The sequence below is a fragment of the Apostichopus japonicus genome, chromosome 14, assembly GCF_037975245.1.
Source record: "Apostichopus japonicus isolate 1M-3 chromosome 14, ASM3797524v1, whole genome shotgun sequence".
Classification (NCBI taxonomy): domain Eukaryota; kingdom Metazoa; phylum Echinodermata; class Holothuroidea; order Aspidochirotida; family Stichopodidae; genus Apostichopus; species Apostichopus japonicus.
In genome coordinates, this window is record NC_092574.1 from 1,638,250 (window position 1) to 1,700,000 (window position 61,751).

Sequence of the window (61,751 nt, forward strand, 5' to 3'; positions counted from 1 at the left end):
ATGATCAATATCTCTCTTCATTTTTGGTCACGATGCCGAAGTCTCAGTAACCTTTGCAATCGTGCTGGCGTGTATGAAGGTGTGTGCGTGTATGTGATGGCTAACTTGTAAACGCTGTATCTCAAGAACCAAAAGTTGAATCAATCTCATACATGGTAGGTAGATGCCCCATGACATGTACATGTGTCTTATTGTTTGTGGTTCACATCTCATGAATATTAACGAGTGGGCAGGGCTTAACATAACATTTTTAATGTCAATATCTCTGCAACCGTGTGTCTGATTTAGTTTATACATGGTATGGTGATGTAACTACATAGTATTCATATGTTCTATGCAACAACAAGTGTACTTCATTAATATTTATGTGTGGGTGGAGCTTAATTGGAAATTGTCAAAGCAGCTTGTAAACACGATATCTCAATAACCACAAATTGAATCAATGTGATACTTAGTAGATAGATACCCTTATGATGATTAGATGTGCCCTGATATTCTTGGTTCTCATCTCATGAATATTAAAGAGTGGGCGTGGCTTAATATAGAATTTGGTTCATACTGGCATGGTGATGTTGGTACATAATAATAAATTTCAAGACATCTCTAACTTTATGTCATTAGTATTCATAAGATTACAAGAAATGGCTTTTAATCACAAGACAAGAACCAAATGTTCCGTGGTTTTAATTCTTGGCATATTAGGTTTGTCACACTACTTTCATACAATCAACCATGTTGCTTTTTGTGTGCATATCATGAATATTAATCAGTGAACATAAAACTCTTAATCGAATATCTCAGAAATAGTATATCTTATTATCTTGTATTACATGTACTTGGATAATACAATGTAAGTATATAGATACATGCTTTTGAGATCATAAAATGTTACCTCATTAATATTCATGCATGTATCTGTTTTTATACTATGTCACTAAATAGATTTTGTCACCATGATAAATGATTCCTGGTACATTCCTTTATATGTTGTCACATTAGACAATAGATAATCCTCTTCATTTTGGTGTGCACAAGTTCATGAATATTAACATGTATGGCATACCACACTATGAATATGTTTAGGCATCGGAACCACAAAACGTTTTCGTCTTCTGGTCTTTTATCGTATTATAATCATATTTTGTCAAAATTATTAAGAGCATAAATGACTGATATCAACTCATTAAAAGATCAACCGCCTTTACCAATGATGGATATCATGAATTGTTGTTTTCAAGATAAAAGTTTCATCTGTCAAAACTCACAAACTAATTCGAAGATTTCTCGGAGCAATAAATCGGACCAATCATCTTCGTCTGGAGTGATTTTCCTCTTTATATATCAGATCAAATCTGCAGGTAGTCAGTAACTGCAGGTAGTCAGTAACAGTAACTGCAGGTAGTCAGTAACAGTAACTGCAGGTAGTCAGTAACAGTAACTGCAGGTAGTCAGTAACAGTAACTGCAGGTAGTCAGTAACAGTCCGTATGAGTACCTATTGTTTGCCTGCACACCCAATGTGTTGTGGTTACTGATAGTTTACAGCTAAATGGATGCACTAGTTCCTCCAATGAACCAGTGGAAATTTCAACACGACACCTGTCCGATTCAAGTTGAAGTCGAAGATGAGATATCTTTGAGCCAATCAATGTAATTTCAACATACCTTTAGCCTTTAGGTACACTATCGTTTCGAACAATTATTACCGCCTTGTCAACGAGAATTATCATGATCTTTCTTTGTCAGCACGCAATAAGATGTACAATATACTGAAATCTAATCTCCATTGTTTAGTCTGTTCATAACATTGGACGAACTTTCAATTGTAATACAATAAGAATAGATTGTATGTCTTGTTTGTTATGGACGAGTTAAAGACGTAACGTGTACACTTCCTGTGTAATATCAATACGGTGACATTGATAATATAAGAGTAATGTGACATATGGTATGCAAAAACTAGATTATAACAAGTATGGTATAACTTGTAATCGAAAAAGCTCAACACGCCATCAAATCGTCCCCGACCCTCTATATGCTATACAGTGTATGAATAACTCGGTTACCTACACATGCAGGCTGTTTGATAACAGTATTTGATCTCGTGTCATTTATCTTGGCCCTGGAATTGGCTTACACCGTAGGGTGACCACATAAATGACGTCAAAATGGGGACTCATCCACACCAGAGGACAATTATCTCATTGGATCCCATATTTGTACTCTTCATGTAATGCTCTTTGTCGCATATTTCTTGCGTCCCTATATTTTTCGAGGCATCTAATTGACCTCTTACCTCTTACCCCCCTTCTCGTTACACTTGCACTTGGACATATCGATAACTCGAGATGCCATGACATGATGACATACTAGGCTGCTAGTCATGAACCATGTTCAGAGCTTATAGGAAACCTTGCTGGTTACATATTTCACGATGTTAAAACTTGCAAATATACAGAATAAGTAAGTACAGTTTCAACGCAGCCCATATTAACTGTAATGAAATTGAACTGGTTTACCCTGGCTCAATTGTAAATGTGTACGCATAGATTATATGTAGATTCATATACGGATGCCAACAGAGTGCACGTTCGGGTATAATTTTAAACCATTTTAGTTGTAGGGTATGGTGAATATCGATTATTCAGTTTTGCTTCAAATCCCTTTTATCCGAAATTCGTTCGGCGAGAGGTCTTGCTGAATTGCAGAATGTATTGTCTTCTTGAGACCTCACCATATGTGCAATGGAAATAATATCTGATCGAGCTCAAATCGGTTATTTGACACCATTTGGCCGGGCCCCGTTCGAAAATGTCTTGGAAAGGAACATTTCACATAGGAATGTCATATCAGGTGATGGTCACTGTATCTCAGTGGCGTAGCCAGGATTTCTCAGTGGGGGGGGGCGCTGGGGGGGGGGGGCTTGACCATTTCCTGGGAGGGCGTCTTGTTACTATCTAAGCGGAGCGCCACCATGAGTTGGCGCGCAGTGTACAATTTTTTTTTAGCTAAAAAGGACTCCTACATCGTCGGAAATGACACTTCCCAGGCCTTGTAAGCAGGGGCGTCAATCCGACTTGAAAGGTGGGGGACGTAATCGATTCGAGTATTCCGGCCGCAAGTACTACCTTAGCGGAGCGCCACCATCGGTTGGCGCACAGCGAATCAAGAAAATTTCAGATTTCAATACCTGCCAAATCGCTGGAGATGGCACTTGCCAGGCTGGATAGCAGCCATCTAGTTGCGTGATTTCGGGAGAAAATTACAAATTCGTCACTCAGGAAATCTGCAATCAAGTTCATGCGGCCTTAATTTTTGGTGGATTATTTCTGTTATTAGTGATTCCAATTGACATGAACATTATAACCCAGTGCAAGTTGAAAAAATATGCGGCGACTGGAAACTCCAGCTCCATTTTGCCCTATGTTTTAGAATACCCCTCATTTGTTCGAACCCATGACAACTAACAATCTATGAAAATAATTACTTCGAAATGGGCACATTATATTGCACCAAGTCGGTCAAGGAATGACCCCAGGGCCTCAGATATAGGTCTATAGAAACGATGTCCCAAAATGTCCCCGGACATACTATAGGCGAAGGAAGCTATCCGCCGCGACTGCATGTGAGTTTCTCTACTTGCCGTCCTGGGAGTCATACCACAAAATGGTGCATTTCTTCATACGCCATTATTAATAATTTAAATAAGTAACAAATTAGACATAGTCCAGATTCGAGTCGTATAGTAAGCTTAGCGCAAATTTGGCCAAAAGTCGTCATACGCCAGCACGTTAAACCACCAATGACCACCTATGACCAATTGGACTGTGTCAGTTTAAATGTTTTGCTAGGTCTACGAGAATACATTTCTATGAAATTTGAAGCAAGGATGGCAAGACAAACCCGTTTAATTATATTTTCAGGACCTCACACATGCGCATGTATTGTCAGACTTAGAATAGGTCCCATGTGAGTGGTGGCTAAAGTGATGAAGGCATCAAAATAAATCAGTGGTTGTTCGTTGGAGTCCTCACGCAAGTTACCTCGGTTGCTATGTGGATCTGCATCTGGTAATCGGGTGAATTCTGGTCGGAGCGTACTATGTAACCACCGTGTACCCAGCCAGTGTTCTCACTGCGGGGTAAACTCCGGTATCACTGAACAACTAGGTAACATGGGATGCGCTGCAACCGCGGAATATGCTCCCTATTTCATTTCCCCAATATTAGGGAACGGGCAGCGTCTTTGAAACACCATCTACAACTAAACAACAAATATGTACAGGCTTTGGCTCTAGCTATGAAGTGCCATGACTTCTTGAACTAGTTGTAGGTTCTGGCCGTACCGTTATCCGCACACAGCTTATGGTTTCAATTTCAAGTTTCGCTCGTCGCGACAAACAGACAAAGTTGCAGGTCATACCGATGTGAAAAATCTCGGTCACTTTTCATGGAACTGAACTTCTAATATTCGATGATATGAATCCTGAGACGAGTAAGCCTTAACCAAATAGAGCCACGACACTAAAATTTGTGGGGGCGTCCCCCCCCCCCACAGGATTGACGCCCATGCTTGTAAGCTGCTCTAAAGTTTTCTCAACATCCTTTATTTTGAGATCCGATGTCTTGATATGGTCATCAAAAAGTTTAGTGAAATAGTAGTGGAAAAAAAAACAGTCTGGTAAGTTATTTTAAAATATCCTGACATATCTTTTGTGAGTTTGACACCGGCGTTGACATTTTTCGACAAATCTGCAAATTGCGCGTGGAAAATAGGGAAAATTTGACTGGGCTTTCAGCCAAGTAACATACTGAATGACCGAACTATATGTCAAACTGACATCAAAGATTGCGTCTGAAACATTATTAGGGTGATAGACTGATTCTCAGCGATAGTATTGTCTCCTTTCTTGAAAATTTGGATTTTTAGCGGTTTCAAGAGCATCAGGGTACGTCCCAGCAGTGAAAACCCGACCTATGCGCTATGTCACGTCCGGATTTTCAGCAACTATAGCCTACTGCCGGTCCGCGGTCGAAGGGTCGTTCATGAGTGGTCATCATGGAGATTCGAGACCATTCAGACCAATAATATATTTTTCGCACATGTAATTTTTTTTCGACACCCAAAATCCCAGTGGGGGGGCGACAAGCTTTCATGGGGGGGCTGTCGCCCCCACGCCCCCCTTGGCTACGCCACTGCTGTATCTGAAAAATCTTTGGCCTATGTGAATTCCGAGGTACTGTTAATTAACAATGCGTGAGATAAACCACGAGTATTTGCAAATTAAACAAAGGGCACGAACGTTACTATGTGTGTATAGCAGCCCCCTTCCCGCCCATAACATTCTTTTCCATCGAGCTAAAGCGACCGTCGTCGGGGAAACTGACGGTTTGTCGGGAAATTACGACCGTTTCGAGAAGATATTTGTCGGGAACTTTCTATATAACTCTAAACAGGGCGACCAGGGGCGTCACAAACGGAGAGGGTGGGTTAGCACCTACAGAAATAACATTTTCTTAGGCCAAGCGCCGGTTAATGGGAAAATCGCGGATGTTCATGAAAATCTTGACGTTTTGTCGGCAAAACAGTTGTTTGGTACTCATGTGAGGGCGATGATTCACCTACGCTGTCGAGTATGACGGTTGTATTACATGTGTACATGTACAATATTGTACGATTGCGAAAATATTTACAAGTTCACCATCTAGATGGAAACACTTACACCTAAAAAAATCGCCAAATTTTATGTAAAGAAAAATCGACGTCGTATCTCTAAATGTTGACTTTTTATCTCAGAATCTTCACATTTTAACTCAAAATGTCGACATTTGATCTCGTGATTTTAGAATCATTTTTCAGAAATGTGGTGTTTTAGCACACCATGCCGAGTTTTCTGTCGAAATTTCAAAGCTTATTTCGAAATATCCTTGTTTTTTCTGGACCTATTGACGTTTTATTTAAATTCTTTATCCCATCTCGAAACTATGACGTTTTATCATCAAATCTGCGACACTTTATGTCGAATATTTTACGTATAATTTCCGACTTTTCCTCTCAAAATGTTGATGTAAGTAAAACATTTAATGGTTTATTCACAATTTGATATTTTTGCTGTTTCATCTAATAATTTGACGTTCTAATATGGCATTCCGTCTGTTTATGTCGAAATTTCGACGTCTTATCTGAAGTGTTCTACATTTAATTTCGAAAAAGTAATATTTTACCGTTAAAATGCGACGTTTTATCGCTATCGAAATTGTGACGGGCCTAGTAGTAGGCGTCACAGTTGACGTTGTATCTCGGATATTTTAGCGATGTATCTCACATTTACCACATTTTGTCTCGAAAGTATGATGTTTTATCTCGTAATTTTTACATAATAAATCGACTTTTCAACGGATTATGTGATAAACATGCATTGTCCATTTGTTCATATTGCAGCATCTAAGGCCCTTGAGCTAGGAGATTGGGTTATAGGTAATTCGAGACATTTATCGCGCAAAAGTGCAAACAGCCCCCCCCCTCGCCCTACCCCACCCCAGTGGTCAAACCTTAGTAACGATATGCTTCATATATCAATGTGGATGAAAAGTGCAGTTTGAAATATTTGGCAAGTATACACAATAGTAGGCAACACAACCCTCTCAATTAGATGAAAGTGGCATCATTTGCAGGTCAACATACGGGTTTTTACAGCTTCTGCATAACTGTCGGGTCACCGTACTGTGCCAGAATCACTTTGGTCTTACAGCAAAAAACAGTTAACTTTGCAAGAAATATCCATTTTGGACTGGAACTGACATAATTATGGACTCGCCTGGACTCGGACTCAAGCCAACGTCCAGAGTACTCCGACCGCAAAGCACTCCTAGCACACTGTGGTCCTAGACGCGACTATTACTGCAGTTCCTGAGGCTTGTTTAAATTGACAAGCAGTTCAAACAAAGAGCGATTTCCTTTATTTGATAGGCTTGTCGTATTTAATTCATTTCACTCGTCTACTCTCTAACACTTCCAAGTGAATATTGTCATTTCACTACGGTTGCTATCTTAATTGTGTCATGTCATATGTTTTCTACTCTACGATTAAACCAGACACATATTTAAATGAAAATATAGAGCCTATCATGTAAATTGCACCCTGACGATAATGTTGTTGTGTTGTACCCAACACTATGCCTCCCGTTTCAGTCAATACTGCTTACCGTGCCTGGTTACCAATCTATCTATCATTCAGTACAGGTAATAAAAACGTTTCTGTTGTCATTACCACTATTTCAGTCATGTCAACAATTAATCAATGAAACTTTGCTAGGCAACCACACCTTTCGCTGTTCAGTATAAACGGCTGAAAATAAGAGTCCACACTCATAATATTACGCCTAAATTCCCAAAGGATTTAATATTATGTTGATGCATATGTGACTCGGGGATTGCATAGTTTCAGTGTAGGCCTTAAATCTATAGCAACAAACGCGTTATCGTGAATAAGTCAGCGGATATTTGCTCTTCGAAATTATTCGCGAAAGACTGCTCTCATATGCTTTTCTTTTCGTTTCTGAGATTTGTTTACAGTTTGTCTTCATGAGTAGCTGGGACTGACGGTAAGGAAAAAGTCGTTTAATAGTTTATTATGCTTGATTTTGAATGTTTGTAATAAATAAGATATTGTTACGTGAAGCAGTGATTAAATAAGAAGTGCACTCTGTCGTAGATCTAGTGACGAATATGATATTTACCATAAACATCTGTATGTAGCCCTAACAGTAGTGTGAGGGAGCGGTAAGTTTACTAATAACAAACTACATATATGCTTATCATGCAGCAGGTAGCTCATTGAATGCAAGCTGAAAACATAGCAAACCTGCAGTCTGTATAGCTGAAATTGTTTCTTTTGAAGACTCTTTATCTGCGCAGTGTTGTGAGTTGCATTTGATGTTTGAATAATCGTTATACAATATGTAGACGTTTGTATTACTATCAGCTAGCATATTGCGTTGTTGAGTGTGCTTCATACACATTTACCAAGAAACATAACTTAAGTTTTAAGCATTATATAGGATCGGTTTTTCAATGGATGCCTGCATTCACACTAATAGAGCCCTGGTATAAAAAAAAAAACTGGGAGTCGCGATCCATCTTAGAGTCGCCAAACATTTTATGAGGGTCACACCCAAAAAGTGGAAAGAAATATTTGCCGATATTTGTGGGGAAAGAAAGTGTAAACAAAAAGTACATCAAAAGTTGCAAAGTATCACACCATTTGTCAAATAATTACCCTTGCTGATATAAAAAAAAAAAATCTCAAAGGGGAGGGAAAACCTTCCGCCAGATAACAACATCCGCTACCGGAGGGTCGCCAAGAGGATGAAGGTGAAAGGAGAAACTTTTGAATACCTGGGCCGAAGAGCATCATTTGCACGGGAACAGTTAATATGTAAATGTACGGAACGAACAAAAATGACTTCACTAATGTAATCAGCAAAACTCGCAGAAAGAGTAATGAATAAGAAACGTTGGTAATTGGTAATCGTGCACAGTAATGCCTACATTGGAATTGTGAACACAAACTCGGTTTGTGGAACTGATGGTCAAGGGATTAAGAAATCGCTTATTAAATGTCTGAAATGGTTATTTCCATTTCTCTTGGAGTAGTAGCTCATAATACAACATTACATTACTCGGTTAGAATAATGTTAAGGTACCATCCAAAGCAAATTGCAGCATTAGGTTTCATCAAATAGCTAATATTGTTCTTTATGCTTATAGACTGGCTTAATTGCATGCATATTTAGGACTCAAAGAGCAAACTTATAGTTATCCGCTACCAAAAGGTAAGTAATGGAATACGAGGAATTGGCCCAAGGTGGTGTGGCAGTCTCGAAGACATGGGTATCTGGACCATATACTAGAAGTGTTCGACGTTCGGTCCGCTTATATCATCTGGTCAAGGTGACCCCCGGACTCCAACTTGATTGCAACTAAACGTATATTTTTCAACCTATGTAACACTGGGCCTTTAGTATATATAGCTAGACGAATTGAGTTCAAATTTGAGAAAATGATTAACCTTTTAAATGTCCTTTTATTTTGGGGTTTTGATGTTGATTATTTAGATCAATAAATTCATAAGGATGCATTAGTAAGTTGATATTATTCTCACGAAATCATTCGTACATTTTTTCAGACTTGTCAATCAATTGAATAATAACAGATTAAACAGTACACTATACACTATCGTGTAGTTGATTTCCGCTTGACAAGTTGGTAGGTTACGTATAAAGATATACTATGCAAGTTTACCGCTCTGGTCACACTTATTTCTTATTCTGTTGTACCGTTACTTTACTATAAGCTATGCAACCATGTTAAAATCTTATGTGAAATAATTTCACATGTTTATCAGCAGCTTTTTAGCCCTTTTTCACTACATGTTTACTCTTTACCATATGGGAGAGTGGTTGACAAGGTTGAAATGAGAACGTTCCCTCAAAGTCTATCGACTTGACCGATACACAGTATACATGTCTACCATTGAGTTTCGCGTGGTTCACTACACTTTACTGCAGGAGTACAGATATATTGAGTGGTTTGTTGTGAAATGGGACAATTATAGTGTAGTCATACCCAGGTGATAACAGATCACTTTTCACCCGAAGAAGACCAGTTTATTTCTACTAATTTGTTGGACAGACAGAGACTAATTGGCTGACAGATATGTCCTGCAGAATGATCTAATTAAGCCCAGAATACAGACAAATATTTAGTAACAGTTTCATATTTAACCCGTGCGACAGTCACAAACATTATTTAAAACAATACAAGAGCAATGGGAATTAATGCATCACATAGACAAATTCAAATTGTGCCCGCTTTGCCTATTATAGCTTTCATTTCGCAATGCTCTACGTCGTAGATAGCAAGAAAATAAACAGCCACTACAAACGAACTAGACAATCTACTAATAATTGTCGGAGTACTTGAGATGTAGTTGATATTACTAATATAATCGATTTCTTACAGCGAAAAGGACACATTGCGAACAACTCTTTTAATACTCGGTTTCCACGACAACACTCGAGCTTAATTCATGGCTCGAAAATCTATAACCATTTAGATAACGTTGATTCCTTACTCAATGCTCGACACATTGCAGCAAATGAAATCTTTGCATTGCATTTACAGAAGAACTGGTAACCTAGCAGTATGCACAGCACCAATCACTAAGCGCTGATCTCAAATGCAGTGGTCTCCATGGAAACGTGTTCTCTGATTTAATTTGGATCGTGATGCAAATAAAGTTGTCGTGTTGCATTGCGAAAATACCGGAATCCAAGAACTATAATGGAGTAGTATTTGCGTCACATCTGCATAGAGTTATAGAGCCCCACGGAGAGATAGGAGCAGTACACGTTTACTTAACGTCTTTCTTTGTTCTGTGAAACCTTAAAATCCTCTTTTAATCGAACGTCCGCGGCCTAACAGTTGATGAATACTCATGCAACTGTTCACGTGGTGTTTAAGTCATTTTACGTCAAAGATTAATTTCAAAAAAGAAAACACGATGAAAAAAAAAAAAGATTCTATCTTTCAAAGTGGTATATAAAGTTGTAAAATTAAAATCACTTTATACATTGGGGTGGGAAAATTTGCAATAGGCGTAATCTTCACTGCGGGCGACAGAGACAGAAACTGTGTAAGTGTGGGGAGTGGGAGGGATGGAGGGGAACATAGGGGTGTTCAGGAATACTCCCAATAAGGAAACGAATGTATAAGGCAGTGGGGGGGGGGGGGAATAGCAACTAACATTGGACAACACATGTGGTTGCTAGAACTGTTAGCGGGAAAGAGGTATGCAGTGATTTCATAGAATATGTATAATATATCTCAGAGATTTCGAGCCGCTAACGCGGGTTGATTCCATCATTACTAGCTCGGATTGGAAAGAGTTGGCAGCTTAGACATTTTTGTTTATAAACACTAAGAATTAAGAAATTATCGCTAACTGTTCCAATACTTTGCTGAAAGATTTTTGTTCATGTCATTGTATACCACCCCCCCCCCCCCCCCCCAGAAAAAAAAGTATATTTGATACTACGAATTAACACGCACCGGATTGAGACTTGCAGACAAGATACATATAACAACATTCAAGATCAGACTGGGTCTCGGCGTGACATTCCCCGTGCAAACTATTTTGCCCCCCCCCTTATTTGTGCCGCTCTGTTAGGTGTTCAAAATCGCCAGGAGTTATCGGACACAAACGTTGGACGCCTATTTAAATTGCTGGTGCCCCAGCCCCCTCCTCCACTTAATTCCCAACTCAAAATTTTGTCTTAGGGCCTGATAAAGATTGGTGTTTATATAATTAAAGTCATGCTCAGCAAACTCTCCAGGACTGTATGGTGCCACTTAGCGAGGAAAAACAGCAAGAAAATGAGGGAATTCAAAAGATTATATATCACACTGTGAATTCAGCACGTTATGGTGTAACATACATGCTGATACAAGCAATTTTTCTCTTTTCCCTATTTTCTCGGGGGGGGGGGGGGGGGAGGGGAGTTCCGTTTAATAAAGTTATGGATTCCGCGTTCCCTTTTGAAGTTTATTTTGGTATAGGTAAGGATGCTTTCAATGCAATATGGTGCGATGTCTTTATTTAACATTTATTTTCATAATATGTCAATACGTCAGAAGACCTACTCTCATTTTCTTCTTGTTATTGAAAATGATGAAGCAATTTTCTGTGTACCCGATGAAAATATGCGACAAACTCATACAAGTCGGACGTCACCAGACAACATAATTAAAGGGCGACTAGACGTATGATGTTAGTCTTGATATTTTAGAGTCTAAGATAACAAGAAAACTCTGAGTGCGTGTAATGCTTCCGCCATTTTAACTTTCAATATTTGAACCTCTGGATTGCACCTTTAAAGCTAAATTGAAGATAACGTCGGCTCCTCAGTGTAGGCTCAAAGTTTATTGTTAATTCATTGTTATATAAACTGATTTTATCTGGAAGTATATGGAGGCAGCCACCCCCAGAAGTGTACGTGGTTGCCGCCCCTTTAGTGACTCTTCCAACAACATCGTCATTTGTGTCAATTCTGTCTGATCAGGGAGTTGTTATGGAACTCCCTGGTCTGATAACTCACGTTTGTCGTCTGCATTTTGTATCTTTCAGGTGATTCAAAGAGACCTGTGTTCAAAGCTTTGAGTTTATATCAATATGGAATCGAGCTAATCCCAGCCAGATGTCATTGCCATGGTTATTATGTGTGTATTTACAGTGCTTTAGAAGGAAATCGTCGCACCAATATAGGCTACTATTATACATAGAAGTGTTAACACGACTAATGAATCAATTGTGGAACATAGAAGAGATATTGCAGATCATTTGACTGTGATTAAATATATTTGTAAGCTACGGTCTGTGTATGACACTTATAGCCTATACATCAAGTACCGCAAAGGTAGAAATGCTGTATCTCTGCGGCTTTTATCGTTACCCTCGCTGACTCAGTCTAAACGTATGCAAGCTCTTATCACTAAAAGTATGACTGCCAAAATCGGTGATGGTCTTGCTCGGGCTGAGCAAGGACAAGCCACCGTTGTTGTTACACCTGTCAATGGATCTGCCAATGGGGGTGCCAATGGGGGTGCCTGTTCAGACCACGATGAAAGTGATGCTGCCCTAACAGATGTCGAAAATGATGACAAGAATCAGCAAGCAATCGAAAGTGAAGTAGGTGAAGCGGATGAAGAATACAACTCCAGAGGGAGGGCAATGGGGAGAATCGTTGGCACACTACAGGTAAGTTTTCACCTGTATGTGAATGTATATTCATCTAACTTAATATATAAATATAAATATATATATACATATAAATAAATATAAATATATATATATATATATATACATATAAATATATATAAATATATGTATATATATAAATATATACATATATATATATAAATATATAAATATATATATATATATATTTATATATATATATATACATATATATATATGTATATATATATGTATATATATATATATATACATATATATATATATATATATATATATATATATATATATATATATATATATATATATTCATACATATAATTTCTGTCACTTTGAGAAGTGTTTCAATTACTCAGAGGGCGCCGATGCATAGCGGACATCTGTATCATATCAATTTATATCGGTATATGTGGATTTAAATTGGTTCCAAAAACTTAGTAACTGAGAGATGTCGATTTAAAATGACCCGGTTCTAAATTAATTGATACTTATCAATTTAAACTCGCATAAGTCCATTCAGTTTAATATCGACAAATACCGATTTAAATATATGTATTGCCAAGGGCTGGGGCAGCCTCCTCCTCTTGCTGAAACATAGTCACTTTTGTCCTATTTTGTAAACACTTCCAGCCTGTATATATATATTACAACTCATTACAATTTCAATTATATATATATTTTTTATATGTACATATATATATCGAAATATCTATTGCTTCAGATGCACAGCTTGGATGAAATTCATACTTGGTATTTTGAGCTACCTTAGTGAGTACCTGAGTTTAAAGTCTAGAAAGCTTGTAAATACGATTAATTCAAGACTAATCTTGAATAAGCTGTAAACTTGGTGTACAAGAATCCTATATTTTACTTTGAAGGTCAAAATCTTATGAAGTCAACAGACCTTAAAATTGATACTTTTCATTGAACGCTGGGATGAGCTTCGTATTATACAGCCTATATGGATTCCCCCTTGTTGATTACAAAAATCGTATTGGTGTTTGTGGAGGTCAAAGGCCCTACAAGGTCAAGGTCTGAAAACTGGTATACGTAAACACGATATGTCAAAAGTTAATGCTTGCATAAACTGCATATATGGCATGCAGGTCCACCTTATTACATGACCTTGTAATACCAGTAACTCCAATGGTAAAGCTTGTCACCGTCCTTGGTATTCGAATCCTTCAAATTTACTCTTGATTATCCTTTTATATGTGCCAGTTGTCATTATTTACCAGTCTTGACTAAGTTCCAAAAGTACGAGGACAAATACCAAGTCCGTTTACAAATCGATGAGAGGCCTACAACTACAAGTATCGAGGACGAATTCATAGGTTTACGATACTTTAACGTCTGATTTATGTTATGTTATGTTACATAAATCTAACACGTTATTACGACACAGGCGATATTTCTCCTTCTAGAAAATACTTAACAACATCCAGGTTTTTTTTGTTCATCTTTTTTATTCGTGCGAGTCATAAACATATGTGAAGAAATTAGTTGCTGGCGGAAATTTACTCCGATAACAGTATACGTTGGGCTCACGAACTCAAGACTTTCAATATATAATACTGCTCAGGTTAATCATGCCGCGGAGCGTGAGATTCACGGTTTTGTTTGTACAAGCAATTAGAATTTGAACGATGATCCACCGAAAATAACTTAGGATGCCTAGGGTGACGGTGATGAATTGCCCATTGGCTGTATGTATATGGAACCAACTACACAAAGCCTAATGAATCAGACTTATCAGAGGTATTAAGCAGGAATAATGGCGAATGGCTCGATGGCGAATGGCTCGACTTTATTTATTCCGTCAACACAAGCAGCATCTGTGTAAGCTGCTTCCATTTAATCAACTTTCATCTCTTTCGCACGACAGCAGTAATAAAGGCAGCATCATGTACTACGTGTCCTGATCTGCGGCAGTGTGACGTATATTGTACATGCATGCAGATGACGCTTACAAATATCTTGCACGAGAGGGGGAGGGAGACAGATTGTCTGTGTGTGGGGGGGGGGGGGGCAGGGGGTGTTCACAGTAGATATAGGGTGTGTGCGTGTTAAAACGACTCCGTCATATGTATCAATTACTCCTTAAAGCATCAACCTAAGTAACGGACATTCTAGCTTTCAGTGCTTCCAAGTCATGTTGCTATTGCAAATATTAGGCCTAGCTTCCAAGATGGCGTGACCACCACTTAGGCTACTAGATCGATTCAGTTCGCAAGAGAATAAAAGGCGTCCTGAAACTCGTGAACAAATTTGAAATCTCCTCCGTTAGTCTTGAAAAGTTTTACCCACAGTAAGAATTATAAGACGTTTCCTCTGCAGTCTAACGATCAACTTGTTAAGAAAAAGAAAAACCTGATGTTGATCTAACGAAACAGGAAAAGAGCTGCCGGTAAACGCCCTCGGCTGGGGCGGACTTGGTCTTAAAACCGGCCCGTGCATTTTTCACCTAGATCGGCCCATTATTCATTGATATGTTACATACATAGTGATCGCCGTCGTGGGAGGGGTCTAAGGGGAGGGGGTGTTTTTTTTTAAGTTAAGGAGTGCCTAGATGTAAAATGGGGTGCGGTATTTCTCAGTGTTGTAGGTTACTATAATCTTTGAAAAAAGACCCAAAAGTAACTTTCCAGGAGCAACACTTGATTAAACTGAGAAAAGTTAAAAACGTTAAAAAAAATAGACACAAATATATGTTTTAGACTGGATATTATTTAGTTTTTCATGCATTTTGTGACAACATGCTCAAATGAATATATATATATATATAAATATAAATAAATATATATATATATAAATATATATATAAATATTTATATATATATATAAATATATATATATAAATATATAGATAAATATATAGATAAATATAGATACTGTATGTATACACTGTATGCTATTAAACATCACAAGGTTCGTCGCGTCGTGATCTGGTGATATGATTTATGCCAAAAGCAATAGGCCTATATCGCCTTCCATACAAATTTGTCCTTTAATTTACTTCCATATCCTTGTATTTGGTTCATATAATTTCGGTGACAATATTATAGGTTTCATTCAAAGATGTTCTCGCTCAAACTCACGGACAAAAGGCTGTCAATTATTTATAGCAATTGTGAAAAGTAATAACTGCGTCTGTTTTCTTCTTGTCTGAGCATTTCAAGTCGATGTATAGAGGAAAGTAAAATGCATCACTTAGACAAATTTAAGAATTACTATAGCTACTCTGCGTGAGTTGTTCATCCTATAATTATATTGGAAACTGGACTACTAACAATGATAAGTTATTTGAGAAAGCATTGAGAACAGTCCACACTGAGAAACTTCACCGCGACTGTGGTATATAGTTAATGTAACCATTCACAGACACCGTTAGCACACTATTCATTCGACATGGCACGTAAACGTGTGTTTACAAGAGTGCAGTTCTCCAGCAGTTATGACATCCGATTTATTCACGATATGATTGGAAGAAACCATTCTTAGCTTATAGCAGACTTTGTAGAGGGGTTTAACCAATTGTGTGTTTATGAGACTAAAATATTTGAATTCGTTACGTCTGGGATATAGATCTTTCTAATATGGAGTCACACGTATACCAGCTGCTTGAAACCATGAGATTCAACTCGGTGTTGTTATCTTCCATGACACAAGTTATACGAAGTAGTACAATATGAGATGACAAGTTTCCAATCCATCGAGAATCCGTTTGACATTCAAAGAATATTACCAGGGTAAATATGTTTTATCCTGTAGAAGAGGGAGTTAATGCTAAGCATCTGGTGGGTCCTACATTGCCGTTTTCGACATTATCTTCATTTGACGTTTATATGTTTCGTACCAAGGTAAACATGAAGCAAGCAGGATAGTTGTCATAGCTTGACATCTACATAACTGGCTTCATGTTTACTTTGTACTCTATTTTTTTGTTCTTGAATTGTGAATTTTCCATCTGCCACTCAGGGGGCCGTAGAGCTCGTATAATACCAACGAACAGGGACCTTTCATACACTGAGTGATCTACTGTTGTAAACAGAATTTTGAAGAAAAAGTCTAAAGAAAAGTAAATACTTGTGTATCAATGACAACACATTGTTGGTGCATCCACGATGCTCATATATTCTTCCAGTTTTTGTCTGTCAATGAATAATCATCCCACAGTAAAGTGTTTGGAAGAATTGTTTAACTAGAGATGTTTCATCGTAATGATTTAGAGTTATGAGGCATCTCTGTTACAAGTACTAATTATATCAATTCCCAAACTTCACTCGTTTGTTAACAATGGCAGCATAACGCATGTAATTCAGAGTATAACCTACATAGAAAGGATCGAAATGTCAGGTCTTATTAACTTTATAATTTGACCTAATTAGACTTGTTGCTGTATATGAGCAGTGTCTTTTGTATATAATATATTCTTGGGTAACTTTTTAAAAGAGCCTAAACAGTGAATAGTTCACAGGATTTAAAGAATAGTATAACGGTAACCCGGTATTACTCAGCATGTAAGTTATATTGTATGAATCAGGCTTGGAATAACACAGTGGCAATTATGAATATTTACAAGAATTTGAGTGACATGAATAGCTTTGCTATTTCCTCTTGAAATTTGAATACCTGTTTGACAACCCTCTAAAACATAACCGCCCTCCCAGCCCCCCCCCCCCATGAAAAAAAAAGACAAAATCAAGTAGTGTATGATATTAGATTTCACCGCAGCTTTTTGATTTGTGCATATTTTTATTAATAATTCTTCTTTATTATTGTTCCACAGGTTATAAAAGGATGGGTAACAAACGCCCAGGAGCCCACACAGAGAGCGGATTCCTTCTTGGAGCGGTTTGCAATGGCCGGCCGACAGATAGATCAGGGTAATGCGGAAGGGTCATCAAGCCAAGGTCAAAGGTTAGATACCTCGATTACTAAACGTAGCTAAAGCAGATATACTTTGGAAATCTCTACATGCAATGTATTAGGATAAGATGATGATGTACTTTGTCGACAGCATTTGCCAAATCGCTACTACAAATGTTGTCCACACCATATACAGCTAATGTAACTGAAATGAAACATGGTGGGTAAGTGAGCATGATAAGTGGAGGGCGGGGTGGGGACAATTGGATAGATTTACGCCAACGTTACGTATATGTGCTTAGGATTGTTAGTACGTTTGTATGTTAGGGTGGGTGTGTGTATTTGTATGTGTGTTAATGGCGCTGTGGTGATTCTTTGCCTGGACCCTTAAGTTTTGCCCAGGACGAATGAAGGTACTAATTGGCATACTTTAGCGGGATTTGTAACTTTCGATGCGGTAAATTACGTCACAGTTGTCCATGCTGCTCGGAGCAGCTGAGCTGAGGCATGTGAGTGTAGATGGTAGTAAACTGAAATAGTAGTTTACTACTATCTGTAACCAGGGACGTCGTTAGAGGGGGTGTGGGGTGTCTCACCCCCCCCAATCTTGGTAAAACTGAAGATTGTTGGAAAATTTGAGTGCGACAGTCGGAATTTCGACTGTCGCACTATAATTTTTCTGACTGTCGCACTCTAATTTTTATATATTCTTGTAATTTGTGAGTGACCTACAATTTTCGGTCAAAATTTACCTTTAATCAGTCATATTTACCACGTTTTCTTTGTCACATTGAGAAATTGTATCTCGCGATCCTTATACTCCACAATACAAAACTTCGTATGATTTTGAATACTCTAAAAAAAAAAGGCCTAATAGAACAACTGCACAACGTTCGCCAGCTTCAAGTCGGATAATTTATGCATTAATTTTGAAAAAAAAGTGCCATCGACATAAGAAAAACTTTGCCCAATAAGGTGACAATTTTCAGTAAATTGTTTAGATAACAACATAAAATCTTATCAAAAATCAGAAAAATGTTGGATTGCTCAGTTGCTTTAACTGAGCAATTGAACAATTTTCTGAAAAATGTTTAATTGACAACTTATCATATCTCGTCAATTGGACATATTGCTGCAAAATGTTCAATTGTTCACTCCATTCCATCTGAGCAATTGAAAACATTTTCTGCAAAATGTTTAATTGACATCTTATCTCGTCAATTGGACATTTTTGGGCAAAATGTTCAATTGTTCACTTCATTCCAACTGAGCAATTTAAAAAATTTATGCAAAATGTTTAATTGACAACTTATCGTATCTCGTCAACTCAACATTTGTCTGCAAAATGTTTAATTTTTTTTCTTCATTCCAAATGCTCAGTTGGAATGAAGTGAACAATGGAATTTTTTCATGTGAGTGATAAATAGCCGCACCCCCCCCCCAACGAATATAATATTAAGCGCGCTAGGAAAATGCACTGTATTTTTTTGGTAATTCATTATGACGCCGAGATATATGCCATCATATTAAATATATTGTAATTTATTCACCATGATATCACTGATAACGGTCATATTTGGAGATATCTAACTTCTTATTTGAGGATATCTTGAAATATTTACAGATATTTTCAATTCAAGAATAAAACTTGGATTGGTACACGTACGTATTAATACCATGTTCCAATCTATTTCGTTATATTTGTGCGAGTACCGTATGCGCTTTTTCACTATTGACTGTTCTGTCACGATCGGTTGCTGTGACTGAAAAAGGTTGCTACTGATACCGGTCTGATAAGCATGGACAGGGGTGGTAGGAGCCGGGGGCCACTGGGGGCACGTGCCCCACCACTTTCTTTCCAAAATAGCAAATGTGCCCTACTGGCAATAAAATGTGCCCCTTTGATGAAGAACTGTCTTTTGGATATCTTAAGCCTTTGCTAATTTTAATATTTTATATTGATTATTTATTTTTAGTTTGTACATTCTAAGGATTTAACCGAGGTTGCTAAAGACTTTTGTTCAAGGAATGAACACAGGAGGATTTTTTTTGCGGAAAGTGCCAAATTATGGATGGACAGAAGTACAGATGTAGGTTGATAGAGTCACGTGCACCATAATAATATTGATAGCATACTAACACATCATATTTAAGTGATATGGCCGGTGTGTATCGGTTTATAGCATAACGAGTGGTGGCTGTGGAATGAGAAAGTGCCCCTCTGATGTTGTGCCCCCCCCCACACTTTTTGGAAGCTTCCTACCCCTTGTGCATGGACCGTGCATCGTTTACGCAAATTAACATGCCAACGGTTACACGGTAAATGAATGTCAAAGGTTACACTTGGCCAAGTTTGTGCGAAAATGGTTTTCGTTTAGTTTTCCTCAACCGTAATCTCGATGGAATTCATATTTTGGAGGTATATGTTTGGGCATTAGTTGTCTAGCCTCCGTGATGACTTCATTTGTGCAAAATTTTAGGCGTATAGGTTATTAAAACTTTCGCATTTGCCAAAATGCGCGAAACCCTCATTCCCATGAAGGAAGGAAGATCCTCGAGGTAATATCGTATCATTAATTATTGTTAAACGCCAAAGTTCACGTGATCAATGAAGGTCAGTTTGCTCGAAACTGTGCAAAACAGTTTGAACTTCTAACTTGGTAGGTGCATAGCATGGGCGTGGTAGAAATGGAATGGCCTCTACACCTGCATCGTCTGGCGGGGGAAAGTTTCACTCTCTTTTTTCAAAAGTAAAATGCTTTATTAGCACAAACTCCAAAACTTACTGGTTTGGATATTTACGAGTGACGAGCTTACCTGTCTCCCCCCAACCTATGCACCTCATTCTACCGCGCCTAGAATGTCCTGGTAACCTTTTAACACTGTGCACCCTCTGTGACCCGGCTTCACGGGTCACCAACCTTCCTTCTCATGAGACCAAAGCCCCTCCAAAGTGGTCTCTGCCTTGGAGTCGAGTAGTAGTCCTTCCCGACAAATGGGAGGGCTACCCCCTCGACTCCTAGTCTAACATCGAATTTCTGACGCTTCCAACGGGAGGGGTAGTACTCCCCTTCCTGTGGGGAGGGGGGGCTACCCTCTACGACCCCGTCAGCCTGTACCCCTTAGGTCTAAAAAAGGTAGCAGAAGGTACTCTACAAGTTAGGCCCAAGGCCCTGAACACCGTAGTGTTTAATGGAGAAAGACGAAGGAAAAAGAGTATCAACATTATAAAGGAAATATATATATAACGCTTCTCCATATATATATAAAACACTTTAAGACACTCTTCCTTAAGTCACTCATAGTGGCCCTAAGTTACTACGAGATACTACAAGTTACTACCGTTTACTACAAGTTACTACCGGTTACTACCGGTCAAGATAAAACTATCTTTGCAACAAACTCGCTGGTAACCATAGGTGATGGTACGGGGGCTCGTACGGTAGTGGAACCTCCTTTCCTCAGGTCTCTTGGCCTGTGCTAGAAGGTGTTTTGTTAAGTCAATGAGACCGCTCCTCCGTGCGGCTGTGTTCCACCCCCCTCGGGGGAGGGAGGCGGGAATGGAGACAGGTAAGCTCGTCACTCGTAAATATCCAAACCAGTAAGTTTTGGAGTATTTACTTCGTTCCTCGCTTACCTGTCTCCCCCCAACCTATGCACCGAGTGGCACTGCCCGATGGTGGGAGGCCCGAGGGGTGGGACCTAGTACCCGCCGGATCTCGCATCACCACGCTACGAAATGCCGCCTCAGCCTGTAATGAGTCTGAAAGGTAACAGGCGACGAACGTCGTTGGTGTCCGCCAAGCTGCTGCCTTGAGGATGACCTCTATTGGGACTCCTGCAAAAAGAGCTGTCGAGGCCGCTTTTCCTCTAATGTCATGGGCTCTCGTTAAAGTTGTGCCAACTGCGAAGGGGCGAATAATCTCCATCAGCCACCGAGAGAGGGTGTCCTTAGACACCATTGAAAAAGGTGCTCTGGGTAGTATGAACAAGGACATGGTTGTTCGTCTCAGGGGTTGAGTCTTGTTTAAGTACCATTTGAGAGCCCTGACTGGGCCCCACAGTATATCCTCTGCGACTGAGGAAAGCGTCTTTATTTCAGGGATAAAGATGTCCCCCGGCAGGAAGGAAAGGACCTGGTTCTTGGGTATGAAGGACGGATCGGGGACCATTCTCCCGTGGTTCTCAAACCTAATATGGTTCTGCTTTGTAGGCAGAGCGTGGAAACAGCTCCTTCTTGCTGACGCGAGGGTGATCAGGAAAAGGGTTTTCTTTCTAAGGGCTGCCAGCGAGGCTGAAGCCAGTGGTTCGTATGGTGATTTAGTGAGTGCCTGCAGTGCTGCTGATGGACTCCACGAGGGGGCGAGCCGTCTGGTCCGAGGACGCCTGTTTGCCATCCCCCTGATGGGCTGGGTGATGTCCCCGTTGTTGCCCGGGGTGGACCCATCTGGAAAGCCGCGGTGGATCGCGGTAATTGCCAACCTGTAGTTCTTGATGGTTGACACTTGCTTTCCCTCCTCGAAGAGGGAGTGAGGAAGTCTACCACTTGTGCCAGAGAGGTCTCGGCTGGCAGTGCCTGTCTGTTCTGGCACTATTCCCCGCCTAACAAAATAACCCTGATCAGCGATAACCTGTCAAACATAGAGACAGATCCCTCCTCATTGCGGTAGCCAAAAAGCACCCGACTGACAGTTTATCTAAAGGTCCCCCTTTATACACCTGAATGGAAAGACGCAATGGAGATAAAATGCCTTGCCCAAAGACACAACGGGATGATCTGGCCAGGACTCAAACTGCAAGTCTTAGATCACCAGTCCACTGCCTTCACCATTTGACCACAGTGCTCTCGAAAATTGAGTACTGAATGGATAGTTTGCTTCATCAGAATCTTGGTCAATGCTACAACTGTTATACTGTATGTGACTACTAAAACTATATATGTATTTATGTATTTTAGTATAATGTATTATATGTATTTTGGATCATCCTGCAAGCAGGAACTTGTGAAGAAACCTCGTTGACCTATCAAGGCCGCAAGTTGACCGAATTCAGTCTCTTACATTCGTATTTAATGTCCATGATAATGAATTGTCAACAACTCTGTGACTGGACGACATACATTAATCTTGGAGTGACCCCAACTTGGGACCTTATAATTGCAAGGCACCGGCCTTAACCACTGAGCTACAGTAACTGGGCTATAGGTCTACTCATCAGAAACAAACTCCCAACAGGGACCGTGAAGTTGGTGAGAGGGTGGGTTTGTAGAAATTCCACCTCATACATCCCTGGCTGCTTTAACCGAGCCCGGGGAGTTACTCATCACGCACAAACGCGTTATTAAACGCTTCGTCTTTTGTTATGATAACGTTATTTGCGGTGTAAAAAAAATATGTCACCGAAACGTTTTCAGGCTAGTAAATCCACACAAATTTCGTAAGGGCATGCATATGACATTAATATAACATTAAAAACTCATAGAACGTTATGTCGACGTTTCAACAACACCACATTTGATGTTATAAAACGTATTAAATGTTATGCTAACGTACCTGTTACTTCTCAAGTCTCTTCATGTCGAGATGAGAATTGTATCACTATCGTAGTACAGTGAAAGTTTCCAACTTCCTATTGAAACCAGCTAGCGCATGGTCACGGCCAGCCTATCAGGTGCTACGAAGTGCAACTCTGCTTAAAGTTTTGGAACATCGAACAAGTTATTCATGGAGCGTATCCCGTATGTTCGGAGCGTGATAGCCCTTGTAGCTTTCATGGGGTTCTATCCTACCCCTTATTCAACTTACTAACGCGTATGTCTTGGTAATTCACCAGAGAAATAGAGAGGCTTATTCCATAGGATCGCTCACATAGTCGACAGCTCGTTGCAGCAAACGTTGAGCTCACACGTGGCAAGCCAGGTGACTGCCTGGCCCCGCCTCCTCTCTTAACAAATGTACCGCGTTATACACATTGCTGGCAGTTTGCCAAGGCTTAAGAAGTTTTCGTTTTTCTGGCACGTTGCCAATGTTTGAGATAGTCCTCTATTTGGCAGTTTGCCAAGATATTAAAGCAGGGAGAGTAAGTCACGAGAACCGTTTGAAACCATTCAGTCTTGCGCATTTTAGCATATTCGGCTTGCGCATTTTAACATGTTCTGAGAGTGGGTTCCACAAGTGTTTTAGAACACAAGTGAGGTTTTGAACCTAGATATATGGCGATGAATTATTATTAGAGAGGAGTATAATTAGCGAGGACGATCTGACCCATGAATGCCCAGGAAAACTATGTCATGTCCTGGTTTCTGCTGGTACTGTACTTGTTAAACACATTTGGGATGTGTAGCGATTAAAGGTGTAGCGGTTGCGGTGTTTTTCCGCAATTGATTCGAACCTGTCGTCGCAGCCCAAGCTGCTAGTTTCGGGGGGCAACGATCCCCCCGATGTAGAAGGCTTTCCTCCTCTTGGAAGCGGGAGTAACCGTCCTCTGTAACCCCGAAATCTAGGGGTCGACCTCGTCGTGTAGGCCGGACAGGTTGACCGACGTTCTGCAAACCAGAAGTTCCTCACCGGGGGACAAATCAGGTTGCATTCTTTGGTCTGGGATTGATCGTGGTGTCGCGGCCGGGTGTTCAGTGCCCGTATTTGTCCTTCCCTCTCTGAGGCTGGGGATAAGTATATGTCCCTTCGCCGTGGGAACCTCGCTCGGGGCCGGCTCTCTTTTCGGATTGGGCGCTCTGGGGGCCCAGCAGTTGTTACTCTCGTCGGCCCCCGGCCTCGGGATCGGCCGCGGCTCCAGCTAGGAGGTCTGCGGACCGGGTTTCTGCCCCTGCTTCCCCGTTCTGGGGGCCCAGCAGTCGTCGATCTCATCGGTTCCCGGCTCCGGGACCGGCTCTGGGTCCGTAGTGGGACTTTGGTTTCGGGCTCCCTATGGAGTCTCGTCGGACCCGGGCCCTCCGAAGCCCATCTCTCGGGACCCAGCAGTCGATTGTAGCTCCGGTTCCCGGCTTCGAGGCCGGTCTCGGATCCGGAGTGGAACCTCGGTTCTTCACTCCCTCTGGGGTCTCGCCGGACCCGGGCTCCCGGAGCCCATCTCTGTGTGTACCACGCCGAGTACCACTCTCCTCGACCCGGACATTCTGTCCGTTCCGGTCGGAATTTCTAATGGGCTTTACATTGGCTTTTAGCCTTGCCCTTGCCTCCCCCTTGGTCATACAATCCGGACGTCGCCGGGACCTTGGGTTCTGGTCGGAATTTCTAATGGGCTTTACATTGGCCTAGGCCTTGCCCTTGCCTGCCCCCTTGGTCATACAATCCGGACGTCGCCGGGACCTTGGGGGGGCAAAAACTCTTTCCTCTCTCTCTATCTCTCTCCTCCGGAAGGGGAGTCTCGTACATCAGCTAGTACAGTGCGCCAAGCCATTAGGCCACTCTATGTGTTCTTGGCCACTCCCCATTCTATCTCTTAACGACTCTTTGGCTTCTTCCTCACCTCCAGTCTCTCCTACAATTCCCTCCCCTCTCGGAGAACCGTTGGGGTACGGGATGGTTTCCAGTTTGTCCCGGAGCTTCGAATGCTTGCTAGCCAGCCAAGTGTATAATTCTTGCCAAGGAGCTGGCGTAAACAAGATTTAGACCAACAAGGGTCTCTGGGCTACAGGTCCTGCCTCTGGGGCAAGGATCCTGGCCAATCCCCGCCCGATCCGGGCGGAACATCAAAACAATTGACATAATTCAAGTGGCTCCGAGTACATGATTGAAAAACTCACGGTAGGAAGGCTAGGAAAGGTAGTCTATCGTAAGAACGTAAACTAACCAAGGGAGTGGAAGGAGCGGGGTGGGGAGACTAGAATTGCCTTTGCGGTTTTTGATCGCGATAACTTTCGTGGGAATTTCGTAGAAACTTCGTTGACAACCGTGCCCGCAGTGGTCTAAATTTTGTCAACGAACTTATTCGTTTACAACCTTTTTTTTTTTTTTTTTTTTTTTTTTTTGATCTTCAACGTCTGTTATCGATCGTTGGTTTTTTTTTTTTTTTTTTTTCAACGGGAGTTAAGCGAAACAGTACTGTACGCTACAAGAGTGAAACCAACACTTAGAAAAACGACCAAGTAACGAAGTACATGAAACGAGCAAACATCTTATAAGAAAAATAACAGATAAAAACATGTACAGATAAGAACATGTAAACAAGGCGAGAACCGCCCATTCGCGCTAATGCGAAAAGGGGGTCGTGGTTACAAGGTACGCTACAAAAGTGAAAACCCAACACTTAAAAGCGAACAAGTAACGAAAGCATGGAAGGCAAAAAAAAAATTTTCTCTTGGCCGGAGCCTGGCCCTTCTCTTTCTCTGTCCACACTCTCTTCCTCGGCCCCCTCTCACCACCTCTCCTTCCTCTTCCTCTCCTATCTGTACTAGGTCTCCCACTACTAGGGAGCCGCTGGGGTTGGGGAGCAAGTCTAGTATGTTCTGTAGCTATATTCTAAGTCCTGCTAGCCAGGTAATGATAATTAGCCAAGGAAGGGGGTGAACTGGGAACACACCAGACACGGGACCCTCCTGGAAAAAGTACGGCACTAGGGACAAGGGCAAGTTCATCCCCGGCCCTCACTGGCCGGAACATGGAGCAATCAATGCATTTCAGCTGATTCCTAGACATGACTGAATGACCCCTAGTTAAGGGAACAACTTCTTAACAATATGATAGGAGAAGCCCCCCTTCTTTGGGGAGGAAAACAGCTAACAAGGAAGAGATAGGTATAATGTAAACATTTACAAATAAGTGTAATTATAAATATGATATACCCATGTAGTATAAATTAATATACACATGTGGTATAAGGATAATAAAATATACACACATGGTAAGGGCAATGCGATACTACCTTAACACCGTGCCTCGGCTAGAGGCCCGCGGCTTACAAGGTAACAGAATAGGCATAAGGCCAGCCCACAAAAAGGTGGGGAAAAAGCCAGGAACGAGCCTGGGAGCAAGGAAGGGACAAGTAATATAGATATATAACGTATAAAGCAGCGATAATACAAGAGAAGTAGAGTAGTTAACAACTAAACAACGGGTGAGGGAAGGAACTAACGCAATAGCGTGTGTAGCCAAAAAAGGCGGGAACTTGCGTAACTACGGTAAACAATTCGCGGAACTGCTACCAGTACTAGAGTTCTGCACAGAAAAAAGCGGAGCGAACGCCGCTCCCGAAAAACAGCCCTAAAAACCTCTCTAAAGAAAGAAAAGGATACTTATCGGGCTGCAAAGACTTCAAATACTTCCAAAAACAGTGGATGGGAAAATATTTCCGATCCTAGGAACCAAAAGTGGACGAAATTCGGTGGAAAATATCCGCTCGAAAAAATACGAAGTAGACGCTTTGGTTGGTAGAATGAGAAGGAAGGTTGGTGACCCGTGAAGCCGGGTCACAGAGGGTGCACAGTGTTAAAAGGTTACCAGGACATTCTAGGCGCGGTAGAATGAGGTGCATAGGTTGGGGGGAGACAGGTAAGCGAGGAACGAAGTAAATCCTTGACTTTAGACCTTTTCATAGCCCTAAATTTACACTCGAAATATTCCTCAGCATGCAATATTTTACCTCCAAACTTTTTTTTTCTCGGGGAAGACCCTCAAACCCCTCTACAGGGGCTTTACATTCAACGACCCCCAAAGCCACACCCCTCATTCTTCTAAATTTTCGTCCGCCTACAACCAGTTCATAAAGGTTCGTTTCCATTACCTAAATCAGTAGGGGAGACTTGGTTCACGCGCCTTTGAAATCCTGCTATACAACGATATGCTATAAACGATTGCTACAATTGCTACAACTGCTACAATGATATATTATAAACTAATACACCTATGGAGCGCCAAGAGGGCACATGTTGTCGATGAAGACAACTATTTTGATGATGACCATCATAATAATTCGTGTCCTTACCATGTAGATTTTACGTCGTCGTATCAAAAGTGTTCGTCACAAAGATTTGACGATTCTGCAATAGCGCCATTATACTGATATCATTTGTGTCTTAATCAATTGTTATACGGTCGTCATCGTTAAAATAGTGGTGATTATCAAAAATAGTTGTCTTCATCATCAAGAAAGTGGTTAATATACACCTGCTACAAGGATATGCTATAAACTAATATACTAATACATGCAACAACGATATGCTATATATTAATAAACAATATCTGCTAAAAGGGATATGCTATAAACTAATATACCTGCTACAAGGATATGCTATACACTAATATACTAATACCTGCTACAACGATATGCTATAAACTAATACCTGCATGCTACAAGGATATGCTATATATTAATAAACAATATCTGTTTAAAGGATATGCTATAAACTAATAACTGCTACAAGGATATGCTATAAACTAATATACCTGCTACAAGGATATGCTATAAACTAATATACTAATACCTGCTACAACGATATGCTATAAACTAATACCTGCCACATGGATATGCTATAAACTAATAAACTAAAACCTACTACAAGTATATGCTATAAACTTATAAACTAATACCTGCTACAACGATATGCTATAAACTAATAAACAATATCTGCTACAAGGATATGCTAAAAACTAATACCTGCTACAAGGATATGCTATAAACTCATACCTGCTACAAGGATATGCTATATATTAATAAACAATATCTGCTAAAAGGATATGCTATAAACTAATACCTGCTACAAAGATATGCTATATATTAATAAACAATATCTGCTAAAAGGATATGCTATAAACTAATAACTGCTACAAGGATATGCTATAAACTAATACCTGCTACAAGGATATGCTATAAACTAATATACTAATACCTGCTACAACGATATGCTATAAACTAATACCTGCCACATGGATATGCTATAAACTAATAAACTAAAACCTGCTACAAGTATATGCTATAAACTTACAAACTAATACCTGCTACAACGATATGCTATAAACTAATAAACAATATCTGCTACAAGGATATGCTAAAAACTAATAACTGCTACAAGGATATGCTATAAACTAATAAACTAATACCTGCTACAATGATATGCTATAAACTAATAAACTATTACTTGCTACAACGATATGCTATAAACTAATACCTACCACAAGGATATGCTATAAACTAATAAACTAATACCTGCTTGTCAATGTCAATTCATTGTTCGGTCTCTCTTATTCATAAACCTGCTTACATACAATTAACATGATCAGAAGAGAGAAACAATTAATCTGCTAAAGAAACCTCGTTTTAATAACTAAGCCTGACATTGTATATAGGGTAACTTTTCAAAATGTCGTATTAGACTGCGTGGCAGAGATTACAATTTTACTACAGCTTGTCCCATAAAATGTGATAAACGATCTAATTTCAGAGGCATTGTGGGTTGGTTTGTTAGTGCGCCTGGTTTGTTTAACAACCGTTTGAAACTAAGGACATTTGCGTTAGAGTCAATTTAATATATGTTAAGATCAGTATAGGAAGCGGCCACAGAGAGAAGCACGATCTAAGTATGGATTAGACTTCTATACGTGTTTTGTGAGTTACGGAAGATAATGTAGTTGAAATAAAGATGTTCAAATCAGTCTCGAACATTCAGATAACTGATAGATATATGCCGTCAGGGTCACGTGACATTTGAATTGTGATGACTATTTCTTGAGTTTCAGCAACTAAAGACATCGTAACTACGAATGGTGGATTCGTTGCAACTCGGCGTTGACGTAATATAGCATTAAAACCTGTATGAGGTTATCCTCGTATTTGTTGCTATAAACTATCATAGCCATCCTTCTTGGAATCTTCTAGAGTTATTGAAATCCTTACTTGATCATACTTTGGTTTGTAGTTATAGACTGACTTTTTCGGAATTTAGAACAATGAATATATGTTTTGAAAGATGAGTCAACAGTGTAAAGAAGATACGTTGAATCGAGAGTATAGCTCTGACGTTGGTGTTTGCATTGGTCAATCCACACGCTGTTACGCCCCTGTTTCTCCCACCAGATATCGCATAAGTGCGTGTGATATCGCTGAAAAGTATATACGCGCTAGCAGAGATACCAAGTAAGTCCAATACAGGCTTTTATATATCCTTAACCTTCTCTTCTCTGTAACATGTTAATTGAGTCGATAACAATCAGGGAAGGAATGGAATACTTTGACTTAATTTTGGCGATCAACAATAAATAGATGGAAATGCGCCAACTATCAAACATGCTTGCTGAGAAAATCGGTCCATGCTTCCTCTCACTAGAGGCTATACAGAGAGATGATTTCATTACTTATGGTTATACGTCATAAATAAATATGTTTGTTAGATTAAACTTTAGATTGATTAGACTTGAGACTGCCAGGAGCGTTAGTCAAATAATCATTATGTGAATGAGAAACTAACCTTCCATTTATTCATTTTCTCTTTTGTTGCATCGTACTTACCAATATAAGTAATATTCTGGACATAGTCTTACAAGCACAAAAAACAAAAACTACAGACGGAAAAAAACTTACTGGAAATAGGCCTAACTCATTATAGCTGAAGGAGAAAGCAAGTTTGTAACTCTATGATATATATATTAAGCCTATATATTCTTATTATGTTTTCTTGTTCTAAAATTATTTTACCCTTTCAATACTAATTGCAAATTTCAAATTCATTAAAGAATTCAATAATACACAATCGTTTTGCCTTTCATTCTGGTAAATAGTATTATTGAAGTTAAAAGTAAAATGTTTTATGGATGACTACAACCTTCTTGACAGACGTACTTTACTTCTACAATGAAACTCGATGTAAAAGTGCAATCCTAAAACAAATGTTCTAAAGTTTACTCTTATTTTGTAGCAATTGCACAGTGACTCTACTGCTTTAACCCTTAAGAAACAAAATCTTCTCTGTAGGAATTATCAAGGGCGTAGGAACCGGGGGGGCTGGGGGCGCCAGCCCCCCAGTGAAAAATATGGAGGGGCGGAAGTATCATTCCGCCCCCCCCCCCCGCTTCGCAAGTCGGAAAACCCCCTTTTCATTTCCAAATGAGAAAAAAATCTCATTTGGAGCACCAAATTGCATCTAAGGCCAGGTGAAAATGCAAAATTATATACAAAATGGAGTGGGTGGGTTGAAGTGTGCTATATTGCACCAAATTGCATCTGAGGCCACCTGGAAATGCAAAAAAAAATCCAAAGGGGAGGGGGACACCCCCTTGTCCCCCTCCCCTTAGACCCCTCCCCCAGGCCGGCCATCAGTCTTCAGCCCCCCACTCAAAAGTACCTTCCTACGCCACTGGGAATTATTATATATTAGAAACGAAATTGAAAGCAGTGTAGTTTGACATCGGATGCGGTAAACCTAGGCATGTTAGACAATATTGTCAATCCCTCTCAGTAACTACCTTAAAAGACAAATTCCATTTTTCGAGAGCCATCGGTTTCCTAATAAAACGAATAAGTATCTTAGAATAGATAAACTGAGAGATCAAGTTGGTATTCATCACTCTATCAAACAATAATTCAACATTTTCATTATTAATAGTATTATTTACACCACCAAACCTTCTCCAAGTTGGCGGAATAGAATGCATTAATACAAAGTATAAAGAAAACGGTATATTATTTATGGGGAACCGGCCCTTAAAGCTCTCAGATGAGTACCATATCGATCGAACAGGTCACTAACATACAGAACCTTATTTCTAAACAGCGGGTGATAAATAACAGAAGAATTGTTTATATTTTGTTTACCACATACATTATATATCCTGTTGGCATACCACATAGATTATATATCCTGTTGGTATACCGACTACATTGTATATCCTGTTGGTATACCACATGCGTTATATATCCTGTTGGCATACCACATAGATTATATATCCTGTTGGTATACCGACTACATTATATATCCTGTTGGTACACCACATGCGTTATATATCCTGTTGGCATACCATATAGATTATATATCCTGTTGGTATACCACATACGTTGTCCAGTTGGCATACCACATGCGTTATATATCCTGTTGGCATACCATATACGGTACATTATATATCCTGTTGGTATACCACATGCGTTATATATCCTGTTGGCATACCATATACATTATATATCCTGTTGGTATACCACAAACGTCGTATATCCAGTTGGCATACCACGTACATTATATATCGGTTGGTATACCACTTACATTGTGTATCCTGTTGGTGTACCATATACATTGAATATCCTGTTGGTATACCATATACATAATATATCCTGTTGGTATACCACATACATTATATATCCTGTTGGTATACCACATAAATTATATATCCTGTTGGTATACCACATACATTCTGATCACTTTGTTGAAGTATGTTGGTATTCGATATATGAATGCCTAACGTAAAATAAAAGTGCATAAGCTCACCAGTGGAAATGAATAACTCCTGTTAGAAATGTGGCAATCCAACAAAAATAAATCATCTGGGGCCCGGAGGCATGATGTCCATATAATTTTCTGATGAAACGTGTCCAAACAAAAATACACTTGAAATTAACTTCTCCTTGGATAACACAAGCGATGAAAGTTTTTGGAGATGAGAGATGATATCCAAAGTTAAATATATGTGAGAATTCCTAAGTAGTTGTTGTAGCTGATAACATAGTGTAGATGAGTAGTAGTATACAGCAGTTCTTTGAGTCTTAGCAGAAGATACTTGTTTCTTGGTGGAAGCCTACTAATATAACTGCACATGGTATAGATCTACCGGATTATGCAATGTGCTAGAATTTAGACTGTCTCTTGATTGGCCAGTTGTTGCCATGGTACAAAGACAACTACTGTACTAGGGTACAGTAGTTAAGGTATTTCAACAAGAGTGAGCTTGGCTGGTTTAAATTCTATAGAGTGACAATGTTGAAAAGGCTGACCAGTGGTGAACAAAAGAGATAGTTTCAAAAGGAATGCTGGTCTGTTGATGTTTAAAGGCAACTGATGGTGATGTAGTAAAATCAGCTGACAATTGTAAACAAACTGTGGTGAAGTGCAAATGTTTTTAAAATTGATGATTAAATTTCGCTATGGTACATTCTGTATTCAGGCCCGTTACCAAAGGACGTAGCTAAACTTTCATTTCTTTGGGACCCAACATATTCTTGGGGACCTTCAAGTTGGAAGGACACAAAGGTGCCGAATTCGCTGCGGTTGCTTGAAGGGCTTCCCTTGAAGGCGTGGTGTCCAGGCCCTGACTTAGGGTTCCAGGGGCGAAGCCTCCGGAAACTCTGGGGTATTTACAAACTTGTGGACGTTAGAATAAGCATTTAACTAATGTCAATTGATGTGCGAAGCGCTCAACTGAAAGCGTGGGGTCTACGGAGCCCGATCGAGCTCTGGGATATTTACAAATTTGTAAGCATTATAGAATGAGCATTTGAGTATCTTCAAATGACATTTGATGCGCACTAAACAGATCACAAAAGTCACTATTTGATCATTTTTTAATAGTTGCCTAACTTGGACTAACGGTTGGTCGATTTGATGATGCACTGGACTTTCGGATGGGGAGGAGGGATCATGGTAGGGAATGCATTAGACTTTGGAACAATAATTACACTCGAGCTGTCCAACAGGAAGTAATATAAAGACAACTATCTACAATGGGTGCGCGTGAAGCGCGTCGATAAATTCCTTTTTTAAGACATTTTAGAAGTTATATACTTCATTTTACATTAAAAAAGTTATCCATTGTATTAAAATTAACTCCTAATTATCTCGTCTCCTCGCCTTTTTTTGGGGGGGGGCACAGCTACACCCCTGCCGTAACCTGAGTTCCAATTTAAATTGAAAACAAGATATCACATGATTTAACAACAGTTTACCCCTGATGATTGGTAAATGGAACACCTACACACCCAAGAGTACACAATTAAAATAAGAGGGCAATCCACGGAGTTGCATAGCTCATTGCCATCAAAGACTGATATCAAGTGAACAACTTTATTATTAGCAATGCAATCTTGCAAGACCGTCTCTTGAAGTTAACATGACTACATTATTTTGTGAACACTATACTGAATCAAACTATTCTGGTAGTCCTGACTTTATCAGTGATAAAAATTATTGTGAAATTTTCCTCTCTTAGGTTTTCGTCCATTTTATTCTAACTTTCAACACTAGAAGATTACCACTCATTGTCAATCAGTGAAATTCTATTGCCATGTAAAGGTAATTACATATATAGTCTAGGCCGACTTTGTCCTGTTTATGACATAGCCATGATACCTGTGAATGATCCATGCCAATTCAATGCTTCCTCTTGGAGATTTAGCAAGACAAAAACAATGATTTGTACTAAGTCTGCGAGACGCAAGGGTTCACCTTGAGGTACCTTCCGACAAAGTTTGAAGAAAATCGGCCCAGCCTTTTAGGAGGAGTTTTTAACACAAAATTGCGCAAAAAATATACATTTGACCTTAAACCACGTGACCTATGACCTTGTTTCCAAGTGCCAAAGAACTTCAATATCTCATGGCTACCTTTGGGAGTGATGAGATAACAATCGCTCCCGGCGACACGACAGTGCCAGGGGTAACATTTGGATGAATTCTGTCTTGGGGAGCTCCCCAGCTGAGAATTTTTTTTCTATAAGTGGAGATGTAAAATGGTAATTTTCCATCATTATTGTTTATAAAGTTTACGAGCTTTGGAAGAAAGTCGTTAACATGTGTGGAGGAACGTGGCCCCATCCACCAACCCCAGCCCATGTCGACGGTCCTGTATTAATTAGCAATATCAAACATTCACAAATACATACTATTATGTTACGCAGTTATCTCATATCTCCATAGTATATTCGATCCCAATGGAGATGTTTTTGTTTCTATTACATGATGCTTTAATTAGAATTTTAGTCTCGATAGGTCATAGTCCCAAATCATGTTTGAGTGCTATTAATGTTTCTACATCTATGCTGGTTTTCAAGATATTAACCTTTAAAATATCTCTGGAACACTCCTTTAAAGCTAAATTGCATGTGACGTCAGCTCCACAGTGCAGACCTAAATGTGAATACATTGTTTACTAAATTGTATTAACTCAATCAAAAGATGTTCTATTAACTTCCTATAACAGTGTCCCCTTAGATGACATGCAACAACGTTAGTTCTTTGAGAGGTTTTTTGCAGACCTACTATATTGTGAACATGTTTCTTGAGGTCATAAATGTCTTCTGATTTCCTTGTTGTTTGTTGCATCTGAGGTTCTGACCTAATACTAATAGTCTGTGTGATAGACTTTATAAAGTCCAGTAATTTAAATGATAAACGTCGGCTGTTTAAAGGGTCATACCTCAAAACTTAAATGCATCATAGAAGAACAACCTGAGGTGGTTTTTAACTATCACAATTTCTTTTGTGTCTAAAGTCATCATTTGAAGACGGCAGACAAGTTCCATACGACGCACGGAACTTTAACTGAATGAAAGTTATAACTTATTCAGAGAAGTCTACAAACGCTTAGTATGGTTAAGGAAGGAAACCTGAAAACGATAAAGACATAATGCAGTTCACTTGTGTCAAAGACTCCTCCAAACGGCATTTTCTCCAAACATGGTAGGAATGTGCCCCACAATGGGACCTTATGCTTCCCAGATCTTTAGAACAAAAAGTCAAAGGTCAGACATCCCATTATGCAAAAAACAAAATTCCTTGCAATAGCTCAGATGGAAAGCAAGGTATGATAGGCTTGTCAAGTTCTATAAAAAATAACATGTGGTAACCATGGTAACTGAGCTCAAAGGTGGACGAAAAAGGTCAAAGGTGATAAGTTAAACTATAGGCAAAAAGCGACCGTTTCTGTTACTCCAAGCTTCAGTCTTGCACTGACTTCCAACATTCAAATGTGTAATGGCTATGTCAAGTGCTAACAAAATCTGTGGTTACCATGGCAATTGAGGTCAACGGTCGGAGGTCAATTTAGTCCAAACGTGACTCCATGTTATTACCAAGGGGAAGCACTGAATTGACTTGCAACTGCCATAGGAATAATATGTATATCAAGTAATATCAATGTACGCGGTTGCTATAGCAATGCACGCCAGCGGTCAGAGTTCAAAGGTCAAATTAAATACAAAGGACTCAACTGTAACTCCAAGGGGAAGCATTGAACTAGCTTGCAACCTTCAGGTGTAATGGATGATGATATCAAGTACTATCATATTACGTGTTGCCATTATAACTGATGTAAATTTCAAGTATCAGTCGGCAAGATGCTATAGCAAATCTTATTAGTATGCAATCAAAGATTTTGTAAAGCGTCGAACGTGCTAGATTGTTGACTTCTATAGGCTACTTCTGAAACACAAACGGCAAAGCCAGTGCCCGCCCGTGTGTTTACAACAGCACGTTCGCACACTCTTATTCTTAATGTGTGTGTTCGGGCGCGTATTCATTATTGGGGCTGATCACTTTCTAGTTTGGTAGTAGGAAGGTGACACGCGCTAGGTAAATTAAGTATAAAATCAAAGTAGTATAATGATGAATGACAATTGGTTATCAAACGATGAGCTCTACAATGCAAGACTCCAGGAGGACGCTCCAGCAAAGGTTGCTTTAAGAGAAGCATTGAGACATACTGCTAAACCAGTAGGAAGGCCCGTGACTACCTTGCTTGATAAAACTAAAGTCTTAATTTAAGGATGTTAACATTAACAATTGCGAGGAAGCAATAAACCTTGCACAAGATCGTGATATGTGGCGGAGGTTAATCACTGAGCATGTCGGATAGACGAGACTCAACTTACTACTACTACGATGATGAATGAAGTCAAAGCTCGTGGTGTTTTGTTCAGTGCGTCGTTCATGAATTTTAAAAATTGTATTGTAGCCCATAAGCAATTTATTCATTAAAGCGATTTTCCGATGAGATATTCAACTCCGTGGATATCCCGCTTGTTTTTCGTTTGCACTTTTTATTTGCCGCATTCATTTTGTCCCTAACAGTTTCTGTGTGGGACAGCTTCGCATAGAGCTCTAGCTATATAGTGGATATATATACAGTCTAACCGACAACATTGGAGCTTCCGGATTTAGACCCCTGGACTCTGAGATACATTCAATAGGAATTTATAGTCAATCCTCTTTCTTTCATTCATTATTATATGTTATTATTATTATATGTTATTATTATTATATGTTATTATTATTATATGTTATTATTATTATATGTTGTAGCAGGGAGTTGTTCCTTAACAACTCCCTGCAGGGTTGCAGCTTCCGGGGACTCTATAGGCAATAACAGTTGCAGTTGAAAAAACAAATTGCGGCTTTTGTTGGATTACTTTTCGAAACGTTGCTCGGCCATTCACCATGAGGTCTGCCTGAAAAATAATAGCCGGTCTCGAAATCGCCCTACTCCCCCCCCCCCCCCCCTTCACACTTACCTTGAACAATTATGGATGTACATGTCAATGTAACAAGGCAGAATAGGTGAATTATAGAAGTATCTGCAGTTGAAATTTCTGACACATTGGCTGGTGGTACACGTTGTTTGTCGATATAAATATATCTCCTTGTAACATTTCACTCCACCCCCCCCCCACCACACATTTTCTGTTCGGGTTTGAGATCGTACTCATGGAACACGATTATTGGCCTACGTCGATTAAAACACTCTGTGTTAATTGGAATCGCTTTTTCATCAACGGTTAAAATACTAACAGCAATTGACAATTCCCCTTTTAGGATTTGTACATAGCATTTCTTGAAGATTTGCTGAATAATATCAATAAACAGGCGTTATTTCAAACGTTTGTTTCAATCTAATACCGTCATAAGATGTGTTACTGCCTTACTTCATACTAATAAAATATACCGTATGCTTCATGCCTATTAAATCTGGAAGTCTTTAAGTCAAATCAATATTGATTTTGTGATGCAAGGACACAGCTATTACAAGTTGGAATGATATATCATTCATTATTCTACAGAAAGGTAGACATGAACACTTGCCTTTGTCTGGGTATAATTAATACTCCTAACTAGTGCCACTCATCTTCCAGCGAAAGCACAAAACTATACCACCCAATTTCAAATAACAAGCTATTACAGCTCTCTCGCTACTATGACAACCGCAGTGATAAAGAAGAAGTAATTGTTTGTTACCGCGCAATCACTCCCGAACAACAAATTGAGACAGGTGGTTATACAGGCATGATAGCTTGTGCTACAATCCAACATATATTGTATTATGGAAACAACTAAATGGATTCATGTATTTGGGAATATATATATATATATATATATATACATACATATATATATATATATATATATATATATATATATAGATATATAGATATATATATATATATATATATATATATATAAATATATATATATATATATAAATATATATATATATATATATATATCTATATCTATATATCTATATATATATATATATATATATATATGTATATATATATATATATATATATATATATATATATATATATATATATATATATATATATATATAATATAATATGAGATGATATGAGATATATTATATGAGTTAAAAGTATAGCAACTGTGTTGGGAGTGTGCTCAAAGGTATTAGAAGGCTATAGCTATATGCATAACATATATACTGTGAGTGTGCTCAAAAGCCTAATGTATATGTGTATTCATAATATAACAATATACCAATTGTGCCAATGCAGGGATGGTATATGGATAAACTCAGCAGGCAGAAAGCAACATCAATAGCCTTAAACAATGCTTTGCTATAACAATTTTTAACAGGGAGGAAAGTGCAATTAAAAACAGTTTGAGCAAACGACTGAGGAAGGTACACGAAAGTGAGTGAGTGAGTGTCCGGAGAGGGAGGGATGGGGAAGACGGGTGTCTGAGACACGAACAGTAAATGTGTCTCAAAGAATTGTAAGCATATTTAAACATATATGACTAATATATAGAATAGGAACCTGCAGCAGTTTGTCTCATCTGCGCATGTGCGTCATATATGCGTCGAGTCACCCATTTATCCACACCCTCACTAGGAAATATCCATAGGTTATGGTCTTATTTTTGAAGGATATGCGTAAGAAGTGTGTTCCTTTGTACATGGAAATACACGTTCTATTGGATGTATCCTTACAATTTAGCCTTTCTGTGATAATTAGGTTGTCCAGATACTGAATGCCAATGACAGAGTATACAAAAGAGAGGTATGTAAGATATTTGGGCCACATGTCTACCAATTCTAAATCAATTTAAGCAACTATTACTATAACACAAAGAAACCTAAAACACGTTATCGCTGAACGAGTCTAGTAATGCCTTGTGTATAGTATGTGATTTTTGATATTTTGCGAATTATAAACAGGGGTCACCTTTAAGGATGTTATACCGAAAACAATTCAAAATGTATGGTAAATGTGTAGAACTATGGAATCAAACAGTGTTATAGTATCGACTGTAGTGTTTTAGTTTTTTTACGTTTCATGAAGCTTGCTCCCTTCTTTCATACCCTATATTCTCTTCTATTTTAGGAATTTATTCGCCTTTTTGATCCTCCAGAAACAAAAGAACCTTTCGATAAGAAATATCATGAGCTTGTTTAAGTACGCATTTAAAGGCCAAGTCTCTTGTTATTTAATATGTTCATTAGAAAGTTTTCTATTGATCAGTATTTAGTGATGTATTTAATACATAGAATGTAAGTATGGGTATTTTGGGTATGCCGTGAGATACAAAAACATATTGCAGGAAGTATACCTTTTGTAAGTTTATTTACACGGCGGTGTTAAAGACAGGCGCCAATTGTTATTCACTGTTGTCATTTCATTGTCATTTCAGCAACAGCCGGCGACAGCGTCGTAGGGTGGTGGAGCGGTCAGAGCCCTTCTACTATAGGTGGCTGTTGGTCATCAGTATTGCCGTCCTATATAACTGGTACATCATCATTGCAAGGTCTTGTTTCCCGGCTCTTCAGACAGAGTACTACGTCTGGTGGTACGTCCTCGATTATCTTTTCGACGTCATATACGTTTGTGACATGGGAGTCCAGCTTCGCACAGGTAAGAAGCAACACAATGCAAATAGGTTAAATGCATAACTGATTTAAACTCGGTGCTTTATTCACCTCAGTATAAATATGGCAAAAAGCCTAGGCCTCGTGCGAATGCTGCAAACAACAGAACAACCAGGTCCAGGTCTTTTCTCATTTAGGGTATATATAACACGAAAACAATTTAGCTAGATATTGGAATTTTCGATACATGAACAAACCTTAAACTGTGATTCTAATTTCAACTCATTCTCTTTCTTGTTGGCAGGTTATTTAGAGCAAGGGCTTCTTGTCACAGATTCAACAAAACTTCGAGACCATTATCTGAAATCAAAAACCTTTGTTTTGGATTTTTTCTCTATTTTACCTTATGATCTACTATACTTGATACAAATGAAAGTGACGCCGTACTTCCGCTTACCAAGACTCCTACGAGTTCCGCGTCTTTTGGAATTCTTCGATCGGACAGAAACGGTGTCGAACTTTCCAAACTTATTCAGAGTCGTCAATTTGCTGTTATACATTCTGATCATCATTCATTGGAATGCATGTTTTTATTTCGCCATCTCAACTAAAATCGGTTTTTGCAAGGATAACTGGGTTTATAAACCAAATGAATCGTGCGAGAACGGTGGTGGTGCTGAATGGGATAAACTATCGCGACAGTACATTTACAGTTTGTATTGGTCCACTCTTACCCTGACAACCATTGGTGAAACACCTGTCCCAGAATCGGACATAGAGTTTCTGTTTGTTATTTTAGACTTCCTCGCCGGTGTCCTTATCTTCGCTACGATTGTTGGTAACGTAGGCTCCATGATTACAAATATGAACGCCTCACGTGCAGAATTCCAAAGCAAAATGGACAGCATCAAACAGTACATGAACATGCGAAAGGTAAGTCGCGACCTCGAAGCTAGAGTCATAAGGTGGTTTGATTACCTCTGGTCCCATAACAAAAGTCTTGATGAGGAAACTATTTTACAATCACTACCTGAGAAACTCCGAGCGGAAATTGCAATCCACGTCCATCTCGACACTCTCAAGCGAGTCAGTATCTTCTCAGACTGCGATCCAGGACTCCTAGTAGAACTTGTCCTGAAACTAAAACCACAAATTTTCAGCCCTGGTGACTATGTATGTAGGAAAGGTGATATCGGAAGGGAAATGTACATAGTCAAGCTGGGCAAACTTCAGGTTGTAGGAGAAGATGGCAAGACTGTTTTTGCCACGCTCAGTGAAGGTAGTTATTTCGGTGAAATCAGCATTTTGAACGTGCCTGGAAGTCTAACTGGTAACAGACGGACGGCTAATGTTCGGAGTGTCGGTTACTCAGACTGCTTTTGTCTTTCTAAGGACGATTTACTGGATGCTCTTAAGGAGTACCCAGAGGCAAGGGCGATATTGGAGGAGCGAGGGCGAACGATCCTGATGAAGGACGGACTGATCGACGAAGAAGCAGCTAAACGGAAGAACCAGGATCCAACACACCAAGAGGCTTTGGAGCGTGTGGAAGGACTTGACTCAAAGGTGAATCACCAGCAACAGAGATTCTCGCGACTAGTTGCAGAGTACAGTAATTCACAGATGAAGCTGAAACAACGTTTAACTAGGGTCGAAAAGAAACTCAAAAGCTTGCAACGAAATGGAGATAGTACATCAGAAAGAAGCCGCCTCCGAGGAGACTCTGAAAACGAAATCACAGACAGACGAGATAATATATCTCAGAAGTCGGACAATGAAAAATCAAAAGATGATTGAAGTCAACCAAACTATATAGCAATAGTGCTGATAACGCATTGCCTATACCTTCAAGCCTTGCGTATCATATTGAACGACCTTGATTTAAGAATAACAGTAGGTTTGATGAATAGGAAGAGCCGAGTTGGACAACCAATAATAATGGAAAGTATTGTCCCTGAAGATCAAATCTTAATAGGTTAATGAAAGATTGTGTAAGTGTATCTTGCTACTTGAGTTCTACTAAATGATTTTGTGTGTGTGTGTGCTCTGCGTTTGGGGATCAAGAAGTTAATGTTACACAACGGTAATCCTAAGTATGAGATTAGCCCAAGCTTGGACCCTCAATAGGAACGTGTATATGGAATGGCGCAGATGATTTTGCAGTAAATCTTTGTAGATTAGAGCTGGTTAAAGTTATTTATTCATAGCATTCATAAATCACTTAGTTTCTGTTTTCAAATATGGTTCATCGTTGCTCAAAGTATACGGTATGCCTTTTATTTTGGTACATATAAATCTAGCCGAAACCAGTCATTTATCTGCGTGCCGATCTACCACGATTGATTTGTGTAGAAGATGGAAGCATATTTACTTGATAAATCCAAGAAGCTGGAACTTAAACTTGGTAAATTGTAACTAAGCTGTGAAATTTGATTTAAACGAGCCGTTTTTCCTATGAGAGGTATTCAGCTGTATAAAGCTTTATTGGTGTAGCCAAACATCAGTACGGTCCATAGTATACATTCCAGTGCAGCATTTAGGGTGATATGTGGCCTGCGGTTATGTGACACTTTCGGCGTTCCAAAGACGGCAATAACTACAAAGAACATTCTGGCAGCGTTCTAAGAGTGACTTTATCTGCAGAGTCTGCTAACTAAACAATGTATAGAATAAAGGACCAATATTTTAACAATTTTCGAGTAATTGAAAACATAATTCTTTTTACAACATTTTTCCTGTATATAGGTAATGGAATATGTACATATATATGTAAAATAGTGTGTTTACTGTTTGTTAGGCTCTTCATTAAATACAAGGAGATAATGTTTATGCATAATTATGTCGCGTTAGATCTTTTGATATTGGGGAATAGTGTGGATAAGTGCAAATTGAAAAGTTTGGAAATTCGTGTAATTTTTCTCCCTGTAACTGGAACAAAATGCAAAGTGTTTGCGCCTTACTTCGTAGATGTTATGAAGGGCATCGTTAAGTTTGTCAAATGGAAGACTTAGCTGCTGACGATTAATTCACGATATCAAATTACCAATAAACAGATAAATACTTTTCGTCAGTATGAAATGATTTGAAGCAACTTTTCAAAGTAACCAATTCTTTTACGAGACATGTTCAATATAGGCTACTCTTGGAATCTGTATATGTTTGCAATTAATACAACTGAAATACACTTTTCATTCATTCCTTTTTGTGTATAGAACCGAACCTAACACAGTGAATAATGTTTCCTAAATTAGTTGTTAAATATCATAGTTCCAATGTTTTTGTTAAATATTTTGTATATCACATTCTTGCATTGCAACATTACCACACGGCGAACCAATCCACATAGACACTGTGGTTCGTAATTTAACTCAAATAAACTTTCCTGAAAATGACATCATTTTTGGCAAATTGTGGCAACTTGAAACAGAAGACAAAGAGTGTCCAAAAAGTAATTGAGGTATTTCTAATATACTTGTTAATATTGTTACAGCACTGAGATATACTTTGGACAATTCTTTGTTTTCCTCTTGCTATGTAAACTGAGAAGCAGTTATTTCAGTAACACGATGCATATTTAACCTTGTAATCCCGGTAAGTGCAGTGTTGGAAGGGACGCAAGAGTGATTTCTTTCCCCCACTTGACTGATAGGACTGAAAACATTTGCGACCGGTTTTCTGAGAATACCATCTCAGGTCTGTTAAATTTTTGTTCAGTATTCTGTTTGATGTAGTTAATTCAAATTGTCATTAATATTTTTATCATGCTCAAAACTCATTTCCCGTGCAATAAGGATATTATCCTGAGTAACAGTAATCAATTTAATAACCAAAGCGCGTCGTATAGGCTACGACTCAGCCGTTCTACAATGTATGTTGAAGGAGATGCAAAACCCTACCATCATAATTGGTCTATGTGATAGACATAATTGTCATGAACAACTTCCCAAACAGCTAAGATAAATCAATTAGAGAGATATAGTCATAGATTGAATATTTCTATACACACCTGGATGAAGACTTAATCAAGTCTTAAAGGATATTAGGAAGTTTTCTGTATTTACTGCAGTGTTTATTATCTGTATAGTGAGGGCGTTGTGGTCAAGTGGGTAAGGCAGTGGACTTGTGATCTAAGCATGACAGGTTCGAGTCCTGGCCAGATCCTTGTGTCCTTTGGCAAGGCGCTTTATCTCCATTGCCTCTCTTCACCCATGTGTACATGGGGACTTGCGAGGTAACTTGTGAATATAGTTTCGTGCGCCGGTTTTTGGCTGCACCCTATGGGAAGTCCCCCGGGGGACATGTGGTTGTGGTGCACTGTTATGCCCCAGGAGAGATTGTTTGAATTGTGCACTGGTGTGTAGGTGTGACAAGTTACTACCGGCCGAAGAAGGTATTCAGTGTGGGATTCATAGTTGTAGGCCTATGTATGCTTCATGCACTACCGGCCGAAGAAGGTATTCAGTGTGGGAGTCATAGTACATTTTTTTTTAAATGTACTACTAAAAATAGTACATTTTTTGTGTTATAACCTAATCTATGTCGCACCACAGATTAGCTGATTAGTAGGACTATCACATGACATCTAAGTCTCTCACCCTCCCCTCCCCATGACAAAAAATTGTGTTTTTAATTAGGGTTTGAATTTTAGAGGATGTTAAATGTGCCAACTAGCGATCAAACGCAGGAAACAACTCCCATAATTTCCATTTTCTGCATGCACAGTTGGCCAAATTCATTGGTTACACAAAACTAGAGAAATTAAACGATTTCATGTTATTTCTGATGGTATTCCTTGAGAAAATATTAAATCTCGAAACCAACTTTTTTCAAGCTAATCGTGGCAATTGCCTCCTGAGTATCTGTTTTTGATGCTGTGATTTTGTTGATCAAAATCAAACACTTTCTGTACTAATATAATGGGAAATTGTGTCACAAAATATGTGCATAATATAAAAGCAGCATTAACGTTTAAATGCATCTGATATATTATTTTCTCAAAGAGGAGACACGCCTCCGAATAAAGGCCTTTGACCTACTGATGACTGATGTTCTCCAGCACCCAATCCCTATAGTAGAAATGTTATGGATAATTTGTCTTAATATGTGATAAGAAATCCATAAATAACTTCAAAATACTAAATGATTGTATCATGCTTTAGAGATTTTACACTTAAAAAATATCGAATATTTTACCTAACACTTGGCAAGCATGTATCTAACCATACAAAGTAGAATTACGAAAGTCTAACCACAAAATGTAATTCCCATAACGATAGTTTGGTAACAAATGTCTTAATTTTGCTTGTTGGGGGCGGGGGGGGGGTGGCAAACATTCATCCAACTCTGGTTGGATATACGTACCCAGTGTTGGATAATTTATTTGTCCACTTTTTTTGGTATAGTTTACCTATATTAGGTTGTGTCAATGGTACGATCAGTGTTTTACAAGCGACATTCGAACGTTGCCACTCCCTGGCAACATTGTATATTATAGTATGTACTTTAGAGACCACAGTACGCAACCACACGGAGTTAGGCAAACATTACAACTTTCCTAAACAACTGTTCACTAAATTCATGTAAGATCATTGTCGAATGATGTTAATATTGAAGTATAAGGAAGGAAAATGAGCACATTAACTTATATATTAATATGTAAGCCCATGCACAGATATTATTGTATTGTATTTCCAAATGTTCAATGATGTAATAGATCATACGGCAAATGAAGCAAAAAAATAATGTACCGTAATATTTTCTACTTTCTAACGATGTTCTTTAAAAAAAAAAATTAATAAGCTGCTGTCATAAGATTAATGCACCTTCACTTGGTATCGCTTATTTAGAACCTGTTTGTGGAATTTTTCGTTACTTAATTAGTTTACTGAAATTTGCACATATCCTATTTTCTCTATTTTCTATGTTCTAAGTTTCATTTATCACATAGCTTGTATTTGAATATTGTCAAGATATTCCAATTTGAATAAAGTTTGTCTCAGTTTCTTAATGTAGTACCTTCAAAATAAAAGATATTGAAGTAATATGCACGTACTTATTAGTCTGTAGCATACTCAATCTCCATACGAACCGCCTCCCCTAACCTGAACTCTACCTTATAATATGACCTCCATACAAACCTCCCCTAACCTGAACTCTACCTTATAATATGATCTCCACACAGACTTCCCCTAACCTGAACTGTACCTTATAATATGATCTCCATACAAACCTCCCCTAACCTGAACTCTACCTTATAATATGATCTCCATACAAACCACCCCTAACCTGAACTCTACCTTATAATATGACCTCCATACAAACCTCCCCTAACCTAAACTCTACCTAATCATATGATCTCCATACAAACCGCCTCCCCTAACCTGAACTCTACCTTATAAAATGATCTCCATACAAACCTCCTCTTACCTGAAATCTACCTTATAATATGATCTCCATACAAACCTCCTCTAACCTGAACTCTACCTTATAATATGATCTCCATAAAAAACCTCCCCTAACCTGAACTCTACCTTATAATATGATCTCCATACAAACCACCCCTAACCTGAACTCTACCTTATAATATGATCTCCATACAAACCACCCCTAACCTGAACTCTACCTTATAATATGATCTCCATACAAACCTCCCCTAACCTGAACTCTACCTTATAATATGATCTCCATACAAACCACCCCTAACCTGAACTCTACCTTATAATATGATCTCCATACAAACCACCCCTAACCTGAACTCTACCTTATAATATGATCTCCATACAAACCTCCCCTAACCTGAACTCTACCTTATAATATGATCTCCATACAAACCTCCCCTAACCTGAACTCTACCTTATAAAATGATCTCCATACAAACCTCCTCTAACCTGAAATCTACCTTATAATATGATCTCCATACAAACCTCCTCTAACCTGAACTCTACCTTATAATATGATCTCCATAAAAAACCTCCCCTAACCTGAACTCTACCTTATAATATGATCTCCATACAAACCTCCCCTAACCTGAACTCTACCTTATAATATGATCTCCATACAAACCTCCCCTAACCTGAACTCTATCTTATAATATGATCTTCATACAAACCTCCTCTAACCTTAACTCCACCTTATTATATGATCTCCATACAAACCACCCCTAACCTGAACTCTACCTTATAATATGATCTCCATACAAACCACCCCTAACCTGAACTCTACCTTATGATATGATCTCCATACAAACCTCCCCTAACCTGAACTCTACCTTATAATATGATCTCCATACAAACCTCCCTTAACCTATAATATGATGACGACGATCACGAGGACGGGACGAGTACGATGAGGATGGCGCTCGACGACAATGATCATCATCTAGTATTTTCAAAAGAGAAAATGCTAAGATGCAACTTTGAAGGCCTGGAAGTGCCATTTCCAGCGATCTCGGAGGCATTTTCAGCCAAAATTTTCTTGTATGCTTCGCGCCAACATGGTGGCGCTACGCTTAGATAGTTTGCAGTGCCGAATCTACAGTTTCGCCCCTCCCTTGGCAAATTCCTGGCTACGCGCCTGCGTTGTAAAGCGGAAATCTGCAACAGCTACCGTGTAGTGTTTGTTCGCCACAGTAAACATATACACTGATACTATAAGAAGTTCACCATAGTAATGTTTGTGACTTGGCCGATTCAGCAAGCTACCGGTTCATCATTGCAAAATTGTGGACAATTCGGTTTCGTAGTGAACGATCTTGCCTTTGTTACACTGTTTTACAAATAAATGATCACAAACATCGTCCTTCAGGTGATTTGCTTAGATCGCTTAGTAAATCGTAGCCTTATTCAAGGTCGTGGGTATCTGTTTTCACTATATACTCACAATCTCGAATATCACTAGCCCGCCCTCTTTTATTGCACCTCAGTGGGGCTGTTCAGCCCACAGTTTTGTAAATTTTGTCAGAGCAGTTTTAACTATCCATTGTTTTTCATCTATTTTTCCCTCGGAAAACCGATGGAACCACTCAAACTTGTCAATTGTATAAACACCTCTGCGTGCATGTTCACATTTGTTAACCAGTGTGCATTGAGGGACGCAAATGACTTTACTGCGTACAATTCACACGCTGACTTCATGTATAGACTGACATGTATGGTGCGCCTATAGTGTGCAATGATTCCTGAAATCGAAATATGTCGTATTAAATTGACATATGTTAGTTTGTCGTGCTCTTATTGGACGATCATTGTCACATGTCATTTTATAGTTCTCTGATTGAAATAAATCGACATAATTGTGGGTATTTAGACTACTTTGGTACCATGAGCCGAAATCAGAAGATCTGTTGCCGATGAATGCCTTGGGAAGTTGGGCCTAACCGGCTAGGCTAATGAATCTATGCTAGTCCGACCTAACTTTGTTTGTTTGATTATATGAGCCTAAGTTAGGCTAAGCTCAATCACGTAGCCAGATGAACCACACATACCGTATGTATAAAACTCTGTCGTGTGTGTCAAGGGCGAGAGTGAATGCCGGGTCATCTGGACTACGCGAGGTCAAATTGTGTAACTTCAATTGACGTTCATTCAGTGTGTTTGGATGGAATGTTTCCCTGAGATGCTGAGGGCCAATGTAAAAAGCAGTAGCGGCAATTGGGGCGTGGCCCATTCTTATTATGTCGGTGCAAGAGTGACGACGCAGTTTTCCGAACTGTGCAGGTATAATGTGTGGTTCGCGCCAGAATTTATTGAAAAGTAGATACAGTGTGTTCCCGCCTTTTTCTCCGCATTTGAAGTCGGGTTTTTACTGGGTGTTCCCGCACGTGCCCACAGGGTTAATTCGTGTTCCCACGAGTTTTGCTGCCAACTGAAAAACCGGGAGTTTCTTAAACAACGTTTTGTTTTATCTTGTAAACACAAATTGTTCACCGCCTTTCTTTACCCATGACAGCGTAGCCTAAGCCTAACATCAGTAAGACAGTTAGGTCTGGGCTAGGTTAGGGAATAAGAGCCTACAAATGTTAGCGTAATAAACGATAAATATAAGGCCGTTTTCAGACAATTTGAAAGTTAGTTTGTAGTATTTTCAACTTTATTATGGACTGTACAAGGAGTTAGAGACAATATTCGGTTTATTGTAAGGTCGAATGCCGTCAAATCTTGTGATAATGTTAGCTTAAAATTTGAAATAGCCTAATGTTATTGACTCAGAAAATTAAAAATATCCTATCGAGAGTGCGATCAACTTAAACTATTTTAAGAGATGTTGCCATAGATAAATTTGCAAATTGTCATGATTTTGACCACCGGTTTTCCAACTCTTGTATTATAATGAGAACGAGAACGACCCATCATTGACCCTAATCGTTTCCTACTCGAGTCATAATGTTAAGAAAGTTTTCAAAGAACTCTATTTGTCGTACACATATGCATTTTAAGGTTGAAATCGAGTCTTTACTGTGTTGAGATGCAAACTATCTCTTTTAAATTCTGTCTTTATAATAAAAAGGAAATCTGTAGATGCAAATTGTTACTTCATGTCTTTTATAGTTCATACTAAGTTTACTGCCATTCCTATTATCATGTTAAACATTTTTGTTGCTAAGTAGCGGTATTCCTGTTGTTGCACAGCGCCCTCCCGTCTTTCTGTCTAAGTTACAAGGCGGAGAGCGAAGTTAGATTTTAGAACGTGTAAAAGTTTGACACAGTTCTCCCTAATTAGTCGTATTCTACGATAAGTAAATAGTTGTGAAAAGGCCTTGGACAGGGATGAGTCCAAATAAAACAGAAGTTCTACGATTACCGGGTTTTTTAAAATGTTTTTTGATGCGTTTACGCTAAGATAATCGTAGTCATTCGAAGAGGCTACAATTCATATTGGAACCATTATCTCATCTCCTTACATGATGAGATATTGCACTACACCCCACATCAGAAATGTGACGAAGTGTGTGTGTGCGTGTGTGCGTGTATGTATGTGCGTATGTATGCGTGTTTGTTTGTATACATACTTTCTGTCCCCTACCTGTGACTGCGGATTGACGCCCCTGCTCCAGGTCCATTAAATTCGATGCAGCATGCACACTAAACCTGCACTGAACTAAACTAACGTTAATTTAGCGCAGTTCATACTTACGGTCTAATGACGTTCACAGCGTGATAACTTTGTTATTTGTTTATTTAAATGTTTTAATCTTTTTGTCTTTTGTTATTTCATATTATTTCTTATTTAATAACTTTGTTTTTTTTGGCCGGTTGAGTGAGCTACTCATTGATGTCAGTACATTTAGATATATAAGTAATTTATGGAACCATCGGCAAGCACTGAAGTATTGTCAACTTATCTTGTGACCAGTGGCGTAGCCAGGATTATTCAGTGGGAGGGGGGGCGCTGGGGGCTTGACCATTTCCTGGGAGGGCGTATTGTTACTATCTAAGTGGAGTGCCACCATATGTCGGCGCGCAGCGTAGCGATTTTTTTTTTTAGCTAAAAGGCCTTCTAGATCGTTGGAAATGACACTTCCCAGGCCTTGTAAGCTGCTCTAAAGTTTTCTCAACATCCTTTATTTTGAGATGCAATGTCTTAATATGTTCATCAAATAGCTAGTTTAGTGAAAAAGAAGAAAAAAAACAGTCTGGTGAGTTACTTTGAAATATCATGACATATCTTTTGTGAGTTTGACACCGGCATTGACATTTTTCGACAAATCTGCAAATTGCGCGTGGAAAATAAGGACAGATTGACTGGGCTTTCAGCCAAGTAACTTATTGAAATGACCAAATTACATGTCAAACTGACATCAAAGATTACATCTGAAATATTACTAGGGTGATAGACTCATAGGCGTAGGAGGCGGAGGGGATGGGCTGGGGGGCTGCAGCCCCCAACCAAATATTTGTTTTGAAAATTCGGGCAATATGCTGAGAATTTTTCGGGCACCTACTGAAAGAAAAATAAATTGCAATGTGTTTTTGAATGGTTAAACTTATATTATCATCATTGTAACGACTTCCCCCAAAAGTATAACTAATATGGAAGGGTAATAACACGGCAAATGATTATTTGTAATTGGCATGCGATGTAATAACCGATACATGCCTATATGATATGTACATTAACATGTTGAACGCGCGCGAAGCGCGCGAAAAATCTTGGTTATATTTTTCGGGCAAGTCGGTACAGCACCCCCCACCCCCCCAAATCAAATTGGGCTCCTACGCCTATGAAAACTGATTGGCCGGTAGTTTAGGCGATAGTATTGTCTCCTTTCTTGAAAATTTTTTGAGCGGTTTTAAGAGCATCAGGGTACGTCCCAGAAGTGAAAACCCGATTGAAAATGTAACAGAGTATCGAGGCAATGACGCGAGCAATGATGTGAGAAACATGTATGATGTCAGCATTTTAACATCTTCTTTGGCATTCCAGTACCTAGAAACCTCATCATGGAGATTCGAGACCATTCAGACCAATGATATATTTTTGCACATGTCATTTTTTTGGACACCCAAATTCCCAGTGGGGGCGACTGGGGGGGGGACAAGCGTTCATGGGGGGCTGTCGCCCCACGCCCCCTCCCCTTGGCTACGCCACTGCTTGTTACAGAAGACAATTAGATGTTTCACTTTGCTTTCGTAAGTTTGTCTACAAATTCGCAGCCAATAACGGCACATATAACCAAACATGCTGTTCTAAAAATTAGAGGGCAGCAATGCTAAATAAGAGCTAACTGTAATATATCATAATACAACATTCCCCTTTTTCAGATCAAGTTGATAATTATTTCCTTAACAATAACTAGTTCAGCAAATTTGACACTCCAAATTTTTCATAAACATATTTGTAAGTGATACTGATTCAATACAGCACTATTTATTGTTATGTGTTACATATCTCAATAAATGCAGTTGAAAGTATTAATAACAATCTGTGTCCTCATTTTCGTCCCTTTTTTGTTCAAATTTAAACGTGGATGAATCTTTACTAAATTTAGCACAATTTATTATATGTACTGTGAGGAAAATTTCGTATGATTTGGATCGAATTTTCTGTGGGTGTAGATTACGCTTGACTTAACAAACCTGTTTGTACTTCAGCCTATAGCTTAGGCCTATCCTGTATAATAGGGTGGGAAAGTCTTATTAGCCTAATGCATGAACATTTTCCTTTTCTCGTAACCTGTTTTGAAAAGAAGCAGTAGAATTTTCTAATTCAAAAATACTGTAACCTTATTTCATAAGCATACTAAAAACTAAATGAAAAATCTTCCGATTGCTCTTATTAGTTTGTCAGTTTCCAAGTTCAAAGTTGTAGTATTCCTGACCAATATACTCTTCCATCAGCCATTGTAATAACGACATCGCAAATGTCACCTCCGCAAGTGAGAATGCGTAGCATTCTGGTTAAAAAATATCTAAGAAAACATTGTCAACATGGAAAAGTAAAGCCTGGACTAGCTTCTTATGTAGTATGTAGCTCCATGTTACGGAGAAAATTAACCCTTTTACTCTTTGTAAAAGACAGTGCTAATTTAAAGTCATTAGTGGCAAAAATGTGAAACGGTTATCGATACAATAATTCCACAAAATTAAACTTTGATGTGCATTTTAGTAAATGTCGCAAAAATTAATAACAAATTGTTTAGAATTTCCTAGACAGTTTTCGTTTTTTGAATTACAAATAACAAACTTGCTATGAAACATTTTGCTCCTTCTAACCCCAAACTCTTATGACCCTTTTGCGTACGTCGATACATGGATGGTAAGAGTTGCGAGAAATCTGAAATTGATTTTAAATAACATACATCCGATCGCTATCAAACACGACATCACAGTTTAATACCTAAACAATTACACACTGAATCCTAGAAGAGTGAAAACTCTCACCAGTGATCCTGTGCTGCACCTGATCTTATACCACTGAGAGTCTGACCAATTATTGCCGAATTCTCTGATTCCACACTATAGCTATTCAAAATGTATTTTAAACCAATGAAGAATAACAGATCTTGGACGGCGATTCGGAAATGAAATTTACGAACTCTGGTCTGAAGTATAGACAGGACAGACTAATGGCCGTCATTGCTAATCATTTCAGAAACTATCCAAAGTTGTTTTGAAGCGTCTGCGGGTTTCTTGACTTGTTTTACTTCAACCTCTATGTGTGATGGAGGACATAGGATGTATTGCAACAGAATGTATCGAGTGTGCGCGTTAGACTGTTGTAGTAGATTCAATCTTCTAGGTGAGTTTGATTACTCAATTTGCATTTCTACATTTTTCCTTCAAATTTGTTGACGAATATCTGTTGCAATATTCCAAATACCGAAATGTAGTTGCTCTCCCCCTAAACAGTGCCTTGCTAGATTATGGCAAAATCTGTTTGACCCGATTCCTAACTGCGTGAGTTCCAATCATTATTCATTTAAACACCGGGTGAACCACTGCCACAATGTTTCGGACTGTCGATGCTTCGTAAGTACGGAGAGAGAGTGTAAGAGCGCACGTCTAAACATTGTCTCGAAGCTGCTAAAAGAGGTAATAGGGTTTAGGTATGATCAAGAGGAACTTCACTTTTCTGAAAGAGGACATAGTTGTTAGGCCTTATAAGCAGTTGGTTATGCCTCATCTGGAGTATGCTGTGCAGGCTTGGAACCCGTATTTTGCTAAGGATAAGGAAGTACTCGAGAAGGTCCAGAGGAGGGCTACTAGGATGATTAGTTCCTTAAAAGGTGTTCCTTATTATAAGCGGTTAAAGCTGCTTTACAACAAACTTGTTATTCTGACATGGAAAAGACGCATCGACATAACAGTAACCAATATCGTAAATGTGCCACACCTTTTTAAATTTCATGATCAGATCTTGCCGGCTCCTGTGGAGAATGTCACTGATGACGTGATCGCCTTCTCGAATGATGACGTACAATTCCAACTAATTACAGAGGACGACCAACAGTTTGCTATGGATGAGGGGTTACTTCTTCAAGACTTTAACATCTCTGCCGAAGAGCTCCAAGACTATCTTTTGGAAAATCTGCGCCTAAAAATGAGCAGGAAAGATTCAGTCCAAGGTGTTAACAAAATTAGAAGTACCACCACTTGCCTAGTTTGAGTCAAAGGGATAATTCAACACCTTCCGTTTAAAAATCCATTGTACTTGTCAAAACAACATATTTCCCCTTCTCTTCAAATTCATACAATTTTATGTAATACCGGCAGATTGCATCCATAATCATAAATTCATATAGGAGCGATTTCAATTATCACCGGAGTATTGAAATACACACTTTGCTGTTCTCTGTATATAGCTTATCATTGCATATAATTCATTAAGTCCACCTTTCACTAAATATAATTGTTCTTAAGTATAAATATTATTGCACTCATTATCTGTTACATTTTACTTAATTGTACCAGACTACCATATATACCGGACGCCCTCTTTTTTTATAATGTATACAACTTCATTGTTATACATTCCCAACCATACGGTTCAATATTACTAGCCGTCCAAATATACCGTTCACTTCTCTTTATTCAACTTAGAAGTGTTGTAGACAGCAAATCAAGGGTAACACAAATTCTCTGCCCGCTAATCCCTCCCACCCCCACCCCCACCCCCACCATAGAAATATCAAGAAAGATAATTTCCCACTGATTGATTTCTAGCATGCCTCTGTGTAACAATATCCATACCTTTGTCTGAGTAACTTTTATTCTTATATATTTTGTAAAGATGTATAAATGTAAAGTGCACTTTGTTCCTATCTCAATACTTTGTGTATTACATACTTTTTCATTACGAGACTATTCATGCAACCAAACTCAATTCATTCGTACTTCCGGTCACACTTATGCTTACCACAATATTGAAAACACTGCAATATATATCTTCTACCTTAAAGCCATCTACAAAAAATGTGGCTGTACAAAATATACTTTACTTTATTTTTGGTTCCTATGCCAGAGGTATACGAGGAACCTTCGCAGGCATTTGACGTGTGTATGGGTGCGTGTATGTATGTTTGTGACGTTCCATGTAAACACAATATCACAAATACCAAATGTTCAAAGAATCTCAAACTTGGTTGTTCCTTAGTGAGATCCGAAACCCTATTTTTGGTGGTGATCAAGTTTATATAAGGTCACCAGAGATATAAAAACCTGATATCTTTGCAAACACGATATATTGTTCGAAAACAAGGATACTTCTCGTACTTGACATGTGCATTCATTATTGAGAGTAAAAGAACCGTATTGATTTTGGTGGAAGTCAAAGGTCATGTGAGGTCACCAGTGGTTCGAACGCTGAAAACATTGTAAACACGATATCCAAGAATAGGAAGCATGGGTACTTCTCATACTTTACATATGGATGCATCATATTGAGAAATATGAACCCTATAGTTTTTCGTGAAGGTTAAAGGTGATCTGAGGTCACCAGCGGTCAAACACTGAAAACCTTGTAACCACGATATCTCAGGATGGATACTTCTCATACTGTTAATTGGACTTGGGGTGCGGGGCGCCCTCTAACCTCAGGGTCATCTACCAGAACTACCACCTCTGCCTCACGTTCATCGTTGTCTGTCTGCAAATGCTTTTGTCTGAGGAAGTCTGGTCCCACCAGCCACATGGAGTTATTTAACTCTGTTGCCGGAATAGATCTTGTAGCTTGGTCGGAAGGGTTCTTTTCAGATGGGACGTACACCCACTGTTTAGAGCTGGTAGTTCGAAGAATTTGGTTGACACGATTGCACACATAAGTGCGGAAACGACGCTTTGTGTTGGTAATGTACCCCAACACCACCTTGCTGTCAGTGTAGAACTTGGATTCATCGATCTTCACCTGCAGTTCCTGAGTGACATACTTTTCAATTTCCGTTGCCACAACTGATGCACAGAGTTCCAAGCGTGGTATGGTTGTCGCTGCCTTGGGTGAAAGCTTCGCTTTGCCCATTACTAAACGAACATGCACTTCGCTGTCATCACAAATTGTTCTCAAGTAGCAGGCTGCACCTATGGCTTTGTTGGAGGCATCCCCAAATGTATGTAATTCTCTTCTAACTGCCTGGGAGGATGGGCAAGGAGCAAATGGCCGCGGTATGTTCACATCTGCTAGAGCACTTAAAGAATCTCTCCACATCTTCCATTCATGTAGAAGTTCCACTGGAAGAGGTTCATCCCAATCCACTCCACCATGAGTCATTTCACGGAGCAGCATCTTCCCTTTGATGATCACAGGAGCTGCCAAGCCTATTGGGTCAAAGATGCCATTTACTTCAGACAGGACCATTCTCTTGGTACAACAATCAGGGTTTGATCCTGTCAACTGGAATGTGAAAGAGTCGGTTTCCAAGTCCCAACAAACGCCTAGAGTCCGTTGTACCATACCTTCATGCTTGGAGGTCTGCCTCTGTTAAGTTAGGTGCCAACTCATCTGGTTCAAATGCAGCAAGAACATCAGTGTTGTTGGAAGCAATCTTGTGGAGACGAATATTGGCTGTTAACAGCAGATCTCTTGTCCTTTTGAGTACATCCACTGCTTCTTCCACTGTGGGTAAAGACTTCAGCAAATCATCCATGTAGAAATTTGACTCCACTATCTTCCTCACATCTGAGCCGAACACCTTCTCGCCTTCTTCCCCAGTTTTCCTTAGCCCACTGATGGCCACAGCTGGAGATGGCTTATTCCCAAAAATGTGCACAGACATTTGGTATGTGACAATTTTCCCATCTGTTTGGTTGTTTTCATACCACAGGAACCGTAGAAATCTTCTGTGGTCTTCGCTCACCTTGAATGCGTAGAACATCTGCTCAATATCTGCAGTGATCGCCACTGGTTCTTCTCGAAACCTGATGAGTACACCTAGTAGTTGGTTCATCAGATCAGGACCACTTAGCAACACATCATTCAAAGAAACACCTGAGAACACGGCGCTGGAGTCGAAGACCACCCGCAACTTATCTGGTTTCCGAGGGTGGTATACGCCAAAGTGTGGAAGATACCAAACCTCCTTCATTTCGTCTGGGGAATCAATGCACTCAACTGGAACGGGTTCTGCAAGATTTTTATCTAGAATCTTCGCCATGAACTCAAAATAGTGCACCCTCTTCTTTTCATCCCTTGACAGAGACTTTACCAGAGATTTCATCCTTGTTTCTGCTTGGTGTCTATTGTTGGGCAGTTTTCTACGGTTGCTTCGAAAAGGCAATGGAGAACACCAATTACCAGCAGTATCTTTCACCATCTCCTTCGTTATCATCTCAGTGAATTCTTTATCATCAGAGGATGGGCCTAACTGCTCATCTAATGAGGTGCTCATAAATACATTCTCCCCTATCTCACTTTCCTCCAGCTGGCACTCTTTGATTTCTACCATATTACTGCATGGTTGAAAGTTAGCTGACATGCGGCCATTCCTCAGAACTTGGGTATAGTATGTGGTGATTGTATCTCTCTTCAGATGGTTGTGATCGCCTCTGATATGCGCTCCATTCAGGCAAACTTCTCCTACAACCACCCATCCTAAATCAAGGCGATGAGCCCATGGTTGGTTGTCCTCGCCATTTATCACTTCTCGGATCTTGTGAAATTGAGGAGCATCTCTGCCAAGGAGAATGGCAATCTCTGCATCTTTATTCAGTGGAGGTAATCTTGGAGCAATCTGTTTCAGATGGTCAAAGGCCGCTGCAACTTCTGGAGTGGGAATTTCTGACATATTCCCTGGAATGTTGTCGCACTCGAACAAGGTGGGGGCTGGGGCTCGAACAGAACCATCTACACTCTCAATTATAAGGCCCGAAAGTTTCCTACCTTCCATTTCTTGCAGGCCACTGACTGTCTTCACAGCATATCTGGACTTTCTCATGGTAACATCAAGGCGATTTAGAAGATTCTCATTTATTAGGGATCCATCACTCTGATCATCGATCAAAACATACGTGAGTACAGCTTGTTCTGGCTTGTCCTCTAGGTAGGCTTTAGCCAAACAGATCTTAGCACATGATCTTCCTTGCATACTTCTGCCACACACTTTGGTACACCTTGGAGTAACAGAAGCAGTAGGTGACTCTCGGTTGGGTACTGGCCTGTGCATTATGGTGATATGTCCCTTGCTACAAGTTTCACACTTAACTTGTGACTTGCAGTTACGAGAAAAATGGTCTGGTCGCAAACACTTAAAACATAACCGGTTGTCCTTCACAAACAATGTTTTCTCCTCGTGGGACTTCTCTTGAAAACTGCGACAATCCTGGAGCTCATGGGCTGAATTGTGTATCGGGCAGTTTGGAGCTTTAGCTTTGTCTTTGACACCGGTCATTCGCACTGTCACTGCTGATTTTTGAAGCATACGATTGTTGGCTGCTTTGGCATCAGCAAGCATGAAGCTAGGATCGTTCTGTACTCTTGCCTGTTCCTGTACAAATTGAACAAAAACTTCAAATGGTGGGAAAGAAACAGAATGCCTTTCTTTGTACTGATACCCCTTGTCACGCCACTTCAGTATTAACCACTCGGGAAGTCTCTGCACAAGAGGCCCTAAACCCCTTGAGGAGTCTAAAACCAGAAGGCCGGGAAATCGTTCGTTCTCTTTGACATATTGTGCCTCCAACAGTAGATAACCATACTCTTCAAGTTTTACATTATCTCTGGAGGCTATTTTGGGAAACTCCTCCAGTCTTCGCATTAGATCGTGCTCAACTGCTTCAGCTGAACCGTGTCTTTCATCTAGGTGAGCCCAGATCCTTTTGAGGCCCAATTCTGGCCGGTCCACATGTATGTCGTAAATCTTTTGTACAAGAACCTTAGCATTTCCTTCGATGTTGTCGATGATCAAGTCAATTTCTTGGATGGGCTTAAGCTCTAGGTCTCTGGTTGCCTGTTTGAAGCTCCCCCTCCAAGATCTGTATTCCCCTGGGTTACCTGAGAATTTCCTGAATCCACTCTTCACCAGCTCTTTCTTCAAAAACATGTTGCTAAAGGAATTTAAGTGTGACACACTCATACCATTTCTGGGTTCTTCCTTAAGTCTTTCAGGTTTTCTCACAAGACCTTCAAGACCAGCATGGTGAGAAGTATGATACACTGGGTCAGCCTGAAGCTCATCATTTTCCCCAGCCTTAGGGCTCTCCGGGAAATGTTCTGAAACATACTGCGTTGTGCGATGCTGGGGGTCCACCTTTGGCAATGACAAATTTGGCCTAATAATAGACCTACCTCCTTCTGAAGCAGCGGCCTCGAAAACCTCTGCTTCTGCTTCGGCCATTGCATAATCCTTTTCGGCCCCGAGGAGCAGCAGTGCATTTGCGAGCTCCCTTTCTTGTTGCCTGAGGTTGGCCTCCTTCTTCGTAAATTCAAACTTTGCTTTGAGGGCCTGTGCCTTAGCTCTTGCTTGGACGGCAGCTGAGCTTGTTGTTGATCGTGAGCTCCCACGGTGAGATGAGTCCTTTATGTCATCTGAGTCTGCGATTTCTTCGATCATCTTGAGCCGAGTATTCTTTTTACTGTTAATTGGACTTGGGGTGCGGGGCGCCCTCTAACCAACCAGATAACCAAATGAAGGGAAACTAGAAATCTTTGCTTCGCTTCTTTAATCTCTCTTCAAATCATGCGAGTGCATGAACGGTAAAACTGAAAAATAAACAAAAGACTAATAACTAATGTGTACATGAAAACATTGAAAATAAACACAGTCGATGACTAGTGAAACACATCTAAGCTTTAAGATGCACAAGGTAGCAAGGAAAACCTGAATACATACTGGCAACAACCATACACCCCATCACACTGCATACAATCTAACGCATGAGAATACATCTAGCTATCTCATACAACCACTCACATCTCAAAACCAAGGCTTATGTAGATAATACAACACACCCAATCAGAATGATATAAATATCACAATGAACGTATATAAAAAGCTTGTTTAATAATAATACAAAACAATGACAGAAGAAAAACTTAATGGTACAAGAACATATAAATTCTGACAATTGATGTATAACTTGTAACACGGCGTGCAGCAAAATCCCTGTGGCTTTCATAATATATTCTTATACATAAATCGTGGGCACCCGGCACGTGACACAACAGTACGTGAATAAACAACAATACTTCAACAACATAAACAATGTTACATCTTAACTGTATGCATCTCTTAACAACTTAGCAACTGTAATTTAAAATAAGATAACTACTGCTGGGCACAAGCTAAAATGGCAGAAACACGTTTAGCAATGTCTTCAAGAGAAGATATGACAGTACTGCAAAACACTTACAGAATGTTATCCCCTAGCTCTTAATGTCCCTGAATCACAAGCTACTCAGCTTAAAACATCAGACATCTTGCAGCGGTCGTTCTGTCACCTAAAAAAGGAATCAACAATAAACAATCCTCAAGAGGCAGAACAATAAACAAGCAGTACAAAACACTTGTCTCCAACACTAAGACTACACAGCGACTTGAAGAAAACAAAACCACATGCAAAATGATGAGAAGATCCCAGCTCATGAATATTCATAAGTCAAGAACAAAAATGGCGATTGGAGGTGCTTTAGCGAGTGCTCTGTATGTACAAAAACTAAGTACCCAAGGTTCACAATCAAGGTGATAAAAGTAGCGATAAACTCTGAAACAGGTCACACATGTATACGTCATGTACCTCAAAAATATCTGTAAGATCTATACATCTCGAAGAATGTATTTTTCAACCCAAACCGTAGCCTAACATATGAAAATTCTACTCTAAAAAATCACCGTGAAACTTGAAAATCAGTTTAACGCAGTAACACTAGCATACATTATACACAAACAACACCTCTGTCCGGCAGAACAACACTGGCCACAAGAGTAAACTTAAAACACAGATAATTCAAAAACTATTGCATTAGCAGGAAAAAACAACATATAAATAGGTTCAAAACTCACCAGAAAACATCATACTAATGATCATATCGAACAAATTACGCCATGTGAGCTGAACTTCTGAAACTATACCGACATGAACAAACAGGTTGTCTTAACACGTGTAACTAACAAAGCTCCGTTCCTCGTCGAAAATAGAGGGCGTAGAAACAAACGACAATGTAAAAATCGCGAACAGCACACATACTTATCATGTGGATGTGTTATATTGAGTAACTTAATTATGTTGCTTATAGTGGGGGTCAAATGTCATCTAAGGTCACCACATGTAACATATTGAAAACCTTTTAAAGATATCTCAAGCTAGAAGGCATGCATACTTCTCATAATTAACAATATGATGCATTATCTTGATTAGAAGAACTCAATTGTATTTGGCGGAGGTCAATGGTCATATAAGCCACCAGGGGTCAAACACTGAAATGCGATATATGAAGAAGGGTAACAATAGAGAGATCTCATGTTTGGCACGTATTGATGCAGATCAAGGCCAAAGGAAGTGGAGGAAGCCTTTCCTATTTGGTGAAGGTCTAAGGTCATTTGGGGTCACCAGCGATCAAACTGAAACCTTTCAAACATGATATCTCAAGGTAGAAATAATGGATACTTCTCATACATGGTATATGAGTTTTAAGTACAAGAATCCTGTTCTTGTTGGTGTATGTTTATTTTGGCTCCAAGTAAGTACCATTGTAAATACATCATATCTAACGTAAATGTATTTAAATGTACGAAATGGCTGAGACTTTATCTTTCTCCAATTAAATTATAACTCTTTCGTAAGAAAAACTGGCATAATGCACTTTGCAATTCTGGTGGGCACTTGTTGCGTCCTCTTTAACCTGTCTACTATTCTTCACACTGTTCTACAGTAGATGCTTTAAATATGTTCATTCTAGCAGGATCAAAACTTGCCCGCGCATGATTGTGTATCCACTCCCTTCGCTCACTATTAACAGATTAGTGTAAAGAGCCCTGTACATATCCATAATATCAACCAATACCTCATTACCTTTCGGGAAACATTTCATAATGTAGTTTTGATTCTTGAGTAAGCCTTACACACGACAACCCGTGTAAATTAACCTGATCTCACCTTTAAAGTTTACCTAA

At 39.3% G+C, this 61,751-nt stretch overlaps 2 protein-coding genes across 3 annotated transcripts; one reads left to right on the forward strand and one right to left on the reverse strand.

The window, feature by feature from the left end:
• The first annotated feature begins 7,296 nt into the window (after positions 1 to 7,296).
• On the forward strand, positions 7,297 to 45,736 carry LOC139980324 (cyclic nucleotide-gated channel cone photoreceptor subunit alpha-like). Of its 2 annotated transcripts, XM_071991915.1 has the most exons (5): positions 7,297 to 7,603; positions 12,187 to 12,816; positions 17,603 to 17,733; positions 39,541 to 39,761; positions 40,020 to 45,736. In XM_071991915.1, exons 2-5 carry the CDS (start codon positions 12,535 to 12,537, stop codon positions 41,510 to 41,512), a joined length of 2,127 nt encoding a protein of 708 aa, XP_071848016.1. In that variant the 5' UTR covers positions 7,297 to 7,603; positions 12,187 to 12,534; the 3' UTR covers positions 41,513 to 45,736. The 2 variants fall into 2 exon arrangements, with proteins under 2 accessions (XP_071848016.1, XP_071848017.1); XM_071991916.1 differs by lacking the exons at positions 7,297 to 7,603; positions 12,187 to 12,816; positions 17,603 to 17,733 and adding an exon at positions 29,465 to 29,772.
• Positions 45,737 to 56,102: 10,366 nt separating this feature from the next.
• LOC139980047 (uncharacterized) lies at positions 56,103 to 60,635 on the reverse strand. The gene is made up of 2 exons (XM_071991416.1): positions 59,992 to 60,635; positions 56,103 to 59,341 (listed from the first exon to the last, which is right to left on the reverse strand). Exon 2 carries the CDS (start codon positions 59,190 to 59,192, stop codon positions 56,103 to 56,105), a length of 3,090 nt encoding a protein of 1,029 aa, XP_071847517.1. The 5' UTR covers positions 59,193 to 59,341; positions 59,992 to 60,635.
• Between the last annotated feature and the right edge of the window lie 1,116 nt (positions 60,636 to 61,751).

What these genes read in the sequence shown, in the direction of transcription:
- LOC139980324 (XM_071991915.1), top strand. Translation starts at nt 12,535, where the DNA reads ATGCAAGCTCTTATCACTAAAAGTATGACTGCCAAAATCGGTGATGGT. An exon ending in TCATCAAGCCAAGGTCAAAG is followed by an intron (nt 17,734 to 39,540) that starts GTTAGATACCTC and finishes TTGTCATTTCAG; the next exon opens with CAACAGCCGGCGACAGCGTC. An exon ending in GGGAGTCCAGCTTCGCACAG is followed by an intron (nt 39,762 to 40,019) that starts GTAAGAAGCAAC and finishes TCTTGTTGGCAG; the next exon opens with GTTATTTAGAGCAAGGGCTT.
- LOC139980047 (XM_071991416.1), bottom strand. Translation starts at nt 59,192, where the DNA reads ATGATCGAAGAAATCGCAGACTCAGATGACATAAAGGACTCATCTCAC.